The sequence below is a fragment of the Eptesicus fuscus genome, chromosome 6 (genome assembly GCF_027574615.1).
Source record: "Eptesicus fuscus isolate TK198812 chromosome 6, DD_ASM_mEF_20220401, whole genome shotgun sequence".
NCBI lineage: Eukaryota > Metazoa > Chordata > Mammalia > Chiroptera > Vespertilionidae > Eptesicus > Eptesicus fuscus.
The window spans coordinates 57,088,696-57,160,784 of record NC_072478.1 but is presented as its reverse complement, the minus strand read 5'-3'; the positions used below and the strand labels follow the sequence as shown (position 1 = coordinate 57,160,784).

At 40.0% G+C, this 72,089-nt stretch overlaps 1 protein-coding gene across 2 annotated transcripts; it reads left to right on the top strand.

Annotated features, from left to right (window-relative positions):
- The first annotated feature begins 37,740 nt into the window (after nucleotides 1-37,740).
- On the top strand, nucleotides 37,741-64,055 carry USP38 (ubiquitin specific peptidase 38). 2 transcript variants are annotated; one of them, XM_008143808.3, is made up of 10 exons: nucleotides 37,741-38,940; nucleotides 40,922-41,057; nucleotides 44,303-44,432; nucleotides 47,614-47,715; nucleotides 51,266-51,424; nucleotides 52,960-53,153; nucleotides 55,479-55,572; nucleotides 56,382-56,488; nucleotides 58,127-59,486; nucleotides 62,329-64,055. In XM_008143808.3, the coding sequence occupies exons 1-10, from the start codon at nucleotides 38,259-38,261 to the stop codon at nucleotides 62,488-62,490; spliced, it is 3,126 nt and encodes a 1,041-aa protein (XP_008142030.2). In that variant the 5' UTR covers nucleotides 37,741-38,258; the 3' UTR covers nucleotides 62,491-64,055. The 2 variants fall into 2 exon arrangements, with proteins under 2 accessions (XP_008142030.2, XP_028006958.2); XM_028151157.2 differs by lacking the exon at nucleotides 47,614-47,715.
- The last annotated feature ends 8,034 nt before the right edge of the window (nucleotides 64,056-72,089 follow it).

The window sequence follows — 72,089 nt, the reverse complement described above, 5'->3', positions numbered from 1 at the left end:
GACTAGAAATCCTGACAATCAGAATCCTTCTTTATTCAAATACCCAATAAATAAGTTCTAAATTTAGTCAATAGTGGGTGGAGTGAAGAGAACTGAAGTAAACCATGTCTAAATTACATAACCAGATGTCATCAAATACAAGCTCCTTGAGGGCATGGACTGTTTTGTTTATTGCTTTATATTCAACTAGAGGCCCAGTGCACAAAATTTATGCACTGCGGGGAGGGTGGTCCCTCAGCCCGGCCTGCGCCCTCTCACAGTCCGGGAGCCCTCGCTCCTTACCGCCTGCCTGCTCACTGCTCCTTACTGCTTGGCTCACTGCTCCTTAGTGCTGCTGCAGTCAGGAGTGGCTCCCGCCATCACCGCTGCGCTCGCCAGCCATGAGCCTGGCTTCTGGCTGAGTGGCGCTCCCCCTGTGGGAGCACATTGACCATCAGAGGGCAGCTCCTGTGTTGAGCGTCTGCCCCCTGGTGGCCAGTGTGCATCATAGCAACCGGTTTTTCTGCCATAACAGTCACTTAGGCTTTTATTATATAGATGCCTGGCAGTAGATACATATTATATATACACAGACTGACTACATGAAGAGTATTCAAATTTGCAGGTGCCAGCAGGTCCTGCTTGGTTTGAGTCATCCTGACAGGCGATAATCCTGACCCAGTTTATCTAAAGAACAGGCAGTTTCAAACAGTTCTTTCTGCCAATGGCTGTTATAGACACACACCAGTGTCTATCTCCAAAGGAAGCTGGAACAGTGGATGTCTAACATCAACTGTGCCAGACACATGATAATGTTACTGGATGAATCTTTTAGTGCCACGAAGCTTTTGTTTTCTTTCCAAACTGAGAGCAAAAACCTGCCCCACCTTGAGCCTTTATATTAGCTGTTCTTTCTGCTTGGGAAACTCTTTCCCAGAACTTCACAAAATCATTCCTGGCTTAGCTTCAACATCACCTCCTCAAAGAGGCTATCGAGTCTAAAGTAGTACCTCACTCATCCTTTATCGCATCACTATGCTTTATCACTGGCTCATTTTCTAATGCTTCTTTGATTTGTTTTTACTTTTGTTCTTGTTTGATTTATATTTGTCTTCGTACTAAAATGTAGCTCTAGTTATTAGTTAAGTGACTTTGGAAAGCCTCCAATTCTCAGAGCCTCAGTTTCCTCATGTGGTCAATAAGTATCAAGTGAGATAATAATGTAGACTGACCTTACAGAGTCAACTTTCAAAAAGTATTGGTTTAGAAAAAAAAGCTATTCAATTTAGTAAGCTAAATCTTTTGAATGAAAAAAGGTGACAAATACCATTTTAAATTTTAACAAGAGATATAATTTATTATTCCATAAATAGCAAGACACATATTTCAATTTTTATAGTAAGAAATATATGGGGGTTAATAAAGATAAAATCTTGATGTTTTTTAAAGTGATAATTGAATAAGACTATGGCTTTGTTTAATACAATTCTGTAGATGAATAAAAAATGACTGATTAATGCTCCCAGGACTTGTCACTACAAGCATTTTAATTCCTTCTTAAGATTCAGAAACATGAAATATTCCTCATTTTTCTGCAGGAAAAAATGTTAATTTCATGATTCAGAAGTGTTTTTACAAACTCTCACAGTGTAATGAGCCCATCTTGTGGCCTTTTATAATATTGCCACCTTTAAAATGAAACATATTTGCTAACCATAGGTTTAAATGGTGTCATTTATTAAACAAACATTTTTGATCCTTTACTGTGTGCCAGGTGTTATGCCGACTGCTAGGAATGTAGTGATGGGAAACGTAAAAAAAAAAAACTAAAAAAAAAACCATAAACCAAGGACCTTGCTCTAAATTCATATAAATCTAAAGGAGACTTTTAAGCAGAGATAATTATAGCAGGACAGGTAAGTGCTATTATACAAAAGCATAATTAAGTTATACATCATAGTTAAGTAAAGTGTCCCCAGAATCCTATCTAATAATAGAATAGTATGCAAATTAACCGTACCTCCGCGACAAAAATGGCGGCCCCCATAGCCACAAGATGGCGGCGACCAGTACGCTCATCCCGCCGGAGTTCCCCAGTTCCAGGGAGGACTGCCGCTGAGAGCCGAGCAGCTCCGGGTGTCCGGCTGGGAGGCGTCTGCGCCCCCACGCCGCCATCGCCACCCGGAGACCGCCCGGGGTGTCCGGATGGGAGGCGTCCGCGCCCCCACGCCGCCAACCCCTCCGGGAGGCCGCCCGGGGTGTCCGGATGGGAGGCGTCCGCGCCCCCAAGCCGCCATCGCCACCCGAAGGCCGCCCGGGGTGTCCGGATGGGAGGCGTCCGCGCCCCTACGCCTCCATCGCCCGGAGGCCACCCGGGGTGTCCGGATGGGAGGCGTCCGCGCCCCCACGCCGCCATCGCCGCCCGGAGGCCGCCCGGGGTGTCCGGATGGGAGGCGTCCGTGCCCCCAAGCCGCCAACCCCTCCGGGAGGCCGCCCGGGGTGTCCGGATGGGAGGCGTCCGCGCCCCCAAGCCACCATCGCCGCCCGGAGACCGCCCGGGGTGTCCGGATGGGAGGCGTCCGCTCCCCCAAGCCGCCATCGCCGCCCGGAGACCGCCCGGGGTGTCCGGATGGGAGGCGTCCGCGCCCCCACGCCGCCATCGCCGCCCGGAGACCGCCCGGGGTGTCCGGATGGGAGGCGTCCACGCCCCCAAGCCGCCAACCCCTCCGGGAGGCCGCCCGGGGTGTCCGGATGGGAGGCGTCCGCGCCCCCACGCCGCCAACCCCTCCGGGAGGCCGCCCGGGGTGTCCGGATGGGAGGCGTCCGCGCCCCCACGCCGCCATCACCGCCTGGAGGCCGCCCGGGGTGTCCGGATGGGAGGCGTCCGCGCCCCCCAAGCCGCCATCGCCGCCCGGAGACCGCCCGGGGTGTCCGGATGGGAGGCGTCTACGCCCCCAAGCCGCCAACCCCTCCCGGAGGCCGCCCGGAGACCGCCCGGGGTGTCCGGATGGGAGGCGTCCGCGCCCCCACGCCGCCATCGCCGCCTGGAGGCCGCCCGGGGTGTCCGGATGGGAGGCATCCGCGCCCCCAAGCCGCCAACCCCTCCGGGAGGCCGCCAGGAGACCGCCCGGGGTGTCCGGCTGGGAGGCGTCCGCGCCCCCACGCGGCCATCGCCTCCCGGAGACCGCCCGGGGTGTCCGGCTGGGAGGCGTCCACGCCCCCAAGCCGCCATCGCCGCCCGGAGGCCGCCCGGGGTGTCTGGCTGGGAGGCGTCCGCGCCCCCACGCCGCCAACCCCTCCGGGAGGCCGCCCGGGGTGTCCGGATGGGAGGCGTCCGCGCCCCCACGCCGCCAACCCCTCCCGGAGGCCGCCCGGGGTGTCCGGATGGGAGGCGTCCGCGCCCCAAGCCGCCTCGCCACCCGGAGGCCGCCCGGGGTGTCCGGCTGGGAGGCGTCCGCGCCCCCACGCCGCCAACCCCTCCGGGAGGTCGCCCGGGGTGTCCGGATGGGAGGCTTCCCAACCCCACGCCTCCAAAGCCTCCCATAGGCAGCCTGGGGTGTCCTGATAGGAGGCACCCAGGACCCCACGCTGCCATCCCCTCCCAGAGGCAGCACGGGGTGTCTGGATAGGAGGCGCCCAGGACCCCACACTGCCATCCCCTCCTGGAGGCAGCCAGGTGTGTCTGGCTGGGAGGCGTCCTCGACCCCACACCACCAACGCCTCCCAGAGGCAGCCTGGGGTGTCTGGATAGGAGGCGCCCAGGACCCCACACTGCCATCCCCTCCTGGAGGCAGCCCGGTGTGTCTGGCTGGGAGACGTCCGCGACCCCACACCACCAACGCCTCCCAGAGGCAGCCTGGGGTGTCTGGATGGGAGGCGCCCATGATCCCACACTGCCATCCCCTCCCAGAGGCAGCACAGGGTGTCTGGATAGGAGGCGCCCAGGACCCCACACTGCCATCCCCTCCCAGAGGCAGCCCGGGGTGTCTGGATGGGAGGCGCCCTCAACCCCACCCCACCAACCCCTCCCAGAGGCAGCCCTAGGTATCTGGCTGGGAGGCACCCGCGCCCCCCAGGGAGCGAGTCAAGTACTGATGATTCTTCCAAAGGAAAAGTTTAGAGAAAGAGAGGATAGAAAAGGAATAGAAGGAGAAAAGTAAGAAAGGACAAAAGATGAAACATCAAGAAAAAGAAACAGAAGAAAAAAAGGAAGAAACAACCACAGGATATCACCTTTCCAAGTCTCATGAAATTCCTGTTGAAGGAGTTTATTTTATGATTCTTTTAGTCTGGGTTTACATTTTTACTGTTTTGTCAAGACCACAGCAGGTACACTGTCCAATATGTTTTTTTTAAATAAATTTTATTGATTTTTTACAGAGAGGAAGGGAAAAGGATAGAGACTAGAAACATCTATGAGAGAGAAACATCGATCAGCTGCCTCCTGCAGTATGTGCCCCCAACCAAGGTACATGCCCTTGACCAGAATCGAACCCGGGACCCTGAATCTGCAGGCCGACACTCCATCCACTGAGCCAAACCAGTTAGAGCAGTCCAATATGTTAAAGAAAAAACCCTATCTAATAAAGAGAGAATATGCAGGGGAGGGCATTTGGGGGTGACCGGGCTGTCAGGGGAAAACAGTTGGAGATGATCTGGCTGGCAGGGGAGCAGTTAGGCGTCGATCAGGCTGGCAGGGGAGTGGTTAGGGCAGTGATGGCGAACCTATGACACGCGTGTCAGCACTGACACACGTAGCCATTTCTGATGACATGCGGCAGCATGTCGAGGATGAAACATTTGCTGCTCCTGAAGATGAAACATTTGCGACTAGAGTCTTGGAGTTAGTTTTTTCCTCAAAGTGACACACTACCCGAGTTATGCTCAGTTTTTTGGCGAAGTTTGACACACTAAGCTCTAAAGGTTGCCAATCACTGGGTTAGGGGGTGATCAGGCTGGCAGGCAGAAGTGGTTAGGGGCAATCAGGCAGGCAGGCGAGCAGTTGGGAGCCAGCAGTCCCGGATTGTGAAAGGGATGTCTGACTGCCTCTTTAGGCCCGATTCCTGTTGGGCCTAAAGAGGCAGTCAGACATCCCCCGAGGGGTCCCAGATTGGAGACTGTGCAGGTTGGGCTGAGGGACACCCTCCCCCAGTGCACGAATTTCGTGCACCGGGCCTCTAGTTTATAATAAAACTTGTATACCTACATTTCCAGGAATAACTCTGATCACTAAAGAAATTATGTATCATTAGAGGTTGGGTTAAATAATTTCTAGTCTACAGACTTTTAAAAAATATGTTTTATTGATTTCAAAGAGGAAGGGAGAGGGAGACAGAGAGAGAGAAACATCAATGATCACAGAAAATCATTCTGCAACCCAGGCATGTACCCTTGACTGGAACAACCCAGGACCCTTCAGTCTGGAGGCCGGCACTCTATCCACTGAGCCAAACCAGCTAGGACCAGATTTTTTAAACCTAGTGAAACCTAAGTATCTGGCTCCCATCTAAATCACCTGTTCTCAGAGTGTACCAAATATGTATTTTTTTAATAGCTTACTATGTATGTTCCCTATTAGTAAGCAGGTTTCTGTTACCAATGAGAGGAAGAGACCTTGATTCTTGTCTTCTTGAGGGAAAGATTTCAATCAAGAGACAGAGACAAAGTATGGAAAAGCAAGCAAGAATTTATTGACCCCAGCAAAAACATATTTAGGACAGTGAAACAAGAAAGGACATAGAAGCAACAGGAGAGCCTAGGACGGGCTTCCTTGGCTCATTGGAAAGTCAGAGACAAGGGGGCCTTGTAGACAGGTTCAGGGGGTTAGCCTGGGACGAACTGCCGCTGCCCATTGCTCCCCTGGTTGCAAGTCTCATGGAGTCCCTTATAGTTTAAGGGGCTACGTGATGGGGATGGGGGGAGAAGAAGGGGAAGGGAATGGCAAAGGCATGTTCCCTGGAGGGAGAGCTCACTGGAACCTTCATTTTCAGGAGTTATAAAGGCTGGGTGTTTAGGGGAGGTCTCAGGGACAGATCAATAGAATATTCATCCACTTTATGCTGATGTACCAAAATGAGATTATTCTCTTTTATTTTTTACTGTCAACATAGCTATAAACAATTTTATTTTAATTAATTTTTTAAAAACCTTTATTGTTGGAAGTATTACATATGTCCCTTTTTTCCCCCATTGATCCCTTCTAGCCCATCCCTTCCTCCTGCCCCAGGCCTTCACCACCCTATTGTCTGTGGCATGGGTTAGGTATATATGCATACAAGTTCTTTGGCTTATCTCTTCCTACCCATCCTCGCCTTGCCAGTCCTTGGGAATGGTTGGCAAATGGCACTTAATTGGATTTCTATTATCTGCCTCTCAGATTAGGGTGATTTAAGCTATTTACTCAAGAGGTCTTGGTTTAGAGAAGATAGGATTTACTAGGTGGCTACAAACTGTTGTCTAACTATCTTAGTTTCCCTATTCTGCTTGTCCTGGAATTTTCCTAGCTTCTTACTATTTTATAACATTGCCATTTCCCTACTGACAATCATACCCACTGACAATCATAGCTTTAAAGAAATGGCATTTGCATAAATCAAATACTTCTAAAATTATGGGAAAATAAGGAAGTTGAACTCAATACTTTATTTTTACTTATTTATTATTTTTTACTTATTTACTTATTTTTTAATCCTCACCCAAGGATATTTTTTCATTGATTTTTAGAGAGAGTAGAAGAGAGAGGGAAAGGCAGAGAGAAATATTGATGTGAGAGAAACACATCCATGGGTTGCCTGCTGCACGAGCCCTGACCAGGGCTTGGGCCGGGGAGGAGCCTGCAACCAAGATACATGCCCTTGACTAGAATCGAACCCAGGACCCTTCAGTTCGTGGGCCAATGCTCTATCCACTGAGCCAAATCAGCTAGGGCTGAACTCAACACTTTAAATGTGCTAGGCTCCTCTTTCTCTCTCTTACTGGATTATAATATTCTGTGCTTTATGTTGGCTTTCTTATGGCTAATTAGTTAAAAGGAAAACCCACAGAACAAAGGTGCAGGCCTTCTTGGACAAAGAAGTGTCCCAGAGCCTTGTAAAAAGGGACTCCAACAGGTACTTTAAACTACTAACACTTCAAATGATTGACTTTGGGGTACAAATTTCTGAGCTGATATTGTTTAGAAAACTACCAGTAAACTGATTTCCAGGACTTTTTTCCATGAAGCAGAAGATTTCATAAATGCAGATGCCTAACTTAAGATCCAGTGAAACAAAATCTACATAGAATTGAATAAACTGATGTGGGAAATTTTATTATAGTAATTGGAATGCTGTTTCTGTTACAATTCCATTTTCTGGATAGATGTAGTAGGACTCTAGATTTGCAAGGCAACCCAAGGAGGCATATGTTAACTCTGTTGCACTTATGAAAAGAATTAGGCCAAACGCAATGGGACCAGCCCGTGAACCTGTGAAAGATTAAGAAGAATCTTTGAGAGTATTAAGATCATCAGGTGGGGAAATTGTGAGAAAAATTGTGAGAGATACTGAAATGGGCAAAGGAATATTAATGAGCATCTTCTCAATAGAACATTAGGCATTGTCTAGTGCAGTGATGGGCAACCTTTTGAGCTTGGTGTGTCAAACTTCGCCAAAAAACTGAGCATAACTCGGGTAGTGTGTCACTTTGAGGAAAAAACATTATTTCGCAAATGTTTCATCCTCAGGAGCAGCAAATGTTTCATCCTCAGGAGCAGCAAATGTTTCATCCTCAGGAGCAGCAAATGTTTCATCCTCAGCATGCGGCCGCCTCAGCGGCCGCGTGTCATCAGAAATGGCTACGCGTGTCAGTGCTGACACGCGTGTCATAGTTTCGCCATCACTGGTCTAGTGTATGCCTCCAGGTTGTCTGATTGTACAGAAGTATACCCTTTTCATTATCTCTCTAACTGATCTATTACACAACTCTGTCAATTAAAAAAGAACTGACAGCTAGGCCAGTGTGGCTTAGTGGTTGAGCATCTACCTATGAACCAGGAGGTCACAGTTGGATTCCTGGTCAGGTCACATGCCGGGATTGTGGATTGGATTCCCAGGGGGCATGCAGGAGGCAACCGATCAATGATTCTCATCATTGATGTTTCTATCTCTCTCTCTTCCTCTCTGAAGTCAATAAAAATATATTTTTAAAAAGAACTGATAGCATGTAAATGACTCTTATAGCCCAGCCAGTGTTGCTCAGTGGTTGAGCGTCAATCTATGAACCAGGAAGCCAAGGTTCAATTCCCCATCAGGGCATATGCCTGTGTTTCAGGCTCAATCCCGCACTTTAGAAGTATTTTATTTATGCAAATGCTTTTCCATTTCTTTAAAGCGAGGGGGCATGCAGGAGGCAAACGATCAATGATGTTTCTCTCTCATTGATGTTTCTATCTCTCTTCCTCTCCCTGCCTCTGTGAAAACAATAAAAAATATATTTTAAGTGATTCTTATCTATAGAGATATAAATGAATTTGGAGAAGTATAATTGATTTCACTACCACCATCACCCCCATTCCAAGAAAGATTCTTGGTTGCCACTCATTTTATTTTACATAGTACTGGTTTCCTTATCTATACTAATAAAAGGGTAATAGGCTAATTTGACTGGACATCTTCCAGACGTCCTTCTGGACAAAGCCATGGTGGCGGGGTCTAGGCAGAGGCAGTTAGGGGCAATCAGGCTGGCAGGGGAGAGTAGTTAGGGGGATCAGGCTGGCAGGGGAGAGGAGTTAGGGATGATCAGGCTGGCAGGGGAGCAGTTAGGGGCAATCAGGCAGGCAGGCAGAGAGGTTAGGGCCAATCAGGCAGGTAGGGGAGAGCAGTTAGGGGATCAGGCCAGCAGCGGAGAGCAATTAGGGCAAGCATGCAGAGTGGTTAAGGGCGATCAGGCAGGCAGGCAAGTGAGCAGTTAGGAGCCAGCGGACCTGGATTGTGAGAGGGATGTCCGACTGCCGGATGTCCCCTGCGGGATTGGGACTAAACTGCGGGATCAGGACTAAATCGGCAGTCAGACATCCCCCGAGGGTTCCTGGATTGGAGAGAGTATAGGCCGGGCTGAGGGGACCCCCCCGCCCCCCCGTGCACGAATTTCGTGCACCGGGCCTCTAGTCCTAATATATAAAAACCCTGTGTCGTAACGTCTGCTAATGACCAAGGCTCGACCAACCGGAAGTCAGTCCTGCAGTCAGCTGACTGCTTCGGCTGCAGGCACAGTGCCCCAAAACTGACTACTGAGGGGGCTGCAGATCAGGGCCAGAGAGAGGCCTGAAGAGAGAAGCAAGGACTGATCCATTGCCTCTGTGGCAGCTTTTGATCAGGCCTTGCCTCTCTCTTTCTCTCCCAGTCTGGCCAGCAGCCGCGCCTCCATTTCTCTCCAGGCCTCCACCAGGAATGCTGATCAGCCCGGCCTTTCTGATCAGGCCCCATTGATAGGCCCAGAGACGCTGACTGGCATAAAAACCAACCAATCAGAAACAAATCTGGGTAAAGTGTGAGGAACCAATGGCTGCCTAGGAGACAAAGCTTTTGATACTGACTGGCATAGAGACTGACCAATCAGAACCAAATCTGCGTCAACTGTGAGGAGCCAATGGCTGCCTAGGAGGTGGAGCTTTTGACACTGACTAGCATAGAAACCAACCAATCAGAACCAAATTGGCCAGCAGAGGAGGGCAGTTAGGGGCAACCAGGCCAGCAGGGGAAGGCAGTTGGGGGCAAGATCAGGCCGGCAGGGGAGGGCAGTTGAGGGCAACCAGGTTGGCAGGCAGAGGCAGTTAGGGGTTATCAGGCAGGCAGGCAGAGGGGTTAGGGGCAATCAGGCAGGCAGGCAGAGGCAGTAAGGGGCGATCAGGCAGGCAGGCAGGTGAGTGGTTAGGAGCCAGCAGTCCCAGATTGTGAGAGGGATGTCTGACTGCCGGTTTAGGCTCAATCCCACAGAGATCGGGCCTAAACTGGCAGTCAGACATCCCTCAAGGGGTCCCCGATTGGAGAGGGTGCAGGCTGGGCTGAGGGAACGCCCCCCTCCTCCATGCACAGATTTCATGCACCGGGCCATTAGTCCTATATAATAAAAGGCTAATATGCAAATCGACCGAACAGCAGAACAACCAGTCACTATGATGCGCACTGACTACCAGGGGGCAGACGCTCAACACAGGAGCTGCCCTCTGGTGGTCAGTGCACTCCCACAGTGGGACCACTGCTCAGCCAAAAGCCTTGAGCCGGGCTCACAACTGGTGAGCGCAGCGGTGGTAGTGGGAGCCTCTCCCGCCTCCGCAGCAGCGCTAAGGATGTCTGACTGATGGCTTGGGCCCTCTGTGGGGAGCAGGCCTAAGCCATCAGTCGGACATCCCCGAGGGCTCCCAGACTGCAAGAGGGTGCAGGCTGGGCTGAGGGACCCCCCTGAGTGCACGAATTTCATGCACTGGGCCTCTAGTTAATTAAATAAAATGTCTGACTCATGTTCATTTTATATTTGTACAAGAGCCATTATGTTGCCTTTTATAAAAAATTATTTTTTAACATAAGTATGTTACAAATTATTTTACTTTAAATTTTATTTCAAACCTGTTCTAAGAAAGAAGGCTTTCTAACAGAACCAATTCAAGGATTTGGGTCCTATTAGTGATATTTTATAGGATTAATTAAAAAAAGAGTGATTAGATAATCATTGCAAAACTAGATATGAAAGAATACCTGATGAAGGATCATTAAACTCCTTGCAAGACTGCTTAAAAGTTATTAGGGCCCTTCCATGATTCATAATCAGGGTGGGTCTCTCAGAAGAGGTTCTCAAATCTTTCAGTAAAACTGCTTGAACACTTATTCAGAAATGTTCATTATTTCCAGAAAGGTTAATAGACTACATTGCTCCAGACTAAGTTTGGGATTGATTTTTTCACATCCTAAACATTTTTAAAAGAACCTGAGGTTTGCTCTATTTTTAAATTTATTACATATACAAAGGTTAAGTACTTCAGGGACTGTTGCTTAAGGAAGTCATAATTTGTTCTGGCCTGGTGGCTCGCCCTATATACCAAAAGGTTGCAGGTTCGATTCCCAGTCAGGGCACATACCTGGGTTTCAGGTTTAATCCCTGGCGAGGTTGCATACAGGAGATAACCCGATAGATGTTTCTCTCTCACACTGATGTTTCTCTTGTGAGTGCTCTCTCTCTCTCTCTCCCCCTCCTCTCTCTCTAAAATAAATAATAAAAAGAAATATCCTTCGGTGAGGGTTTTTTAAAAAAGAAAAATTAAATTTACTAAAGGAAATTTAAAATGTTTCAGAAAATGTAATTAAATTTGTAAATGAGATTTATTGTTCAAGTGAGTTTATTCAGCTATATACAATGACTATAAAAGTCCTCTAAAAGATGGTTATTTTATTTTACATAAAATTATTAGGTTGAAAAATGTTTAAAGTATACTGCAAATTAAATAAGAAACATATAAAAATATTTAAAATATGTTAAATATAAATATTTTAAAAATACATAATCCTTTCCATGATAAAAAAAAAAAAGAAATCTCAGACAGCCAATACTCAAATTGACAGAATCCCAAGCAAAGCCATGATTATCAATTATTAAAAATTATATTGGCCCTGGTTGGTTTGGCTCAATGGATAGAGCATCAGCCTTCAGACTGAACGGTCCCAGGTTCGATTCCGGCCAAGGGCACATGCCTGGGTTGCAGGCTCGATCCCCACTGTGGGGCATGTAGGAGGCAGCCAATCTATGATTCTCTCTCATCATTGATGTTTCTATCTCTCTCTCCCTCTCCCTTCCTCTTTAAAATCAAGAAAAAATATATATTTTTAAAAATGATATTGAAGAGAAGAAAAAGCATCAGTGTTTCCCTTGTAGTAGAAAAAGTAATAGCGTTTTTTTAAACTTCTGTTTCAGTTATGTCGGTGCTTGTGCCTACATGTGTATTGATATAAAATTTATTTTTTACTGAGGATATATTCAGAAAACTTTGCAAGTCACAGATATAGATACATCAGTACCTCCAAGTACCTCAAACTCCCTGTCAAACTATCAGCAGCTGAAAGGCACCTGTAGTCTCAGGAATACCATGAGGTTTCATCTCAAACTTATAAAAATTCCATGCAGGGGGGAGGCTGTTTTCTTTAATTCTTCAACCATTAATAATTGCTTAAACTAGCATTGTTCATCTTGACATTTCATTCAACTTAAAACAACTGGCTCCCTACTAAATAATCCAAGGCATCAAAGGCAAGATACACTGTATTTCTTCATATATTTGCTCAATATATCTATTTTTCCCCCCTGAGGACGTGCACAAGACCACAGTTTTGAGGTCATTATATCTATTTTCCATTAATTCCCTGATGCAATGAAAATCCACTTATTCTGAGACCCCATCCCCCAGCCCAAACCTCTTCTTGCAATATACCATCAATGACCTCCTACTGGTTGGTCTCCTTTCAGTCTTTATCCTATTTGGGCTCTGGGATATTTGATTCTATTAATCATCCCTTCCTTCTTTTTTTTTAACATGTATGTTTATTGATTTCAGAGAGGAAGTGAGAGAGAGATAGAAACATCAATGATGAGAGAGAATCATTGATTAGCTGCCTCCTGCATGCCCCACACTGCAGATTGAGCCTGCAACCCGGAAATTGAACCATGACCTCCTGTTTCATAAGTTGATGTTCAACCACTGAGCCATGCTGGTGGGGCATCCCTTCCTTCCTGATATTCTTTTCTTCCTGTGCACCCAATCTCCTCTCTTTCTCCCCACCTACTCAACTCTTCCTGGTCTTCAAGGCTTCTTCTCAAGCATCATCTATATATACAGTATATAATAGAGAAATATGCTAATTAACTGGGACGCCGTAACAGGTCGACTGGACAGGAGGAGGTTGCATGCGCAGCATCGGGGGCAGGGAGGCAGGGGCCTCTGCGTCTGTGCTGGGGGAGGGCCTGATCAGCAGCAGCCGCGACTGCTTCCAGGGCCGGGGAGCGAGGCAGGGCTGGACTGGCCACTTGAGGGTGGGCAGCGCCACGCCATTTTGAATAGCGTACTGGGCTCCTATTTTTTTTTAAATATATGTTATTGATTTTTTACAGAGAGGAAGTGAGAGGGATAGAGAGTTAGAAACATCAATGAGAGAGAAACATCGATCAGCTGCCTCCTGCACACCCCCCACTGGGGATGTGCCTGCAACCAAGGTACATGCCCTTGACCGGAATTGAACCTGGGACCTTTCAGTCCGCAGGCCGACGCTCTATCCACTGAGCCAAACCGGTTTCGGCTGCTCCTAGTTTCTTACAAAAACTTTTAAAACTTTCTATATCACACTAATCTTTCCTTTCTCTTAAGCATTGTAACTTCTAATTTGATATCATCATATGTTAGTACACAGCTATTTATTTTCTCATTCTGTTTGTGGCAGAATTTTAAAACATAAAAATAGTTAATTAGGTCATAAGCATCTTATCATTAAGACTCCTTTACTGTACTTTTCAATCATATCTTGGGGTGACCTTTTCTTAATGTTGCCCTTACTCCTAGATGCTAAGGGCATTTCTTAGAGTGCAAATGTTATCTCCATAGTTTATGTTTTTGAAAATGATGAATTCCTACTCAATCTTCAGGATTAGTTCAAACTTTGTTTTCTCAGTGAATGCTTCCCTGATACCAGTTCTGCTAATCCATTCATTACTTCACCTTCTATGTTTCCAGCATGAACACTTCTCATAAACATAAATCACATTACACTGTCCTTATTTGTTTAAATGTCTACCTTGCCGACTGGATGTGGGCTAATTGATGTCAAAAAGGAGTCTCTTATTCATTCTTGTATCATGGGTGTCTAGAATTCTACCTTTACTCATTGTGTCAGAATTCCCTATCCAGAGAGATAATGTCCATTCATGTTTCATCAGGGCTGGTTATACAGCACTTACAGATTTCTGGATACCCAAGGGGCTTCTCTGAATCATTTAAAACCAACAACTTACCCTTTAAAACAAAACAAACAAAAAGCCCTATCTTTTGTTTTGTTTTATTTTTGAGGAAAACAAATCCTTGCTTGTTCTTTATTAATTTATGAAGTTGAAACCAAGCTATTCTGCAAATTAAGGTAGAAAAATTCATTCACAGAAAGACATTATTCATCTTGACATTTCATTCAGCTTTTATAACATATTTGCAACTAAGGAACTCAATTGAATCATAAGTTATAAGCTTTCACAATGATAAAGCATTTAAAACTCAAGATCAAAAGCCATAATAGAGCTCTAAGAATTTTATAATTTTAAAAGAAATTTTTAAATTTGTCAGTTTCCAAAGAATAGATCTTTGCATCTTCAATGTTCATCACAATGCCTGATACATATTAAATATCCCATAAATATTTTTACATTTACACTGAATGCATGAATAAAGAAGTGAATGAAGGAATGGATGAATGTGAGAGACATTGTCTGAGGAAGCTATCCAGAGGGAGTTAACTAAAACTATTTTAAAAATACAAAGATTTCATTTGACCACAGAATCTTTTACATTTCATCAAAAAGTGGAGTTTGTGTCCCAAGTTCTTAAAACACGACTGGTCAGTTCCTTGCTTTGAGCAATAGAAGGTGGCAAAATAATGCTAGTGACGTCCAAGCATTGGACTCAAACTTTAGAATTCTATTGTCATCCTCTTGAATGTGTGCAGTAACTATGTAAGTAACCCAGGTTATCCTACAAGAGAAGATATAAATTTTTAAAAGCCAATAACCCAAGTTAACAGCCAGACATACTACCAGTAGAGCAGCCAGATTATTGCAGCCCCACCAGTGACCCCAAGAAAGACCAGCAAAAGAGCCACCCAGCTGAACCCAGTCAAACTGCAAAAGCAAAAGTAAGTAAATGGGTTTCTCTATTAAGCTTCTAAGTTTGGGGGTGCTTTATTATGCAGCAGTAAATAATTGATTTGGAAACCTGTAACTAGAAGTGAGGTGCTAACTTAACAAAACACAAACATGCATCATTGTCTTGAGGATCATATGGTAAGCAGAGGCTGGAAAAGGAGCAAGGATGACCTGAGGAATGGTGAGCCAACTGTTAGGGATTCTGAGAGACAGAGTCTGGAAAAAATGGAAAATCGTGACATATAGTGGAGGAATAACTGAAAAAAACTGTTACCTGAAGTTATTTGAAAACTAGATAATGTACCCAACAAATCTGTGGATCCCGCTAATGAGTTAGACTGAATGTTGAAAGTGTCAATTATCTTCTGTAAGCTATCTATATATTTAAAGCCAAGCAACTGGAACACTGGAACAACCGGAACAACTGGAATGACCGGAATGACCAATCGCTATGATGCACACTGCAGTGGCCAACTGACTCGATCAGCCCCACCCAACCTCCCATAGCCCCTCCCCCCAGCCGGCCCTGTCCCCAATTGGCCCCCCCATCGGGGGCGGGGGCGGCCAGCTAACCTCCCGTGGCTCCCACCCCCTGCTGGCCCAGCCCCGATCAGCATCCCCCACCCCAATCAGGGGCGGGGCCAGCCAGCCAACCTCCTGCATCCCCTCCCCCATGCCGGCCTGGCCCCAATCGGCCCCCATTGGGGTGGGCAGCTCGACCTCACCCATGCACAAATTTATGCAAGGGGCCTCTATTATATAAGGCACAAGAAGAGAGAGATTAGAAAGAAGGAATTGATCAGTCTGCAAACAGAATAACAAGAAAAAGAGTCCTGGGCTTCCTAGTTTGGAATATAAACCTGTTTGAATACCTGATTCTTAACATTGGAAGTTCAGAGAACTTAAACTCACCTCCCTGAGTTCTAACTTATAAAGTACCCTTATAAAAAAACTTGTAAATATAGAATCTATTTTATTCAAGCTAGACAAATGTCCAATCACTTTAAAATTCAGATCTTTCTATTAACACCTGAATTCAAGAATGTGAATTAGACTTGAGACCCAAGTTGGCATCCTACTAACACCCTGAGTCTGGTCCTTACAACCCACTCATGTGGACACAGACAAGAGTGTGGTGAAGGCCTGGTGGGGGGGTGGTGTGGAGTAAAGGGGTCAATAGGAAAAAAAGGGGGGAATAACTGAAATATTTTCAACAATAAAGATATATTTATTTTATAATAGACCCACTTATGTAGAAAAGTAGAACCAAAAAGTAGACTCAAAAGCCAATTGCCAAACTGCCAGAGCTGCCAGGTGACATACCTGTAGTCGCATACACCACATAACATGCAAGGCAAAGAAAAGGCCTTGCAAAAAAAACAAAAAGAAAAGGCCATACAAAGACAGTGGCAAATTATTCTTCATGCAGAGGAAAACTCAGCCTAGTCTCTTTCAATTCTATCACATAGTCAGGAATACAAGGAAAGTAAAGAAATTAAGAGCATGAGGTACCTTAATACAGGGTAAACCCCATTTTCCTATTCTCCCATCTACTAAACCAAAAACCATCAGATTAAACAGTATTATCAGATTATCCCAAATTAATCAAATAATGTCCTTCAACTAACAAGGTGGAAAGAGGGGCAGAAGCTTCCCTGCCAATCAGTTCTCCCTAGGGCAGAGATCAGAAAACTATAGACCTTGGGTCAAATTTATGTAGCTTTTTGTTTTTGTCAAGTTGTATTGGAAACAGCCATGTCCAGTTATTTACTTATTGTATACTAGTGGCCTGGTGCACGGATTTGTGCACATTGAAAGAAAATTAATTAGAAGAAAGATTCATGTGGTAATTATATTACTGCAAAAAATTACATGTCAAAATAGTATATATAATATCTACACTAATAAAAGAGAAACATGCAAATCAACCATCACTCCACTACACTCACTAGCCAATCAGGAGCAAGTATGCAAATTAACCCAACTAATATGGTGGCCGCCACGGAGCTGGAGCAAGCAGGAGGCTTGGGTTGCCCCGGCGATGGAGGAAGCCAAGCTTCCTGCCCACCCTGGCCATCCCTGTCCTCCACTCAAGGCTACAGAGTTTCAATTATAGAAGATAAATAAATCCCAGATACCTGCTTCCAGCCGGCCCTGGCCTCGGCTCAAGGAGACACTGAAAAAAAAAAAAAAAGCCCCTTACCCAAGCTGACCACACCCCCATGGAGTGAGGGTCCCTGCTGGGGAGCTTGGCCAGCCTACAAACAGCCATCAGCCCTCATCCAGTCTGGCCAAGCACCCCAGTGGGGACCCCCACCCTGAAGGGGGTGTGGCCAGCCTGCAAACAGCCCTCAGCCCCTCACTGAGGCTGGCCACACTCCCATGGTCTGATCCCTGTAAACGGGCAGTTGAACATCCCTTGAGGGATCCCAGATTGGAGAGGGTGCAGGCTGGGCTGAGGGACAACCCCCGCCCCATGCACGAATTTCGTGCACCAGGCCTCTAGTAGTATTATAAAATTAAAATACAAAATATTTTAATATCGCTATTCACCCTTTCTCTATAATAGAAGTGTCAGAGATGAAAGAAAAGTAGCAAAATGTATATGAAAATAATATATAAATTGATTAATAAACAATATTTTGTCGACAACATCGCTTTCTTTTGGCTTCAGAGGTATGTTGTGCCAATAGTTGGTCTTCAGATACATTCTGGCATCGCAAGCAATTGGCGCCAGCGAGAGCTTTATATGTATTGCACATGCCTGAGTCAACATTTATTTTTAAATTGCCAGTGTGTGTCATATGCACCAGCCAGTAGGTTGGTCAGATGAATGTATGATCAGTCACTTAGTTTTTTATATATGTAGATGGCTGCTTTCATGCTACAATGGCAGAGTTGAACATTTTTATCCCATTTTACAAATGAGAGAACCAAGCTAAAGAATATACTCAAGAATACACTCCCAGTACAAAGAAGTTGTGTATGCTACTCCCACAGGGCATCAAAGAGGACATTCAACTTCTCTTGAATATCAAAAACACAATTCTAGGAGTCAAATAATTTTTTCAAGTCTCATATAAATTTCTTTTCCTGAAATTTAATCATATTCAAAATGAAACTGGAAAATTTATTCACTAAACCATTTCTTAGTAGCATATTTCTATTTTGCTATTCATTCCACTAGCCTATTTTCCTTTATTACTGTTTTATTATATATTGTTAATAATAAAATTTAGAACAAATTGACAATATGAGAAAAATCAGCAGCAGCAAAAGAATACAAGAGCTGTAAAACTCTACAAAACCATGAAAATTTACTTATGAGGAATGGCAGACAACAAATGAAAATTTCATGCTGGTAATCTGAGTGATGCTTGGTGGTCGAGCAACAACGTATGAACCAGAACATCAGGGCTTTCTCTCTGAAATCAATAAAAATATACTTAAAAAATAAATTAAAACAGGCTCTTAATTTCTTTATTTTACTTGTATTTCCTTTCAGAGACAGATGAAAAATACATTTTTTTAATCCTTCTTGAAATCCTCAATTTCTTTGGCTTCTCTGATATCATTCTCTTGAAGTATTTGTCCTTCTCTGTCATCTTTTCAAGTTTTTCTTTTATTATCTGACTGTTAAATACTGATGGGCCCCAGAGTTATTCTGGATTCTCTTTTCTTTTTGTTTGGCACTTTGTCTTTGGGAAATTTTAATCACTCCCAAAGTCCCATGTGCCAACTGTACTTTTTAAAAAATATATTTTTTATTGATTTCAGAGGAAAAGAGACAGAGAGAGAAATAGAAACATCAATGATGATCTGCTGCCTTCTGTACGCCCCGCCTCTGGGGATTGAGCCCACAATCTGGAATCAAACCATGACCTCCTGGTTCATAGATCAACGCTCAACAACTGAGCCATGCCAGCTGGGCCTAACTGTACTCTTTTAATTACCAATTTTCTCTCTCTCTCTCTCTCTCTCTCTCTATCTCTATCTCCTTCCCTCTCTCCCTCTCTTTTTCTCTCTTCACTTCTCTATCTCCCTCTCTATCTCTATTTCCATCTCCATCTGTCTGTCATTTCATCCAACAAATATTCATTGGCAGTTATTCTATGTCAGGCATCATGCCAAGCACTCTGGCCCAGATTCCTGCCAAAGCTCCAGATCCACATAAACCAGATAACCAGTTTTATTTCTCTCTGTCTCTCAAATTCAAGATGCCCAGAACTAAACACATTATTCCCTAATCTTCCAAACATGTTCCTCACTCTGTATTCTCTGACCCAGAGACAAGAATTATCATTCACCAGGATGCCCATTCCAGAATCCTCAGTCATATCTGAGTTCTCCATAATTATCCTCCCTGCTTCTAGTTAGTTGCTAAATTCTACCTCTTAAGTACAGGGTATACATACTTTAATACCTGATAGTTCAATTTTGAAAATTAAATATATTTTAATAAAGACTTTTATAATTATTCCAAGTGTCTGTATACATTTTTTAGGGACACCCTATATTTTGTTCTGTTATAGTTGTTTTGTGCCTAGGTTCTGGAGTCAAATCGCAGCTATACCATAGCTGACTGCTTAACATCTATACCAGGTGTCCTCAAACTACGGCCCGCAGGCCACATGCGGGTGTTTTTGCCGTTTTGTTTTTTTACTTCAAAATAAGATATGTGCAGTGTGCATAGGAATTTGTTCATAGTTTTTTTTAAACTATAGTCCGGCCCTCCAACGGTCTGAGGGTCAGTGAACTGGCCCCCTGTTTAAAAAGTCTGAGGACCCCTGATCTATACTAATAAAAGGGTAATATGCTAATTAGACCAGATAGACCAGATGTCTTCCGGACATCATTCTGGACGTCCTTCCTGACAAAGCCATGGTCCCAGGTGCCTGCGGCCAGCCTAGGCGAAGCTGCCTGGGGTCCCAGTGCCTGCCTGGGTGAAGCCGCCCGGGGTCCTGGTTGCCTGCCCAGACAAAGCCAGCCCAGGTCCTGGGTACCTGCGACTGGCCTGGGAGAAGCTGGCCAGGGTCCCAGGTGCCTGTAGCTGGCCAGAGGGAGGGAAGCCCGGGTCCCAGTTGCCTGTGGCCAGCTGGAGGAGGGAAGCCTGGGTCTCGGGTGCAGGGGCCAAGGCAGAGGCGGTTAGGGATGATCAGGCAGGCAGGCGAGCAGTTAGGGGCGATATGGCAGGCAGGCGAGTAGTAAGGGGCAATCAGGCAGGCAGACAGAGGTGGTTAGGGGTGATCAGGCAGGCAGGCAGGTGAGTGGTTAGGGGTGATCAGACAGGCAGGCAGAGGGCTTAGGGGCAATCAGGAAGGCAGGCAGGCAAGGTTAGGAGCCAGCAGTCCCAGGTTTTAAGAGGGTGCAGGCCGTGCTGAGGGACCGACCCCCACCCCTGCCATGCATGAATTTCATGCACCAGGCCTCTAGTTAAAAATAAGTTGTTTACCTCTCTAGACATCATTTTTCTCTTCTGTAAAATGAGGATGGAACCTAATTCATAGTGATGTGGTGAGTATTAAATGAAACAATCTATGTACAGCACACAGCACTGTGCCTAGCACATAGAAAGTATTTAATAAACAAAGATTATTTCATTAATATCATCCTTATTGACATTGCATTATTTAAAATCTCTCTCCTTTCTTGACTAACATCCTAAATGGTCAGCAATAACATTGTAACTAGTATCCTTGTGTCTCATCTTGCCCCTCCTCAGACCATTTTTCACACCACTGCCCAAAAATCTGACCTAAAATACATTGACATAAAATAGAAATGAAGTGAACAGTTTACACCCTCTTAGTTAATTACATATGGAGGGGAAATCTCCCAAATTAGATCTACCTGAAAATTAGCATCAGGTCAGTGGTAAAGACAGAGACTTCAAATCAACTTTCAAAGCTATGTTACCCTGACCAGTTTGGCTCAGTAGTTACAGCATCACCCATGGACCAAAGGGTTGCAGGTTCGATCGCCAGTCTTGGTCAGGCACGTTCAGAAGGCAATCAGTAGTTAGTCTCTCTCACATAGATGTTTCTCTCTCTCTTCTCTCTTTCTCCTCCTCTTCCCTCCCTTCCCTCTCTCTCTAAAGATCAATGTAAAAAATATCCTCAAGTGAAGATTAAAAAAAAAAAAAAACAACCAAAAAAACCCAAAGCTACATTACTCTCTTGATAATCAACTCAAAGAACCAGAGGAAAGAAATATTCAGAACACCTTATTTTTTTTTTTATGTTGAACCAGCTCTGCTTTGAAAAGATTCTGCAGCATACCAAACTTTATAGAATAACTAATGTCTTCATTACTGCTTTCTTTGCAAGTAATTTCAACTGTTATATAATCCCATTTTGAGCTATGTTATTAAAAAGTTCTAAAAGATAGAGATATGAAGATCACAATTAGTTCCTTCACAGATGAAGCCACAAAATTAATGAAGCAGCATTATTCATACAGTGACAGAAGGAAATGTACAACTTTTACTGCTATTATGCCAAAAAATGTTAAAAGGCACAGTTCCATATCACCACAACAAATCCTGGTTACAAATTTATGTCATTGCATGTGCATGCATTTGTAGAGTTGGGAAATAATTTGTTCAGAGATTTTTTTTTAAGTAGCTAAAGACTAGAAACAATTCTAAAAGAAAGGCATTTTTCAAATTCTGTCTCCATCCAAAATACAAAAATCTTATTTCCAAAAAAAAAATTTTTCTTAGTGAACAATGCATTGGATTCTTTCTAAAATATTTGAGGCCCAAATTTATACTACCCTGAGCTCTGTCTAGAAATAAAAAGTGCACAGATCTAAGGATGTGTACATGTTTGTTTATTACTAGAGGCCCAGTGCACGAATTCGTGCATGGGTGGGGTCCAGCCGGCCCTGCCCACTGGTCAAACTCCCAGTCAAACTCCCAGTCGAGGGGACAATTTGCATATTAGCCTTTTATTATATAGCCTTTTAGCACTAAAGGGGGTAGGGGGATATTTAACTGAAAATAAAGTTCAACAATAAAAATGACTAATAATATATCTAACTCTTAGCCTAATGCCAGTAGTTTCCTTAGGTGGCAACAGAAGAAAAATAGAGAGTATAATATGATAAAAGAAATATACCTGTGTCCATTCCTATTGCCTCTATATAATTTGATGAAATTAACAATTCCCTGCAAGGCCAATTATATAGCTGCTGCTGAAACTTAGTGAAAGCATCATTTTGAACCTTTCCGTTTTGGTCTATAGCTATTACATTCCTCAGAAAAAAATTTTTAGCAATAATCAACATTTTCGTCGTACTGAGAAAAGAAAATTTTGCAAGAAGCAGTGGTTTATCTTTCATTCAATGCATTGAGTCTCTTTCAAGTATATACCAAATCTCTAGAGATAAATTCAATAGTGTGTTCTCAAGAAGAGCATCTCACTCAGTCCTGTTTTCAAACCAAAGATGACTGTGCTGCTGATATATTGCTGTTGTGACAGATGACTTCAGTAACAAATTTCTCTATTTAGTTAAATGGGCTCTATTCACAACAGGCATCAAACTCTTTGCTTTGTATCATTCACCAATGCTCATTTCTTAGCATAAACGTTGCTTTCCTTCACATTCTGTGCAATATATGCTTGAGAAAAAACATCCAATTTCCAACACTATCATTACTGTCCCTACTTTACAATATCCTACAAGGGCAGTATGGTGTAATGAAAGTTACACAAGTTTTAAAATAAGGCAGATCTTGGTTAGTACTCCAAGATCATCTAGTACAGCGGTCGCCAACCTTTCGGACCTCACGGACCACCAGTGGTCTTCGGACCACAGTTGGCGACTGATGATCTAGTAGATACATGACCTCGGGAAAGTTACTTACCTTGAATTTGTTTAATTATTTGTAAAATGGGAAGAATAATACTTCATTTGAAAATTTGCTATAAAAATTAGATGTAGTACATACACAGATGTACTCCCTTCTCCACCAAATGATAAACGCAAAGACTGGCATTAAAGCAATAACTTCTTTTTATCCTTTTTATCTCTATCTTTCTGCACAGCAAGGTAATGAATGCTTTGTATTTTAATAATGCTAACAAGCTCTCCATAGTTATTATTGAGCCATTTCTCACCTCTGTTGCTTTCATTCTCATCCAGGTGACCTTTTGAGAACTGGACTCAGCTCTAGAATTTCTATATAGGCGGAACTTGGAGCAACAATCTGGTAAGAAGGAGACATTAGAAAACTGTCTTAAAACTGAATTTTGCACAGCAAGGAAATTGCTTTAATTCTAGTGTAAATAGAGGGACTTTTGCATTGATGCTGTGCTTGCAAAACAAGCACTCTGCTATTCTTTATGTTGTATGTTTTAGGGCTAGCTATTCAGAAGGCTGGTAGAGATACAAAGAACCTTAAAAATCCTCCTTCTCCCATCATATCCTGCCATGATTTAGCCTATCATCAAACATTATGCTCCATGACACTTTTCAAAATAGCATTCGTAGATCACATTAGTATCCATGCCCAGAATACTCTTCCTTTCTCATAACCTATTTACTAGTATTCCTCCATGCCTACCTTAAGAGATATTGAAAGTTAAAAACTACTCATTCCCCATCACCTGATTTTGACCAAAATTTCAGTTTTCTTGAATCAAGAGAGCTGCAACATACTGGCTAATGCCGGGGCCAGACTGCCTGTGTTCAGGCAGGTGGGTGACCTTGGGCAGGTTCTTTATCCCCTCTGGGCCTCTCAGCTTCCTCACCTGTGAAATGAGGATAGCAGTAGTAATCTAACCCGCAGGATTGTTGCAAGTACTAAATGAGTTAATAACTGTAAAGTTTGGCATAAAGTTAGTGATATATAAAGTTTAGAGATCATTACTATGAAGTTAAAATGGTACTTTCTTATATGTAAATACAGCCCTCATATAGGCACTTACGTAGAAGCAACTGCCTCATAATCAGCTCCTCTAGATACTTGGTAATTAGCCCAACTAAGTGGTGCCTAAAGTCCTTTTTTTTTTTTTTCAATTTTTATCTGTAGCAAATTGTTATTTTTTCATACATTCTATGTATACTTATTGTGTACTTGATATGTGCCAGACACTGTGCTGAAAGATGAGAATATAATGGTGAATAAAAACACATATTACCTCTCCCCTGGTGATACGTATGAATAGTGGGGGAGAGCATCACCAATCCAATAATCATAAAACAAATGGAAAACATTAACTATGAAAAATGCTACAAAGTGTGTTATATGAAGGCAAGAAGGCCAACTTGCCAAAAATCAATTTGCACAAAGCCAATTTGCCAAAAGTCAATTTTCCAAATGATTGATTCTCTGAATTCCCTAACAGACAATTCATCGAAAGCTAGTTCGCCAAAAGCCAATTGCTAGAAAATCAATTTGATGAAAAATAATCTGCCAAATCATCATTTCACCAAATGACCAATTCACTGAATTATTGGAGATGTTCTGAAGTCTTAATTTCACACAAGTTTTGACACAGTCCTTTCATTCCAGTTCTTTAATCCCAAATTTGACAGTCAGTCTGGGCTGAATGTCAATTTCATGTTTTCATGTTTCAGATGCCAAGCCCTTCTCTAATGCCCAATGTTTTAGTGCTCCAATGTAAGCAAATGGTGGGCTTCTTCTTAAATGCAGTTCACTGTCTTCAGACTTAAGCTCTCCCTGCCTCTGCCTCTGCCTCTGCCAGAAAGAAAACTGCAGAGAACTATCTAGAACAGAGTGATGAACTGGTCTTCTGCAAATTGGCTTTGGCCAAATTTATTTTTAGCTAATTGGTCATTCATGGAATTGATTCCAAGTTAACTCTTTCTCAATAATTACCTAAAGTTCATCTTTTGAAAATAGGGAATCTGGCCTAGTCAGACTGGTGAGAAAAGGCTTCACTGAGGAAAAAAGAAACTGAATGGAGGTCAGAAGGATAAATTTTAAAAAGTAACCATGCAAAAGGGGGAGGAAACAAAGGAAACAGCATATGCAAAAAACTATGTTCAGAAGGAAGCCCTGAAATTGCAAGACTTTGCAAAATAGCCAGTGTTGCTGGAGTACAGAGAACACACAGGAGCACAGTGTGAACTGAGGCTAGAAATGTAGTTGGTAGCTAGACCATGTGTCTCACAGACTATAAGAAAGACTTCTGTTTTTATTTAAGAATGGGGATCCTTAATATATTTTAAGTAGAGGAATGACATGATCAGTTTTGCATTTTGAAAGATCACTTTGCAAGTGGTGTGGAGACCATATTATAAGAGTGTATTGGTGCCCTGGCCAGCATGCTCGGTGATTAGAGTGTTTGCTTATGCACTGGAGGGTCATGGGTTTGATTCCTGGTCAAGGACTGGTGTCCTTGTAAGAAAAGGAAGAGATATAAGAGAGCCCTCTCTTTTTCTCTGCATGGGCACATAGGAAAGGCCATGTGAGGACACAGTGAGAAGGCTGCCATTTACACCCAGGAGAAGAGACATCATCAGAAATCAACACTAATTGCACTTTGATCTTGGACTTCTAGCCCCAAGAACTGAGAAAATAAATTTGTTTTTTCAAGTCACCCAGTTTTCAGTATTTTGTTATGGCAGTTCTAGCAGACTAATACAGTCCTTATCTACTGAAAGACTTTAGCGGGATATACCTGCTCTGTTTTGTTTACTTAAGAGTAGACAAACCTGGAACCTAAAGATTTATGGGCCATGACATTGGAAAATGTCAGGTAAACTCATAACTACCTGAGTATAAAATGGAAATGTCATTACTGAAAAAGCTCCCTTTGTGTAAGTAATATAGCAACTTGCATTACTAATTTAGAGACTTCACGTTAATCTGTGCCAGAGTGAATACTAATGTAAGAAAGGATGTGGGGATCTGTGTTGGTGGTCTCAGACCTCTCTCTGCTAAGCCTGTTCCTCATGATTACTTATAATGAATATTGTAAATAATTAATATTTAATTTTATATACCTATACATAAGTCAACAGTACATAGAAATAAATATTTGTTGTTTTTAGAAGTTCTTATGTAAAAAATTTATTTCCCTAAGTATTGTTAGAAAAAGATACCAGAACTGAAAGGACCTGTTGGGAGAGGCAAAGTGCCATTCGCAGTTAGCATAATGCACATTTGTTCAGAGTATGCCAAAAATGAAGAGCCCTGACCATTTCTCAAGGTTGTGTTTGCAGAGAACAAATTGAAAGGTAAGGTAATATACCCATTCCACACAAAAAGCAGGCTTGCTTACTGCTTACTATAATAACAGTGGATTCTCAAGCTCAGTGTTCCTATCATATAATATAGCCAACTGCATGTGCAGGCTCCCAACCAGGGCCCATGTAAATGAGGGGCAAAATTTTTTTTGCCATAATATTCTCCTTAAGTTCAGTTGATTTTATTGAACTCTGAAATTTAAGTTCAGTTGATTTTATTGAACTCTGAAATTTAAGCATTTTGAAGCATCAATGAAATAGTAACAGGCTAACTTATTAGCTTGCAAGCATGGTAAAATCAAATCTCAGAACGAACAGACACTGTTTGACACTGTAATAAAGATCCCAGAGTCCAGAATAGATGAATCAGGTTAATAACATCTTTCATAATATGTTTTTGTTTTATTTTGTTTAATGAAGATGGCATGTATCTTGCAAGAAAAAGGGAAGACAGAATGAACAACGCAGTTTGTGATTCAGGAAGAGAGCAAAGCTAATCAGCCCAGTATGAATATTGATCCACTGTCCTCTAGCAAGCCCATTAGCAGAAACTTGAAAAAAAAAAATTCCCAGCCAGCATGGCTCCGTGGTTCAGCATTGACCTATGAACCAGGAGGTCATAGTTCCTGGTCAGGGCACATGCCTGGGTTGTATGCTCTATCCCCAGTGTGGGGCATGCAAACATCTTGTCATTGAGCTTTCTATCTCTCTCTCTCTCCCTCTCCCTTCCTCTTTGAAATCAATAAAAATATATATTTTTAAAAATTATCTCTGGTCAACATCTCCAATAATTCAAGCTCTGTGGGCTTCTGGTGTTGTGGAGGGATTTTCAAATGTCTAGAAAGTGCCTTTTTCTAGAACTCTGTAATAAACTTGCATATTACCTTATATTTTTCAGTTTTAACATATCTTTCATAAAGTTATTTGTAGCATTTAACTTTGTATTATATATTAAGGAACAGAGTTCAGAAATTAGTTGGGGGGAGGGCAGTAGAGCAGTCATGGCTCTTATTCATTCATTAACCAAACACTAAGCATCTCTGTGTCAGCCATTAATGTGTTTGGGTTTTTTTTAATAGGTCTTTGTAGAGCAGCTTTAGGTAACTGAAAAATTTCACAGAAAGTTTAAATGATTTAAATTTTTCCCTATTATTAACAACTTGTATTGTGTGGCACATTTGTTACAATTGATGAACCAATATTGGTACATTATTAACTAAAGACCACAGTTTACCTTAGAGTTTCCTCTTTGTGTTATATATTCTATGAGTTTAACAAATGCATCATATCATGTGTTCATCATTACACTATCACATAGAATAGTTTCACTACCATAAAAATCCCCCATGCTCTACCTATTCATTCCTCCCTTCCCCTTACCCACCAACTGATAAAAGAGGGGAAATATACAGTTCTTCTGTGCCATTATGTGTCAGATACGTGATGTACACTAAAACATTTAACCTATCCTTGGAATAAGGTGGTACTATCCCCATTTTGCAGACGAAGAAACAGAGGTCCTAGTGTGTAACTTACCCATGGCCACAACATAAAAGAGAAGGTAGAATCAATCCACGTAGGTATGTTTTGAAAAACAGTAATATTTCTTCTTCATTGACCTGAAAGTAAAAAAGTATAGGACATTAAAAAACAGAAAGATAACTGGCCTGCTTTGTTCCTAATTCTCTGATTCTTTTTTTTAAGTTTTTAAAAATATATTTTATTGCCCAGCTGGTGTGGCTCAGTGATTGAGCGTCGACCTGTGAACCAGGAGGTCACAGATTGATTCCCGGTCAGGGCACATGCCTGGGTTGCAGGCTTGATCCCCAGTGGGGGCATGTAGAGAATCAATGATTCTCTCTCATCATTAATGTTTCTATCTCCTTCTCTTTTCCTCTGATTTTTATCTCTCTCTGCCCACATGAGGATATCCCAAATTGAATTTTTACAAAAACCCAAAATTCATTATTTAATAACTAGAGGCCCGGTGCATGAATTCATGCACGGGTGGGGTTCCTTGGCCTGACAAGCGATCAGGGCCTATTGGGGCCAGCCAGCCAGGCGGAGGGACCACGGGAGGTTGGCTATGGGAGCACACTGACCACCAGGGGGCAGCTCCTGCATTGAGCATCTGCCCCCTGGTGGTCAGTACGTTGTCATAGCGACCATCGACCGGCCGCTTAGGCTTTTATATAGTTGTATATAGGTTGAGTGGTGAGTACTGGGAAATACTGCACTGGGTGCTAGGTAAGGAATAGGAAGGAAGATAAACATGATCCTTGTCCTCATAGAACTTACCACCTAGGGTAGAAGAAATACATTCAAGGGTTTTTAAAAAATTAATTGTGGTAAGTGATAGAGAGAAATACAGGATGCTCTGAAGATTTTTTACAGAATATGTGACCTAGTTAGGTAAGGCTTCCCCTGAAGATGGGACAGTTGGGATCTGAAAGAATGAGTTAGTGAGACTTGGGTAAAGGAACCGTGGGAGAGATCACTAATATATATTTATTTCCACACACACACACACAACATTAAAGAGCTGATCTAAATAATTAGAGAGGTTTGCTGCAACCAGAGTAATTATTTTATATAAAACATTCCAAAACTAAGGGGATAATTTCTACAAAAATTTTAAGAAAAAAAAAAGTCAATTTAATTGCACACCAAAAAACACACACAAACAAACAAACAAAAAACAACCATGAGCTTTACAGACCCTAGTTTGTTCTCTCTATAATTTGCAATGCCGTAGTGTTGTCTTCTACATTAATTGTCATTGCAGAAACTTTAAAAAGAACATAAACAATAAATGATAAGGTTCTCATTCCTGCCTTCCATCTAAATCTTTAAAACATTGCACAATTATGCATTCCAGCACTCTACCCATTTTAGCAAACAGGAGTTTTCCGAGTTGCAAATACCTCAATCACAAAACAGGTAAAACTACAACCATGCAACAACCACCTGCTCTATACCTCAGTCCTAGTTATACCATCCTGTAGTTACATGCCGCTCTCCAAGCCAGTCAGAGCCTTGGTTGTCCCTGACCAGAAAACTTTTCACCTCTCAACATTCAAAAGTAGTAATAATATTTCTGAATTTCTATTATAAATAAGTAAAGAGGAGACACACAGGTCTAGTCTTAGGGAGAAGATAAGGGGGTTGACCAAAACAGGAATCAAACAATAATTAATATTCCTACCCTCTTTCTTTTTTTTTTTTTTTTCTTTTTTTTTTTTTTTCTCTTACCCTCTTTCTTTGCTTGCATCATGTGTTGATGATTTTAGGTACCACAGAGAGAACTGTTAGCTTTTTAAGTGCCTATAAACATTTATGTCCATTTTTTAAGTTTGGCATCCCCCACCATTTTCATTTTGAATTCATGTTAGTCAGTTATGACTGCTTTGATCTTTTGGGATTTTTAAAAAAATCAAGTTTCAAGTATCTAATTTTGTTTGAATGTAATAACTGGAAAAATGTCTATAAATCAACAAGGTGCTACAGCTGTTCAATCTCCTCTCAGGCAAGAGGGCAGAAACTTACCACCTAGCTTTTGAAAAGCTCCTCTTATGATAATGGAAGTCTTTGAGATAACAGCAATAATTGCTATAGGATATAAATTAAAGGTAATGAATAATAAACCTTGATTATCTTCAAGGTCTTCAGATTTCTTCATAACCTCATATACCACCCTGTGCCCTTTACAAGGCAGACACTTTGCCAACAGGCATTTCACTTGTGACTAATCTAACTCCAAGCTTGTCCTTGAGTAGGCATTGAGGGTTCACATTTGTTTCATTATAGCTTCAGTTCTGAAAGTTTTTTTATCAAAGACTCTCATCAAAATTAATCCCATTATGCCCTTTATGCCTGTTGATTTTAGTTGTCACAAAACACCAAAGTCATCTTTGGGACTCTAATACCCATAAGGCTCTGAACATCCCCTTTTCTGACCCATTTCTTAGCTTGTTCAACACCTTAAATCTTTCCACTTTTCCCTCTAAGACACAAAATTGCCTTCTCTGAACATTCCCTTCACTTCTTGCTTTAAAACCAATCAACCTTGCAGCCCTCTACGATGCAGCCCAAACTCCACTACTATTAGGCCTGCAGGTAGAGAGGATGACATGTCTGTTCCTTGTTGCTCCTTCCAGACCATTCTTCCTCCTTCCTCCATAAACATTCCCATTTAAATTTTATGACATCAAGTTACAACACTAACTGCCTTTCCCTGCTCCAGTGTTCAAACACCCCCCCAAGCCAGTATCCACTTCCTCTCCTCCCCACTCTATTCCTTGGAGATTTTAGTTCCTAACTCCCTGACACTGTCTCAAACCCTATTCTTGTCATAATTCCCAGTTGGCTTCCGTGTTCACATAGATGATCCATCTAATAAGTTTTAACTCAGTGCCTTGACCTTCTGTCCTGCAATAACTTTATCCTCCACCCTACTCAACCTACTTACTCTCATCCATAACTTAGTCCCTGTCATTCCTAGTAACTACTGCCTCTCAAACATCTCAGTGTGACGCATTCCACTCTCCGATCACCATCTCCTCTCTTTTTAGCTTGGAATCTGGAAAATTCCAACAACCCTCTGACTGTACTAGAAACTACAATTCATTTATTCTAATGTATTTTTTAAATGTAAATCTTTATTTTTGAAAGTATTATATATATCTCCTTCCCCCACCCCCCACCCACCACCCCCACCCCCCGCCACCATTGACCCCTTTTAGCTAGCCCCCCACCACCTGCCCCAGGTCTTCTCCACCCTATTGTCTGTGTCCATGGGCTCTGCATATATGCATACAAGTTCTTAGATCTCTTTTCACCCACCCACCCTCCCCTGCCTTCCCTCTGAGGTTTTAACATCTTTTTATTGTTTCTCACCCTTCATATCTTAACTTTTGTCCTTATCTAGCTTAAATTGCATGGTCAATCATAATCACTCCCTTACATACACTCAATGCTCTTGACCTTCTCTTGTTTCTTTGTACTTGGCCAAACCACAACTCTGGTTATTTTCAACTTCCTGCCTCATACATACTCGTACCTGTTCATATACCAACATGGCTGCAGGAAACAAATAAATTGGTCTCATTTATACTCATGAGCTCTAACTTCAAATAGGCCTTCATGAGCCTAAGCAAACCCTGAAAGCACCAGTTACCTAGGAACCATAACTCATTTCCATTTCACAAGATAGCACACTGGTGCATTAATTGATGACACTATGCTGATTGGAGCTGGTGAGCAGAATGCAGCAACTACTCTAGACTTTGTTGTAAGACACTTACATGCAGATATACAGTTTTTGGAAAAATAGCTCTTGGATTGCTTTTGAGCCTTAGTAGAGACTGAATGCACAACCATGAGCCATGAAGATACCATATGACCTGTGCTGCCCAGCATGAACTGGGTGTTAGCTAACCCACCAAGCCATAAATGTAGAACGCACAGCAGCACTCCATCATCAAATAGAAATGGCATATATGTGACTGGGCCTAAGCAGACCCTGAAAGCACCAGTTATCTGTGGAAGTGACCCAAATGCCTATGATTGCCACTCTTGCCACACTACCTTCTCTCTCCCAGCTTGCACTTCTGGTGTCATAGGGAGTGGCCTATCATCAGTTGACAGAGGAAGAGAAAACTGGCCTGGTTTACTAGATCATCTGGGACAATATGCAGGCACCACCCAAAAGTGGGCAACTGCAGCACAAGAGTCCCTCTTTCTGGGACGTACCTGAAAGACAGTAGCAAAGAAAAATTCTCCCAATGGGCATAACTGTGAGCAATGTATCTCATTGTTCACTTTGCTTGGAAGAAGAAATGGCTATGAATATGGTTACATAATAATTTATAGTCTGTGGCCAATTACTTTTTCCCCCAGCCACCACTGTTATTTATTACAATGGGCTCATGAACTAAGTGGCCAGGGTAACAGGGATGAAGGTTACACATGGGCTCAGCAACATGGGCTTCCACTTAACAAGGCCATCCTGGCTATGGCCACTGCTGAGTGCCCAATCTGCTAACAGCAAAAACCAACACTGAGTTCCTGATATGGCGCCATTCCCCATGATGGTAGCCAGCTACCTGGTGGCAGGTTGATTACATTGAACTTATTCCATTATGAAAGGGTCAGTGTTTTATTTTACTGGAATAAACACTTGCTATAGATATGGGTTTGCCTTCCCTGCATACAATGCTTCATGCAAGAACTACCATCTGTGAACTTAGAGAACTTAGGCACCATCATGGTATTCTATACAGCATTGCTTCTGATCAGGGAATTCACTTTACAGCAAATGAAGTGCAGCAATGGACTCGTGATCATGGAATTCACTGGCTTTACTATGTTTCCCAGCATCCTGCAACAACTGGCTTTGACAAAACAGTGGAATAGTCGTAAAGACTCAATTACAGTGTCAGCTAAATGACAATAACTTGCCAGGCTTGAGCAAAGTTCTCTGAAAGGCTGTCTATACTCTGAATCAGCATCTGTTATGTGGTGCTGTTTCTCTCATACCCAAGATTCACAGATCCAAAAATCAAGGGGTAGAAATGGGGTGGCATCACTCACTATTACCCCTAGTAACCTATTAGAAAAAAATTTTGCTCCGATGGCTTAGAAATCTTAATTCCAAAGGGAAGGATGCTTCCATCAGGAAACACACTAATGATTCCATCAAATTGGGAGTTAAGAATGCCACTAGACTCCTTTGGACTCCTCATACCTATGAATTAACAGGCAAATAAGGGCTGTGCTGGCTGGGTGACTAATCAAGACTATCAAAGGGAAAGAGGACTGCTACTCTGCAATGGAAATAAGGAATGTACTCTGTCTGGATTATAAGAAATCCCTAAGGGTATCTCTTAGTATTGCATGCCCTGTGATTAAAGTCAATGGAAATCTACAACAATCCATTCCACACAGGACTACTAATGGACCAGTTTTCAGGAATGACGGTTTGGGTCACTCCACCAGGCAAAGAACCAAAACCAGTTTAAGTGCTTACTAAGAGCAAAGGGAATACAGAATAGTGTGAAAGGGTTGTTATAAACACCATCTATTATCACATGACCAGTTATAATAACGAAAACTAATTGTCTTAAGTATTCCCCTTTAACTTATTATAAATATGCTTGTATGTATAATATATTTGCTTAATATATATATCAGTCACCCAGCCATCACAGCCCTTTTTTGCCTGAGCACAAGATAGGGAGCAAACATTTTGCTAATAGGTCACTAGAGGTAATACTGAATGATGTCACTCCCATTTCTATCCCCTGGTTTATATATATATATTTTTTTCTTTCTTTCCTCTTTTATTCCCTTATCATGTAACATAACATATAGTACTTAAGTATTGTTAATTTTACATCATAATATTTAAATTATAGGATATAAGGAGAAGAGTAAACATCCCTCAAGGACTTTACTTCCTCTCTGGGGAAAGGTTTAGCTTTTCTGGTTGTATGCAGGTTAGGTAGAATTATGATCTTACTAGAGGCCCGGTATACAAAATTCGTGCACGGGGGGGGGGGGGGGGGGGAGGAGGGTTCCCTCAGCCCAGCCTGCAATGATGCCAGCATCCTGTGCCCCGGCCTCTGGCCAGAGGCCCCTCCCTCCCTCCGCACAGCCTGGGCGTGGGATGCTGGGCTCGCGTCGCCCCCAGAGGTCCCTCCCTCCCTCCACGAAGCCGGGGGGCTATGGGCGCTGCCATCTTTGTGACGGAGTGATGGTTAATTTGAATATTACCCTTTTATTAGATAGGATTGTCTTTATTTGGAGATTAAATATGGTTTTGAGAAGTGTATGGGTGCCAAGTTGATAGGGGGTGGATTGTGATAGTTAATTGTATGTCATCTTATACTCATTCCTCTAATGCTTTAATTTACTTGATGCCCAGATAATTGGTTAAATATTATTCCCTGGTGTGTTTGTAAGGATGTTTCTGAATGAGATTAACATTTGACTAAGTAGACTGAATAAAGCAGATTGCCATGTAGACCCCCACACACAATGGACTAATGGACTATAATTAGCCTGATATTGAACTGAAACTGGCTGCAACTTGGAATGGAAACTCTGAACACTGGCTTTGTTTTTAGCTCTACTGAAACCCCAACTATACTTCTATGACTGGAATGGGACTTTAGAAACACACAGATGTAATTCCACACAAATAAAAATCACTCAGTCTCCTATGCGAGTCTCAGAAAATTCCAGCACTCAATGGGGGAAGGAATACCTCATCTTTCCCAATAACAATAGTTCTTTCTATTCTACACAATAAATTTGATGTTATAGGGTGACATAAATACCATAGGGGAAAGTTATTCTAATAATAGAACTGTTTCAGTTGGCCAGCTCTAACCTGCTTTTGGAAATGCTTTTTCTCTTTGCCAATCACAAACAAACACAATTTTCACCTAATACTCACTTATTTAAACTTTTATGGTTTCATTACTTTACCTATAAAATGAAACTATTAGCATCTATTTCCAAAAGTCTGTTTTGAGAACTAAGGATAAAGTATAAAATATTGTTTCAGGCAAATAGAGGGTGTTTAATAACTAATAATTTTCTATCTGAGCTTTTTCTTTCATCCCCATCACTTGACTCCCATTCCCAGATGTATGTTTATAAAACCATTTAATTAGCAATTGAGGTCTTAGACTAAATCCTTACACGAAATCTTAAAGCCTGTAGGATAGCACCTACTAATCCAATCATTAGCAGCAAGGCATATTATAGTAAAAACTTTCCATAGACTTCTGTGGTGAAGACCTGGGGAGTGGGGATTAAAGACTGGAAGGAGAGGGGGAAGGGGGAGAAAATGGGAGATATCTGTAATACTATCAACAACAAAAAATGTATTTTAAAAAAGAGTAAAATAATGTTGAACAGGAATATGGCATTGTTATATAATTTTTAGTTATCAAATAAATTATTTAAAGTAGACCACTTCCAATTGAAATCTTATAATCATAACAGAACATAGTATATAATTTTTTTACTAATGGCAAAAGAAGGAAACATGTTTTGAATACTTTGGCATAAGAACCTGCTAAATTATCTTGTTTCATGCACTTATTACTCAAGAAGTACTTTAAAAATACTGAGTCACGGCCTGGCCTGTGGGGAGGCAGAGGGCATGGGGGAGGCAACCAACTGATATCTCTCTCTCCCTCCCTCCACCCCTTCCCTTTTCTCTAAAAATCAATGGGAAAAATATCCTGGGGTGATATCCTCAACAAAAATACTGAGTCACAGTGCTTTGGGAAGCCTGATAGTCTGAAATTATGTTATCTGTATTATATAGACAGAAAAAATTGCACTTTGTATCTCTCACACATCTTATTTTACAACATTCAGTTTCTGAATACATAATATTAACAGAAATGGGGAAATGTTGTTGATGATTCAGAGAATTTATCAAGTTTTTAACTAATCAATATTTTTGTCCTATCTGCTTTGGAGTAATCACTTCACTACTCTTGTTCACCAATCCTCATTTATCCTCAATTGGCTTCAAATTTTTTCTGCTACATTTCAAATCCACATACTCATTCCTCTAATGCTTTAATTTATTTATTTACTATTTTTAGAGAGAGCGGAAGAGAGAGGGAAAGACAGAGAGAAACATCGGTGTGAGAGAAACACATCGATTGGTTGCCTCCTGCACGAGGTCCGGGAGGAGCCTGCAACCAAGGTACGTGCTTTTGATTAGAATTGAACCTGGGACCCTTTGGTCCGCAGGCTGACTATCCACTGAGCCAAACAGGCTAGGGCTTAATGCTTTAATTTCTACATTATTCTGGTCTACTTTTTAAAAATATTTTTTTATTGATTTTAGAGATGAAGGGAGAGGGAGAGACAGAAACATCAATGATGAGAATCACTGATCAGCTACCTCCTTCATGCCCCCTACTGGGGATCAAGCCTGCAACCAAAGCATGTGCCCTGACCAGAATCGAACCATGAGCTCCTGTTTCATAGGCCAAGGCTCAACCACGCTATTTTTGTCTTTTAGGGTGGCACCATTCCCAATAAAGTCAAACTTTTCACTGCAGTTTTACCTTCCACCTATTTGAAAAGGAAACATGTCTTAGCTACTCCTGTGCTCCTGCATGACTGCCTTTTAAATCCATCAATTTTTTCATCTTTTATCTTCAATCTCGTCCCACAAATTTATTCTCGTTTCCTCTGCCCAGCTCCTATCTCTTTAAACTATTCTTTTTAAGATTATCTTACTTGATGTGTTAAATACATTGGTGTAACCACTTTGTAAAAACAAAACAAAAAACACTCAAAAGGGTATTTAGCAAAGTAAACAACTTACAATTTTGTTCATTTTTCTATTGGACATTTAAAACAAACGATTTATGTAATCTTGTGTCCATATTACAGGCCATTAATGTCTGATTTCACAACTATTACAGGCCAACTCTGTACAGGGTTATAATTAGGGAATGTTTTCCAATATAAAGGCCTCTGATTAAAGCCAAAAGTCTTAACTGTGAATCTGTGGACTTTAACTTGAAAGAGTACAAGCCTGATGACTGTATCTGTTCTTCCTTGTTATGAACTATCTTCAATGTCAGCATATACATCTATTAAATAATGTGAAATTTTCAACTAATTTTCAATTTCAAAGTACTCTTTACTATGACCCAGGTATATATATATAGAGGGTGTCCCCCCAAAATGCATACACACTTTAAAAGCTGATAGCTCAATTTTGGAAATGAAATGTACTTTAATAAACACTGTCCTGATAGTTATTCAAAGTGTGTGTATACATTTTTGGGGATGCCCTACATATACCCATCTTCCGTTTTCTCACCTGTCATTTTCCAGTAACTCTCCTTCCACTTTTTGGACAGCTTGTAAGTTTTCCACATGCCACAAAAGCTCGCTAAAAAAAATATCTGCTAGAGGCTTGATAAAACAAACTCTACTGATACTGACTGTCGCTAAACCTCTGCCGCAGGGGCAGCTTTTACTTTATTAGCCACAAAGGAGAAGAAAGGCACTCGCATTTTTAGGAACTCTAGCTCATTTCTTGATGGATGAGCCAAGTCCATAAGCGATTTCTCCTCAATTTGAGTTTTGAGGTGTTTTTTTTTTTTCCTTCTTTCTCCTCAAGTGCTTGAGTTTCCAAAACTTCGTCCTTCACAACATTTTACATAAACAGCCATTTCTCGGGCTTCCACGAGTAACCTGACCCGGAAAGAACCGGCAGAGATCCGAAGGTGGGAATCCTAAAGCCGAGGCCGCCGCCGCCGCCGCCTACGTTTCGGGCCCTCCTTCCGGAAAGGCGCCTGTGACTCGACACTCCATCCCCAGTGACGCGAGCGTCGCCCTGCGACTCCACAGGCGGCGGCCGCGCGTGCGCAGCAGCGAAGGGGCGGGGCGCGGCGGGGCGGGGCGGGGCGGGGCGGGGTCGGGGGCAGCGGGGAGGGTGAAGGCTAGTGGGGCGCAGGAGGGGCCGAGGAGGGGCAGGGACGGATTGGGGCGGCGCGGAGGGGCGGAGGGGCGGAGGGGCGGACCTTGACCCAGATATTTACTCCGTCATTTCCTATTTGGGGACCTTCTGAATCCGGGTCAAGGGTGTTCGCCTTCTCTTCCCGGCTGATCCGGCGGCACCCTCGGTGACAGCGGCTCCAGGCTCAACCCAGGGCCCGTCTCATCTCAGTACCTTGCTGGAGCCCGAACGTCCACGCCTGTCCCGTGACGCGGAGGCGCGCTTCCTCCACCTCCCGGCTCGCAACCCCTCATCTTAAGAGCCCGCCGCTGCCGGGGGGGCCTCCGCTGGCGCCTCCGAGCTGATGCTGAGAAGGACCGCGGACCCGGGGCGGCGGCGGCGGCGTGCGGGCCTCCGGCTCCCTAGGCCCGCCGCGGGCGGTGCTGGTCCTCACGCGCCCCACGCTTGCCAACTCCCGCCCGCGCTTGCATGGGCCCCCCTGCCCGATAAATGTGGCTGCTGAGGCGGCGGTGGCGGTGGCCGATCCCGCTGCTGCTGCGCTCCAAGTTTACCTCCGCCCCGGGGTCCTCCCGCCCCACCTCGGGGCTGACTCCGCCCGCTCCCTACCCCTCGGCCTCGCCGCGTGACGACCATGGACAAGATCCTGGAGGGTCTGGTGAGTTCTTCCTACCCGCTGCCGGTGAAGCGGGTGATCGTGCGGAAGGTGGTGGAATCGGCTGAGCACTGGCAGGACGAGGCGCAGTGCCAGGCCATGTTTGACCTGACCACCCGGCTCATCTTGGAGGGCCAGGACCCCTTTCAGCGGCAGGTGGGGCACCAGGTGCTGGAGGCCTACGCACGGTACCACCGCCCCGAGTTCGAGTCCTTCTTCAACAAGACGCTCGTGTTGGGCCTCCTTCAGCAGGGCTACCATTCGCTGGACAGGAAGGATGTAGCCATCCTGGACTACATCCACAACGGCCTGAAGCTCATCATGAGCTGCCCCTCGGTGCTGGACCTCTTCAGCCTGCTGCAGGTGGAGGTGCTACGGCTGGTGTGTGAGAGGCCCGAGCCGCCGCTGTGCGCCCGGCTGAGCGACCTCCTGAGCGACTTCGTGCAGTGCATCCCCAAGGGGAAGTTGTCCGTCACCTTCTGTCAACAGCTGGTCCGAACGATCGGCCACTTCCAGTGCCAGTCCACCCAGGAGAAAGAGCTGCGGGAGTATGTCGCTCAGGTGACAAAAGTGAGCAACTTGCTGCAGAACATCTGGAAGGCCGAGCCCTCCACATTGCTGCCTTCCCTGCAAGAAATTTTTGCAAGCATCTCTTCCACAGGTAAGGGTCATTGTATCCCAAGGAAATCTCTCTTGGAAGTTCAGTCTGTCTGGCCCACATACACACCCCATGTTTGCTTCCTTACCCTGAAAATATTGTTAATGGAGAACAAATCTTAGTGCCTCATCCAAAATGTTATTCCCATCCACTGTCCTATTCAGGATGTCGTTTCTACCTTAAAAAGCAGGCCGTGTTTTTATTTTCAACGTTGAGAACTTCGAGGTCTAAGACCATTGGCACTAAACAGGTTGCTTAATTACCCAGCCTCTGCTCTAGTTATGAAATGCTTTGGGAATGACAGCTACTAAATAAAGCTTCTATTCATTAGTGACTAATGGTAGCCTAAAAATGTTTACCATATTATTATTGCACTGTAACCCTATTATTTTGTTATCATGAGCCCCCCCCCCCCTTTCTTTTTTTTTTATGATTTTAGAGAGGAAGGGAAAGGGGTAGAGAGAAACATCAACGATAAGAGAATCATTGATTGGCTAACTCCTGCACGCCCCCTACTGGGGGTGGAGCCTGCAACCTGGGCATCTGCCCTGACTGGGAATCAAACCTTGACCTCCTGGTTCTTAGGTCTATGTTCAACCACTGAGCCTCACCAGCCTGGCTCCCCTGTTTTTTAATTTTCCCATTTTTTAAAATTCAAGGTCTGTGCAGTTGGTTTTATTACTGGCTTATCCCAGTTAACTAGTTTTTTGAGTATTGACATTTTCTGTCTACAATAGTGTTCCTGAGGGAGATTGAGGGAGGGAAGGGAAAGAATCTGAGGACCTAATGGCTGTTTTTTCACTTGGAGGATAGCCCATGAACTGCATCCTTAGAAAGCAGGGAGGGCTCAAGTGACACTTAGCAAGAAAATGCTTTGTCATCCAGGAATTTTACCTGCACTTGGAGCTTCTAGCTCTGTAGGTTGTGGGACAGTAGATCCAAAATCATGTTCAGTTCCTCTCTACTTGGTACAACCATTCTCCCTGGCTCTTGTTGGAAATTGAACTTGTGACAGAGGTGTCCTCCTTTATCTTGAGAACCAGAAGAGTAGAGTTTTAACAAGCTCCATGCATTCTGATGAATTAAATAACTTTACAAAAGAATTACCAACTTTGTATTTGCAGGATCTGAATTGGTGTTTTTTTTTAATGGTAATCTTTCTTGTATTGCCTGTGTTGCTAGAGTTGTTATATTTCCCCAGAACTTTTTCAACTGTAGCAATAAAGATGCTCACCTTGGATTTGCTTAATTTTTATATGGTTTAAGTAAAGTTCCCCTCTCCCCAAATTTCCACTTCTTTAAGATATATATTTTTTAAATTTATTTGTATTGATTTCAGAGAGAAAGGAACGGGGAGAGAGAGATGGAAACATCAATGATGAGAAAGAATCACTGATCTGCTGCCTCCTGCACGCCCCCTATGGGGGATTGAGCCCACAACCTGGGCATGTGCCCTTGACTGGAATCGAACCCGGGACCCTTCAATCCACAGGCCAACACTCTATCCACTGAGCCAAACCAGCTAGGGCTTTAAGAGATTTTTAAGTATTTTCCTTAGAACACTTTACAGACTACTGTAATTAATAGCTATAAGTTACTTTGGACAATCTAACCTGGGAATTAAATCTTACATTTCTGCTTTTTAAATCAATATTTTAGCTTGACAAAGACAATATTAAAAAATGCAAGAAAATAAAGTAACTCATGGACCCAATATGGCAATAATTTTTATATTGCAGTAGTTCTGTCTATAGAATGAACAATCATTGTAATTCTTTTTTTTTTTTATTGTAATTCTTAATCTCTAATTTCTGTAATGTAACATTCCTTTTATGTTACGAGTACCCATGAGGTGGAGCTTGACAACTGTTTTCTGATTAACACCTTTGCTGCAATTACTTTTTTTTTGGTTAATTGTTCTCTCTCAATATTTCACTTGAACCTTCTTGCCATATCCCTTTTTCTTTTTAATTAAAAAAAATAGATGCATCATTTGAACCTTCTGTAGCATTGGCAAGCCTTGTGCAGCATATTCCTCTTCAGATGATTACAGTTCTCATCAGGAGCCTTACTACGGATCCAAATGTCAAAGATGCAAGTATGACCCAAGCTTTTTGCAGGTACTTCTTCATGACACTATAGATGGTAACTGTAGATTTGGGAGGAGGAGATATTTTGTTGCATTTTTGTCAATAATGAAAAACTTAGAGAGAAATGTTTAAAACTGAAATCATGGAATCAAATATATAAAGATTCTCCAAATTAATTGTTTACCTTACTATACTATAGGCTTGATAGGCATCCCAGTAATTCACAAATCCATTTTTATTTCAGCTTTTTAATTTTCAAAAACATACATACATTTACACATATTGTACAGGCAGGAGTTTTTTGGATTATGACTGTATTTTACTAGTTTCTTTACTCGTCCTTTCTTGCTACTTGTTTCTTCCCTCTGGGATCTTATTTTTTTCTTCTAGCTAAATATTTACTTTTACTTTCTCTTTCAATCAGGATTTCTGAGTAATACACTGTTAGTATTTGTCTGTTTAAAATGTGGTGTTTTTTTCTTATTTTTATTTTCTTATTATTCAGTAGCTAGTCCTGTGATACCATACTATTAGGATCTTCTTCATATTACTTCTTTTTATTTACTTTTCCCTTTATTATCTCATTTATATGTGGTTGAGTTCTAAGTCTTTATGTAAAGTTCTCATTGTTCATTTACTTTTTTTTTTTTTTTAATATATATTTTATTGATTTTTCCACAGAGAGGAAGGGAGAGGGAGAGAGAATTAGAAACATCGATGAGAGAGAAACATCGAACAGCTGCCTCCTGCACACTCCCCACTGGGGATGTGCCCGCAACCAAGGTACATGCCCTTGACCGGAATCGAACCTGGGACCTTTCAGTCCACAGGCCGACGCTCTATCCACTGAGCCAAACCGGTTTCGGCATGTTCATTTACTTTTAAGAAACACCTTTTATCTCCTCCATGTCCACAAAGACACTCCTTCTGTGTCCTATTTAGCAGCAACACTCATGCCATTGTGACTGCAACAGCACTAAAATTTCTTTCTTTTTGAAATGAATATATCATAAATTATGTTGTCTTCTAAGTAAAATAGGAAGATGCAGAGAAATATAGATTTCACAAGTGAAAGTAAAATCAGAAATCAATTGGTTGGTCCCTCACCTTCATTGCCTAAGTAATAATAGCTTACATTTTCATTTCATGCCATAACATTGCAACAGAGCCTTCTGGTTGGTCTTATTGCCAGCAGTGACTTTATCTCTCTTCTCTAAGTCAGCCTGACCTACTCATTTTACCCTTCTGATCAAACTACAGTGACTTTCACCACTTTCTAAGTCAAGTGCAAATTCCACTTCTTCCCATTCAGCACTCCTGGTCTTAATTTTTCAATCTTTTCAAAACAACCATAACATCCATCTTATGATTTTATTTTGTTTTTAAAATATATTTGGAAATTAATTTTTACCTACTGGTTTCTATGGGAGGTTGTGATCCAGTTTTTGTATTGCATTTCTAATTTAGCTACATAATGCTATTTAACCCATAATCTACCTAGAGTAATTATTCTTACACTAGTAGCCCCTTTGCACGAAGATTCGTGCAATAGACCTTCATTCACCTGGCTGCCTGCACCAGTTTTCTGCTGGTACCGGGGACCCAGGCCTTGGCTGTGGCCACCGCCTTCTGCCTTCTTTCAGGGTCAGGGCTTGGCCCTGGGCGGCGGCCTTGGCTCTCCTGCACCCCAGCCTCCCTGCTATGTATCGTAGGAGCCGACCCCCTGGTCATTGCCTGCGATCCGTGCAGGCTCCCCACTGGTGGCTGGTGCCCAAGGCCTTGGGCTCGGCTGCACCCAGCGTCCTTGCAACAGTTTCCTGGTGGGTGTGGCTTTGTTGGTGGGCGTGGCTTGGGTGTAGCAAAGGTGCAGTCAATTTGCATATTTGTCTATTATAAGGTAGGATTACAAATGTAATTGAAAAGGATAGCAGTGTTTATTCTTACCATACTCCCACCTTATACTTCCCTATACTCTATATTTTCCCACATATTAGCACTTACATTTTACTGTCATTTTCTGTAATGCAAAGAAATGCAAATGTTCCATTAGACATTATGAGCAGCCTCAGCCCTGACTGGTGTGGCTCAGTTGGTTTCTGGTTAGATATATCAAAAGGTCTCCATTTCTATTCCCGGTCAAGGGCACATACCTGGGTTGCATTCACCCTGACCAATGTAAAATAAATTTTAAGAGCAGAAACCTTAATAAAGATAATACCCTAGTGTTAATGTAGACAGTTATAACTTAGCTGTTATGAAAATAGCCATTTCAATTTAGAAGTCAGTCCTTTAAAAATATTTGGTGGAAGAGAGGCATCACAATGAGTATTTCCAGTGTTATATTTTAACTCATTTACTCTTCACATAAGCTCTATAAAATAAGCATGTCTACATATATTCTTCAGATAAGGAAACAGACACAAAGAGGTTAAATAATTTACCTAAGTATTTAAGGTCCCCCAGCTAATAAATGGTGAATTGGATTTTTAAACCAGATCACTCTGACTAAAATCTGTTTGTTTGTTTTTTCATTACTACTTTCTTATTATATAATCCCCCAAATTGGATTGCTGGATCAAATAATATGAATATTTGGCCCAATTGCTTTCCAAGAGTTGTACAAGTCTTCATTGTGGTTGATGTCTAACATTAGGGACAATCTCCATCAAACCCTATATTACTTTGTTTTTATTCCCAATTAACTGGGCTGATATTCAAGAAGGAAAACACTAATGCACAATGAGGCCACTTAGGATATTTGCACATTCAGTACTCTTTTATCTATTTGAAGTTTCCTTTTGTTGACTTTGTTTAGTAGAATTCTAACAAGGATGAAGAGACCTGTATCACAATTCAAAGTCTAGGTGTGTTTTTAACAGTGCATTTCATATTTCCAGAGAGGAAAAATTTTGGTTTATATTTATATGTCTTAGTTCAGATAGCTATATTTGAACTGTTCTTCTTAGAGTAAATTTGCCTAATAAATTCTTAATATCACTATGTAGCATAAATTTAAAACTTAAGGTGAAATGATAGTTTATCAGAAATTCTTTTTATGAAAATGTGTTATATAAGAATCTCAGCTTATATGATTGGAAACTCCTTGAGTACAAGCACCCATTATACTCGTTTCTACATCTTGATTAGTGCTTTTCACAAGCAAGCTCAGTAAATATTGAGTCACAAAGAGAGTAATTATCTACTGTAACCTGTTATTTCTAAATAATGTTGAAAATATTGTTGATATTAATAATTTCTTTTTCTCTAATTTTCAGAATGATTGATTGGCTGTCCTGGCCATTGGCTCAGCATGTGGATACATGGGTGATTGCACTCTTGAAAGGACTGGCAGCAGTCCAAAAGTTTACTATTTTGATAGATGTTACTTTACTGAAAATAAAACTGGTAAGTGGGAGTATATGTCTACTAGAGGCCCAGTGCACGAATTCGTGCACCAGTGGGGTCCCTTGGCCTGGCCTGCGAGATCGGGCCGAAACTGGCTCTCCAACACCCCCCCAAGGGATCCCGGATTGCGAGAGGGCATAGGCCAGGCTAAGGGACCCCACCAGTGCACGATTGGGGCTGGGTCACCCAGTCCTGATCAGGGTCTGTCAGGGCCAGCCTTCCAGGGAGGGACGCAGGAGGTTGGCCAGCCAGGGAAAGACCGCGGGAGGCTTGAGGGCGTGTCTGGCCTGTCTTGCTCAGTTCCGATCGGCCGGACCCCAGCAGCAAGCTAACGTACTGGTTGGAGCATCTGCCCCCTGGTGGTCAGTGCACATCATAGTGAGCAGTTGAGCAGCCTTAGCATATCATTAGCATATTATGCTTTGATTGGTTGAACGGATAACCAAACACTTAGCATATTAGGCTTTTGTTATATAGGATTAGGATGTATGAACTTATATAATCAATCTTTTTATCTTTGGGTTGTCCCCTTTAAAGCATCTAATTTTGAGTATGTTCTTATTTGGTTTTGTTTCGGATAATAATTTTGAATAGGCTATAAAAAATTAAAATGCTATTTAAGTGTAGGTAACAAGTAATTTGCTGTTTTCAGATATTTAATATGAAAACCTGTTTCTTCCATTTTCCCTTGAATCGAACTAATCAAGCTTTTATTAAGATTGCTAGAGGCCCGGTGCATGAAAATTCATGCACTGGAGTGGGAGGTCCTTCAGCCCAGCCTGCCCCCTCACAGTCCAGTAGCCCTCAGGGGCGAGAGGCGACCCAGCAATCAGGGGAAGGCGTCGCCCCATCGCACCTCTGCTGCTGCCACTGCTGGCAGCACAAGCCTCGGCCGGCCCTGGTTACCTGAGCCTCGGGTGGCCCTGGGCGTCTGGGCAGCCACCAGCCAAGGCTTGCCTGTGCCTCGCGCCGGCCCTGGGTGGCTGGAGGGCTGAAGGGACTGGGGGGACTCCGGAGGCAGGCGCGTGGCAAGGCCAGCCTTGCCGTGCACCTGCTGCCCTGGAGGGGCTGAGGGAACTGGGCTCCGCCATCTTGTGGCTGTGGGTGCTGCCATCTTTGAGGGTGGGGCAGTCAATTAGCATATTCCCTCCTTATTGGCTGTGGGTGCTGCCATCTTTGTGACGGTGTGAGGGTCAATTAGCATACTCCCTCTTTATTAGATAGGATTCTGCCAAAATTGTCTTGGACACCAGTGCTTTCCAAAGTTGCTAAACCTAGGAATTATTTCTCAGGCCTCCTCTCGTTTGACCTCTCAGCAGTATTTGACACAGTTAATCACTCCCTCTTGAAACACTTTCCTCACTTAGTTTCCAGGACATTATACTCTCCTGGTTTTTGTCCTAGTTCACTGGTATCTCAGTCTCCTATAGTTGATCTTTCTAAGTTTAGAGTGCCTTAGAGTTTCATCTTTGATCTACTTTCTTCTCCACCCATACTTAGCACATCCCTAAGTTAATGACTGCCAGGTTTAATATTTCTAGTCCATTCTTCCATGAGCTCAATATTCATCTATCCAGTTGTCTATACTTAGATCTCAAATTCAACTTATTCACAATCTAACCCTTGATCTTTCCCTCCCAGACCCGGTCTTCCCTATCTCAAATGGCCACTCCACCCCCTTCTATTGCCAAAAACCTTGAAGCTATCCTTGTGTCTCTTCAGTCTCTCTCAGCCCATATTCTAAACCCTATTACTTCCATCTTTAAAAAACATCCAGAATGCAACCACTTTTAACTAGTCACATCGCTACCACCCTGGTCCAAAGTCATCATCATCCCTTTCTAGAATGACTGCAGTAGTCTCCCTGCCCTGCCCTTGTTCTGCTACAGGTGTCACATAGGTCCTGCTTAATCTGGCTCACTGCTGCTTCTCTTTATCCAGTCTCCCATTGTACTGCCTCAGCGTCTGTGCTTTACACTGCCCTCCTTGCTATAGCTTTAGTACACCAGGGTGGAGGACCTCGAGGCACTGAGCCTTTGTCCTGCTTCCTATGCTCTTCTCCCAGATTATCCATCAGGTTTACTCTTATTTCCTTTAGTTTTTGGTTTTTTTTTAAAAATATATTTTTACTGATTTCAGAGAGGAAGGAAGAGAGCGGGGGGGTAAGGGGGGATGGAGAGAAACATCAATGATGAGAGAGAATCATTTATTGGCTGCCTCCTGCATGATAAATAGGAAATGCTGAGTGGCAAAGGGGTCTGGTATTTTATATAGGGTATTTTTAAAAATGCCTCATGAAAAAGGTGCTTTTCATGAGGCATTTTTTAAAATACCCTATATAAACTGGGGATCGAAAAAAAAACAAAAAAAACTGGGGATCGAGCCTATAACCCGGGCATGTGCCCTTGACTGGAATCGAACCTGGGACCCTTCAGTCTGCAGGCCGGCGCTCTATCCACAGAGCCAAACCGGCTAGGGCCGTGGTCGGCAAACTGCAGCTCGTAAGCCACATGCGGCTCTTTGGCCCCTTGAGTGTGGCTCTTCCACAAAATACCATGGCCTGTGCGAGTCTATTTTGAAGAAGTGGCGTTAGAAGGAGTTTAAGTTTAAAAAATTTGGCTCAAAAGAAATTTCAATCGTTGTACTGTTGATATTTGACTCTGTTGACTGATGAGTTTGCCGACCACTGGGCTAGGGCATCTTTTGGTTTTTAATAGTCAGATGTCACGTTTTTCATGAGGCATTTTAAAAAATATCCTATATAAAATACCAGACCCCTTTGCCACTCAGCATTTCCTATTTATCATACCCTGTTTTCATATCACTTATCTCCATGTTACTTTTTATTGTCCCTACCCACCCTCTAGTGACAATAAATACTTGTCGAATGAATTGAATAATGGACCAGGGAGTAACCATCTAAAAACTTGGTTTGACAGATTTTCATTTCATCAGGAAGTTTAAGAGTTGCTTAGGCCATTATATTCCCTTGATCTCTGTCATGTTACTTTCTAACTTTCTCCCTCTCACAAGGTTTAATAAGGCAACATATGGTATGATAGAACCTTCCAGAAAGGGGGATATTCACATAAATAATTTTTGGTCCTAGGAAAATAACCACTGATTTGGTTAATGGCTTTCTTACAAACTCTGTAGATGGATGTCTTGTCTTTTTTTGAAGGTTTTTAATCGACTTCGGTTTCCTCTTGTGAGGCCTGGTGCTCTTGCAGTTCTTTCTCACATGCTGCTTAGTTTTCAGCATTCTCCAGAGGCATTCCATTTGGTAAGTTATGACAAGGTTTCTACATTGAAAAACCTTGTCTTAAAATTTTATTTTAATATTGAGTCACATTTGTATATAGTGAAAAGATTGTACATTAGTCTTAAGTCTATTTACTTATAGCTTTATGATTTTTTAGAAATTTGAGATTGTGGGATTTCCCTCCAAAGAATCTATTTTCATAATGTTTAGTATTTCTCCCAAGTGTTTCCATTTGTCACCACAAAACAGCAATGTATGTAAATCACTTAGGATGAGTTATTTCAGCAGTTAATTGCCCTAATTGTTGGGCTTGATCATTAAATCAATAACCTTATATCAGTTTGTTAACTCAAACTTGAGCTAATATAGTAAATATGCTAGCAAAGTCTCCCTAGAAAAAAAACATCAATTATTTGTCCCTGGCTTCAGGCACAATCATGTGTATGCCATTTGAGAGGGGGGTTTATTTTCAAAATTTCCAAGAAGGAGAATCTCTAACATAACATAATCATCCATTCTAAGGTTTATTACTCTTCTCATGGAGCATACGCACATTCCTTAATCTCTCCGAAAAAGAAAAAGTAGTTGAGATAATAAATGGTTGCCTTTGAATTATTTGCCTTCTTGAAGTAAATAAATATGAAACCATTTATTTAAGGACTAGAGGCCCAGGGCACGAAATTTTGTGCATGGGGGAGGGGTGTCCCTTCAGCCCAGCCTGCACCCTCTCCAATCCGGGACCCCTCGAGGGATGTCCGACTGCCGGTTTGGGCCTAAACTGGCAGTCGGACATCCCTCTCACAATCCAGGACCACTGGCTCCTAACTGCTCACCTGCCTGCCTGCCTGATCGCACCTAACTGCCCCCCTGCTGGCCTGGTCACCCCCAACTGCACCCCCTGCAGGCATAATCGCCCCCAACTGCCTCCCCCTGCCGGCCTGGTCGCCCCCAACTGTCCCTCTCCCCCCCCCCCCCCCCGCCGCCAACCTGGTTGCCCCTCACTGCCCCCCCCCCACACTGGTCTGGTCTCCCCCACCTGCCCCCCCCCCCCTGCGGGCATGGTAGCCTCATGCAGCCTGCTGCTCAGTCGTTTGGTTGCCCCACACTAACCCCCTGCCAGCCTGGTCGCCCCACACAGCCTGCTGCTCAGTCGTTTGGTCATCCTCACTAACCCCCCTGCCAGCCTGGTTGCCCCACACAGCCTGTTTGGTCATCCGTTTGGTTGTTTCGGTTGCAATGGTCGCTTAGCCTTTTATATATATAGATTAGTTAGATCTGAAATTAAATTGTGATCTGACTTAGTAAAACTTAAAAACAAAGACCTAATTACTGCCTATGTAGTCGGGATAGCCTGACCTCCTACTCAACTAAAATTAGCTTGGGCATCTAGTAGTGGGTCATGTGGTAGTTAAATCACCTATAACTCTAAATTAAACTCAGGTTAGGAGTTGTTAAGTATGAACAATAATCTGTAATCACCAGCATCATTATTCATTATATGTTTAAAGTATTTTAGAGCAAACCAAGATTAATATTATGTGTGTTAATATGAACCAAGTTGGTTTTCATGTGCTTTTTATAAGTGGGAAAAAAATTTAAATGGAGTAAAAATATGACCTGGCCACATATATCAGTAGTTAAACCATTGTCCTGATATGCCAAGGTTGCGGGTTCGATACCCAGTCAAGGCATATGCAAGAATCAACCAGCACCCTAGTTGGGTTGGTTCAGTGGATAGAGCATTGGCCTGCAGACTAAAGGGTCACGGGCTCAATTCCAGGTTGTGGGCTCGATCCCCAGTAGGGGGTGTGCAGGAGGCAGTCGATCAGTGATTCTCTGTCATCATCAATGATTCTCTGCCATCTCTTTCCCTCTCCTTCCCTCTCTGAAATCAATTTAAAAAAAAAAAAAGAACCAGTCCTGGCTGGACAGCAAAAGGTTGTGGGTTCGAGCCCTGGTTGGGGCACATATAGGAGGCAACCGATTGATGTTTCTCTCCCTTCTTCTCTCTATAAAAATCAATAAAACATATTGATTTAAATTCTCAGATGAGAATTTAAAAAGAAAAATAAGAAGGAAGGTAATCGCCTGCATGGACATATATCTAAATGCCTTTTAAGAACTTAGTCTTATTTCTGTGTCAGTGATCATTTTGATTATATAGGACATAATAGTAGACAATTTTATTACTTGATTGCAAAGCCTAAATTTATACTGGAGTATTTGGGATTGCAAATTAAATAATCATTTTTATAATTTTTTCCTTTTCCAGTTCTCTCTCCCCCTTCACCTCCGAAGAAACAAAATAAATTTAGACTTCTGATTATTTTAGCAAGAGAGTATCTGATAGGTATGCAGTAAAATTCTAATTCAGATTTGCTTAGAAATGAAAAGGTGATACAGTAGAGTGAAATCATTAGAAGCTGGTAGTTTCCTGACCAGAATAATACCTTTGATGAAGATTAAAGAAAGTAGTACAAAAGCTAAAATGTGATTTAAGACCTCAAGCATAAATGTAAACCAGACGGAGCAGAATAGGAATAGTGGTGTTAATTTAAGTATATGGTTATTCTCTTTAGCAGAAAGGAAAGGGATTGATTGGGATATTACTATAATTGTTATTAATGCTATTTGATGATAAGACCTTAAAGCTATAACTTCACTTTTATTACTAGTTAGCAACCCGAAAAATGTTCTACAAATAAAACATAAGATACTTTTACATATGAAGTGTAAATACCTAATATCAGATTACAATAATTTAATTGGAACAAGTATAGCACTGTACTAATGGATTGAGCCATTTCTGCAAAATCGTTTATTTTATTAACCTCTTAAAATATGATTAGTTCTGTATTAACTTTTAGTCTAATTTTATAATAAAAGAACATTATTGTGCTTATAACACTAACAGTTTTCTAAATGTTTATGAGCAATAAGCATTTTAGATTTCCCTTTTATTTTTAACCCCAGTCTTTTAAAATAATAGTTTTGGATTCCCTTTATTTTAAGAGGGGGAATGGGTGTCATTTTGTAAGGATCACCATGCTAACATCTGACATCATCCCTATGCTTATCTAAATGAAAGGTAATCCTGTAGCCTGAGCTGTAATTTTAGATACATGCAAAAGGTATTTTGAAGACTTTTCTTGAAGTAAACTTTAATATACAAAGTGTGTATAATTCTTCCAAGTAAGAGTTCTAAAATTCACACTAGATGGAGCTCTTATGCTAATCCTAGGTGTATCTTTTAAGTTTGTTCCTAACATTTTTCAACTGAAGGCATTTTTTAGACTGCAGTGACTAGGACTTTAGTTTGCATTTTGGATGGAGAATAAGGATGAAGATAGGGGTATTATATGGAATTAAAATCATATAATACTAAAAAACTAAATTTACCTTGATATTCCAGAAATTTTTTACTTCTCTTTTTTTTTTTTAGAAAAAGTCTGTAGCTGAACATATGGAAAGTTATTTGCTGATTGTGTAACAATTGAATTCTATTTGTAGGCTAGAGAATTTGTTGCCAATTTGTATTGATTGAGGAATATTTGTCTTCCTTTCTCTTCAGATTGTTCCTCATGTGGTTAATTTGGTTCACTCCCTCAGAAGTGATGGTCTGCCTTCCAGTACAGCCTTCTTAGTACAGTTAACAGAATTGATACACTGTATGATGTATCATTACTCTGGATTTCCAGATCTCTACGAACCCATTCTGGAAGCAATAAAGGTATGATAATAGTTGCAACAGTATTTATGAATCTGCAGCCCGTGATGTGATAGATGGATGTTTGATGATAACCAGCTACTCATTTTATTACCTTATGGCAATATGCTTTTTATTTGAAAAATTTCATTAAAATCAGGATTCATTAAAGAAAATTTAACTTTGGTTTCTTTGATTTTTTTTTATTCCATTTTAGCTATGGACTGTTCATGGATGTCCATATTTCATAGAATCTTTACTTGAACTATTTGTGAACTTGCCTTGTTTTTTTAGTTTGTATACATGTTTGATATAAAAACCACTAATTCTCTGTTTTGAAGAATGGGTCACAATATGCATACTTTTCTCTTAGTAAACTTACTGCATAATCAGGGAGAAGCAAAAGAATTGGAGAACTTTCCTCAGTCAGACTTAATCAGAAATTATTATAAATCAGTTCTGCTGATATTTCTTTTTGAGATCTGAAATACAATATAAGGTCTCATTATCTTCTGTATCTGAAATGAATAAAAAAACATTTTTCTATATAATTAAATCAAAATGATATTGGTTGAACCCAGAACACAGCACTTAATGCGTGCCATTGGTTTGACATTTGACACTTACAGAAGTAAATGTCTTTATGTATAGGAGTTGTCATGGATTTGATAGTGTTAATCTCTCTCTATGATGTCACTATGTCTATAGATGAAAGCTAGTTATGCTTTACGTGTTGAAAATTCTATTGACTGAAATAAGCTCAGAAGAAGCAAGGGTAATCTTACTCCGAACGCAGGAAGCACTTTCGAATAGCTCCAAAAAATCAGGAGATTAAAATTCCTTCAGAAATTATTTGTTCTCTAAGGTATAAGTACCAGATGATAATAGCAGTTCAAAAAGCCTTAATGATTTTACCAAGTGTTCTTATTCTCCAGTGCTCTACTCATGTTTGAAATCACTTACTCTTAAAATATTATCTCATAAATCACAAAGCAGGTAAGAATAATCTGTATTTTATAATAATTTTCAATATGGTTAAACATTTTTCATCATGATTATTTTGAGACTTTATTTATAAGGTTAATACTGGGTATTGGTAGTGAATGAAAAGGAGATTTTTTTTTTTTTTTTTACTACATAATATAAAAGAAAGTGGTTTAGATTATTGAATTGCGTGCTAATTTAGGTCCTTATTCTATAGCCTTTGAATAGTGCTACGGTATACTCTCTGATCTCAGTTTTATTTTTAAAACATTTTTCTGATAAATAGGAAACATGAATAGTTCAAATGTGACTTGAATTCCTGTTGTGTGTGTGTGTGTTTTTAAGTATTCCTCAGCTTGATAAACTCTACCTTTAGAAGATTTTAATTTATTTTAGGACACAATTATTTTTGCATACAGTATGATTTAATTTTTTTTGACGATTGGTCAAGTACTATCAAAACTAAGTGGGAGGGAAAAAAGGTTAAGTATTAGTGGAAGAATATTTATGGTGTTAATTTAATAACAAGGATAGTGTATATTTTTAATTTTTTTCTTCTTCTTTATGATCTACAGGACTTACCTAAGCCTAGTGAGGAGAAGATTAAATTGATTCTCAATCAAAGTGCCTGGACTTCTCAATCTGACGCTTTGGCATCTTGCTTGTCTAGACTTTCTGGAAAATCTGAAACTGGGAAAACTGGTCTTATTAATCTAGGAAATACGTGTTATATGAACAGTGTTATACAAGCATTGTTTATGGCCACAGAGTAAGTTTAAATTAAGTTTAAATTTGAAGCTTTTTATTTTCATTTTAACTGTAGAAATTGATGCATGATGATGAAATGCAAAATGGTAAGATTGTTTTCATATTATTTCTTATAAATGGCAGAAATATTAATATTTTCATACAATTGCCTTATTCAGAAATGAAAAGGTACTATTAAAATATTAACTTAAGTAAATTCTACTTTATATTTATATTATGTCTTACATTTAGAATCTTGTGAATTACTCCGACTTAATAGTTATTATTGTAACAGAGTGATTGGTTGAGTTTATGCCTAAAAGTTTGTGTCCTCAAATACTAATTTGTTATTATCCTATAAGGTGGTGAACTTTTATTTTATTTTTTAATCCTGACCTGAGGATATTTTTCTATTGATTTTTAGAGAGAGTAGAAGAGAGAGGGAAAGACAGAGAGAAATATCGAAGTGAGAGAAACACATCGATTGGTTGCCTCCTGCATGAGCCCTGACCAGTGCCCGGGCCGGGGAGGAGCCTGCAACCGAGGCACGTCCCTTTGACCGGAATCAAACCCAGGACCCTTTGGTCCTTAGGCCGATGCTCTATCCACTGAGCCAAATTGGCTAGGATAGTAGTGAATTTTTTTTAATCAGTATATCTTTTGAGGGGGTCCTATTTAGTTTTTTCTGTCTGTAGATATCTTGCTGTTTATCAGATCAATAACTTATTTGTTGCTGCTAAAGAAATTTAAGCTCTGCTTCCCACCCCAATTTGATTACTACTGAACAAATGTGTAAACAGACTTGTTCCTTTGCCCTCTTACAGATTTACTTTTAAATTCATTGCTTTTACAGCCAAGCAAATAGGAAACCAGAGGTTGTTAGCTATGTGAATGCTATTTGTAAAGGTACAAACTAATGATAAATTTTTCCTAAAGGCAAAAACATGGTTGAATTTTTCTCTTCAGCACCTATAGAGATGCATGAAACTTGACTAAAGATATATACAAGTTGAGTTCTTTTTATGCCTGCCTAGAGGAATCATAAACTAAAAGATGAAGAGTTAGCTTTATTTGATTTCCTGACTCCAAAGTACATGTGTACACTCAAAAACTAAGGTGTTTTTTGTTTGGTTTAGTGTTTTCTTTTGTTTTCGGTTTGCTTAGACACAAGTGATACTAGGCATAAACTTGAAAGAAACCATATCTCACCACCAGATCATCTCTTCCAGCCATCTTACTTTACAGATGATAGAGAAAGCAGAGTAACTTAATTCAGTTATAACTGGCAATAGCAGTTCAAACAGCTCATCTATTGTACAGTGGCCAATAATAATTCCATCTCAGAATAGGCAAACAGCATATTTTATGTCTTTGGTAATATGTGAAATCTTTATGGTTTTTTAAAAAAATTGAATGTAAAAGTACATAAAATTTTACAATTTTAATTTAAAAAAAAAATCAGGCATTCCCATTCCCAAAGATAATTTAAGTTTTATGTGCAGTGTTCTAGACCTTTTTTGTAGTTAAGAGATTTTATCTAGTACAAAAAAAATGCATGTGGACAAAGCGGGGAGGGAAATGGGGGACATCTATAATAGTGTCAACAATAAAAAAAATATAGAGAATCTTACATATTTTCTAGCTGCATGCTTTTTTTTTTTTTTTACCTTTTAATGGTTTGAGTTGGGAATATCCCCATGTTAGGACAGTGACAGAACTGTGTTGTTGTCAGTAAAGTATCTGCCATAATTCACTCAACCTTACTCCTGTTGGTGACTATTAATAGCTTGTTTTGCTCATTATGAATCTCTCAGCCCATATGCCTGTGAGAGGGTATTCTTTGAATAGGACATGACACATGTCTCCAGAAAGGCTTCAGTATTTGAACTTTCATATTGATTTCTATATAATCTGGATGATAATTCCTAACTCCATTTTTTCCCCCAATTGTTCCTATACTACAATTTTTAAATCACTCTAACTTTATAGGATCTTTTAATGGCAGGATATTACTTATTTCATGCAGACTTGAAAGAATTTAAAATTTCTTACTTAGGATATTAATTAATAGTTTAATCTATTTCTACTTGCTGATCCAGAAAATAGGAATGGTATGTGACAGTACATATAGGTCATTACCAGGCCACATAGTAAGTGCTTAGGTACCATCAGTCTCCCCTTCCTTCTTCATTACATTGTCATTAGTATCTTTGCTAGGTAAGAGGCCATTGGTAAGTGAAATTTTACTTTGAAGGTAAGTTCCTGAACTAACTTCCTTTTAGCTTTTAAAAAATGCATATGTATGTACACATTTATATGAAAATCATTATATTTTATTTTCTTTCAGTTTCAGGAGACAAGTATTATCTTTAAATCTAAATGGGTGCAATTCGTTAATGAAAAAATTACAGCATCTTTTTGCCTTTTTGGCTCATACACAGGTGAGTGTAAGTGTGAGTAGTGTGTATATGTTAATATTCATGTTGTTATGATAATATTCTTTAAATTTCACATTATACCAAACTTGATAAGCCCTTTTTAACTGATGAAAAAATATCTCACCCAAATCTACTTAGAAATGTTAAAAAGATACTGCCTAAAATCAGGATGTACCCTTAAGTTTTTTATTTATTTCTCCTACTTCCCATTTTTGTAGATGAATATTATGTAATAGTTTATAGATACTAAATTGGTAGATTTTCACAGAAATAAACAATTAAAACAATTTTGTGGATCTAAGAGTTAGATGTGACCTGGTCTAATCCCTGATAAAATCTCTGATCTTGAGCAAGTCACACAATTTCTCTAGATCAGGGGTGGGGAACCTTTTTTCTGCTAAGGGCCATTTGGATATTTATAACATCATTTGCAGGCCAAACAAAATTATCAGCTTGAAAATTAGCCTGCTGTATTTGGTCAAACACTTAATTAACTCACCCCTAATGCCTTGTCAGGGCCAGACCAAATGATTTCACAGGACTTATATGGCCCTCGGGCTGGACGTTCCCCCCCCCACCCCCACCCCCGCTCTAGATCTTAAATCTCAACTACAGAATGAGAAGTTACGACTAATGGTTATCTAAATCTATTTCCAACTAGTTTATTTGCCCACATGTTTGACAGCTTAGAGTAAAGGTTAAGCTCAATGTAATTTTTAAAAGTAATCTTTATTCAACATATAGTAAGATTTCAGTTTTTAGTTCATGGTGTGAGAATCATTTTCTTGTATTTTCTCTACTGATATCAAAAGAGAGAAGCATATGCACCTCGGATATTCTTTGAGGCTTCCAGACCTCCATGGTTTACCCCCAGATCACAGCAAGACTGTTCTGAATACCTCAGGTTTCTGCTAGACAGGTAAAAAGTACATATATATATTTAATCATCACCCAAGGATATGTTTAGAGAGAGGAAGGGAGAGAAAAAAGAAATTGATGTGATGATGTGAGAGAGAAACATTGATCAGCTGTTTCCTTCATGTGGCCTGACTAGGATTCAAACTCACAACCCAGGTATGTACCCTGACTGGGAATCAAACCCCCAAACTTTTTAGTTAAGGGACGATGTTCCAACCAACTGAGCCACCCAAGACTAGGTAAAAAGTATTTTTAAAGTTATAATTTGAATTGTGTTCTTTTATAACAGATTATTTCTACACAATATTGTTTTTAGCCTTAAAATATATATTTCAAGTGTTTTTGCATTATATTTTTAAGTGTTCTTTTATGATTAATTTGAGGTTTTTTTGGTTGTTTTTTGTATTTTTTACTTTAGACCAGCTGTTCTCAAAGTGTGGTATGAGGACTCCTAACGGTTCCTAAAACACTTTCAGGGGTCTTTCTTTTCTAGCTATATATCTGTGTATATGTAGTTGAGGCCAGATTTTCTTCATATACTTCATCCAAAACAACATATACCATTAGATTGAATACAGAGCAGACATGAGGATCCAGCTGTCTTCTATTAAGCCAAATACTTGAAATATATGCAAAATGTAAAACAGTGCCATTCTACTCACTAAATTTTTTTGTTGTATGAAATATAACTATTTTTCAGGAAAACAGTTATTTATATTAATAAGTAATGGGTTTGTTATTTTAAAATATAGAGTATTACTTTTAATCTCAGTTTTGGATAGATATAACCACATAAATGAAAGCTCTTGGGCTCCTCAATTATTTTTTTTTTAATATATTTTATTGATTTTTTTACAGAGAGGAAGGGAGAGGGACAGAGAGCTAGAAACATCGATGAGAGAGAAACATCGACCAGCTGCCTCCTGCACAGCCCCCACCAGGGATGTGCCCGCAACCAAGGTACATGCCCTTGACCGGAATCGAACCTGGGACCCTTCAGTCCGCAGACCGACGCTCTATCCACTGAGCCAAACCGGTTTCGGCTCCTCAATTATCTTTAAGAGTACAAAGGGATCCTGAGACCAAAGAAATGTAAAAGCTGCTCCTTTGGACCGATTCATAATTGTGTGGCTTTGGTATATTTTATTGCCTCCCTAGCACTTAGTTAATAAAGCCTATTATCTTATAACTTCCTGTCTGCCTCCCTTCTGTTATGTGAATGACTAGTGAAGCAAGTTGAGCTCAACATACGCAGCCTTCCTTCCATTCAGCTGAGGATATGTTAAGTGGTTTCTTTGTGCCAGGCTTTGTATGAGACTCCAGGCAGACAAAGAAATAAGACAGTTAATGAGAACAAGCAATTAACTGTAACGTAATAAGTGCTATAAAATAGTATTATAAAGAAAGTGTAATGAAATACAGTGTCCAAATAGCCTGTAGCTTCTCTTCTAATCTACGTTGTCAAACTGTTCAGAATTCCTCTTGATTATAAGAGGAGAAACTTGCTTTTTTAAGTTAAACATTATATATTCGATTAAAAAAAATAATTGGCCTGTCTTTATAAACCACCAATATTTTGTAATAGAAATGACATTTAAATGTAAGTGAAGTAGCTGTGTAACGATATACTCTCCTGCAGGCTCCATGAAGAAGAAAAAATCTTGAAAGTTCAGTCCTCACACAAGCCTTCTGAAAGTCTGGGATGCATTGAAACTTCTTTACAGGAAGTAGCCAGTAAGGCAGCTGTACTGACAGAGACCCCTTACACAAGTGATGGTGAGAAGACTTTGATAGAAAAAATGTTTGGAGGAAAACTACGAACTCACATATGTTGTTTGAACTGCAGGAGTACCTCACAAAAAGTGGAAGCCTTTACAGATCTCTCCCTTGCCTTTTGTCCTTCCTCTTCTATGGACAGCTTGTCTTTTCAAGATCCAGCATCATCGCTCAGTACACCGGATGGTGGTCTACTGCGAGCTTGTCCTGGTCCTTCAGAAGAACCAGGAATTTATAATCCAGCAGCGGCTACCTTTGTCTATGATTCAGTTATGAATGAAAGAATGGTAGGCAGCCCTCCTGATGAATTTTGCTGTACTGAAAACACTTCTGTCCCTAGTGAATCTAGTAAGATTTTTGTTAATAAAGATGTACCTCAGAAGCCAGGAGGTGAAGCCACACCTTCAGTAACTGACTTACTAAATTATTTTTTGGCTCCAGAGATTCTTACTGGAGACAACCAGTATTATTGTGAAAACTGTGCCTCTTTGCAGAATGCCGAGAAAACTATGCAAATCACAGAGGAACCTGAATACCTTATTCTTACTCTCCTGAGATTTTCATATGATCAGAAGTATCACGTGAGAAGAAAAATTTTAGACAATGTGTCACTGCCACTGGTTTTGGAGTTGCCAGTTAAAAGAACTACTTCTTTCTCTTCATTGTCAGAAAGTTGGTCTATAGATGTTGACTTCACTGATATTAGTGAAAACCTAGCTAAAAAATTAAAGCCTTCTGGGACTGAAGAAGCTTGCTGTCCCATTTTGGTGCCCTATCTATTAAGTTCTGTTGTCGTTCACTCTGGTATATCCTCTGAAAGTGGGCATTACTACTCTTATGCCAGAAACATCACAGGTACAGAGTCCTCATACCAGATGTGCCACCAGTCTGAAACTCTGGCATTAGCTTCCTCCCAGAGTCATTTACTAGCAAGAGATAGTCCTAGTGCAGTTATTGAACAGGATTTAGAAAATAAGGAAATGTCAAAAGAATGGTTTTTATTTAATGACAGCAGAGTGACGTTTACTTCATTTCAGTCAGTCCAGAAAATTACGAGTAGGTTTCCAAAGGATACAGCTTATGTGCTTTTGTATAGAAAACAGAGCAGCACTAATGGTTTGAGTGGTAATAATTCAACCAGTGGACTCTGGGTAAACGGAGACCCACCTCTACAGAAAGAACTTATGGATGCTATAACAAAAGACAATAAACTATATTTACAGGTAAGTTGGAAATAAAAGCTTCATCATTTATGGAAAATAGTTAAACAATTGACAGGTAGTTTAATGAGCACCCTAACTTTGAAATCCAGCTTCTACATTTTCCAAGGAATTTACAGAGTGATAATTCTGAAATTTGAGTCTGGGTTTATATGAAATGTGTTCAACCTATATAACCAAGTTGTCTTTCTAAAGTTATGAATTATTAAAAGTTGAAGTTAGATGCAATATAGAAGACCTTACCTTTTTTTAATTACAAAAGATGTGATTATTATAAAACACTCCAGGCAAAAATATAGAGTTTAATAAAATGGTAGTATCTCTCCTCTTCCCTTTAGTCCCACCTACCAGGGAAAACCGCTGCTAAATTGGGTATTTATTCCTTTTAGACCTTTGTGTAAGTATTTTAAGGGCTATTTCTTGACATTCAGGTAGATTAAATAAAGGACACTAAAAGCTAGAAAATATAAAGACAGGATATTTGTATTACTTAAGGATCTGAGCAATAAAACCAATGAGAAAAAATAACAATTAGTAAAGAAAAGTCATGGAATAAAGGTTTCATATAAGCTGAATTTATAAATACACTTTTTGCAAGGAGTTAGTGATTTTATTACTTTAAAGTTAATAAAGATCTTGCTCAAAATATTTTTCTTTGAAGCCTGCCAAGTAGCTATTAATATAAAGGACCAACAGTAAATTATATGATGTGAAGTTGTAAGTTTATTAACTGGATAATCCAAGTGATTTTATGAGCTTAAATCAATTTCTAAAACTTTTGTGTTTGAAGCTCCCAAAACTGAAAGGTACAGATAGTATAAGAGAAAAAATGGACCACTATAGTACTGATATTTAGGAGGAATTCTCATAAAGTTTTGAAATTTACTGTATTATAAAATACTTAAAGGTACATGATACATTCTTAAAGGAGTATGCAATGTACTAGAGTGACAAAAACAATACATTTTTCAGAAAAAATTAGAAACTCTAGAATATTTGTTAGAACTGATTTACAAATAAGATTCTCACATCCAGTCAGAAGGCTTATAATCCAGAGAATATAATGTATTCAACCATGTCCTACCTAGATAGCAAACGAGCACTGGATGTTAAGCATCACGATTCTTAAAGATTAAAGAGGTGGGGTGAGGGTAAGAGGGTTAGGTTGAAGTAGAAATTTTCTATAATATAAAATACAGAAAATATGACCCAGTGCAATCTTGATTTTTGGAAATATATATATTATTTATATAGCAGTGATTGAGTGAAATATTTATCAAAGGAGGGACATGGATTTTGAAAAGATGAGAAACTACTCTAATTTCTGTGATAAGAATGCCAAAAACTCTTATAAACTGTAATAACTAGTTATATTGCAGCCTAGCTCTAAATGATTTTCTGTCTTACCATTTACCCCTGACTATACAATATTTGAGGACCATTCATTATTGTTTAATTGTCCCTATAAGAGGGTTATGTACTTTCATTCAGCTTTTCAGTGTTGTTCAATTCTAAGTTTCATCTTCAATCTCAGATTGATAAGTTGTTTAAAGCAAAAAATATATAATAATACTACCGTGCCAGATGGAGCAACGTAACTGGGCTTTAAGCTAAATTTGGATATAGTACAGTTACTGTTATTAATGTTAACTGTATTTTAAAAGTTCTTGAGGATGATTATGCCTAACAGGTTAAGGGTTTTGCTACCACAGTGGCTTTTAGACCTGGGTGAGTGACACTGACCTCATTTGAAAGGTGTAGGCCCTTTCCCAGAAAAATGGGCACATGCCAGAATAGTTTACATCTTCCAAGGAGTTAGTGCCAGTTTTTAGAGCCGAGTTTTAGAACTTGCCAAATGAATTTGCCATATTCACTTTTTCTCCTTTTGTGGATAAGTATCAAATAGTGTTCTAACCTGAGATCATTAATATTTATTGAGCACCTAATATGTGTCTGGCACATAGGTGAATATAATTGCTGATAAAATTGTTAATGGTCTAGTAGAGAAAAGTTTTCAGTGTTACTGTAAGAAGATAGGCTCCATTTTCCTTAGCAGTGTTTTGAGATGTTTTACTTATTGAGAAATACTCTAAGGAAAGGGTATTAAAAATCCAGCTTTCTTTCTTTTTTTTTATTTAAATATATTTTATTGATTTTCCACAGAGAGGAAGGAAGAGGGATAGAGAGCTAGAAACATCGATGAGAGAGAAACATCGACCAGCTGCCTCCTGCACACCCCCCACCGGGGATGTGCCCGCAACCAATGTACATGCCCTTGACCGGAATCGAACCTGGGACCTTTCAGTCCACAGACCGACGCTCTATCCACTGAGCCAAACCGGTTTCGGCAAGCTTTCTTTCATTATTTGTACTTTTTATTGTAATCACCCACTTCCAAAATTGTTAGAGTAGATAATCCGTTGTCATAATCTTTAATTCTGCATAATGTATATTAGAAAAAAAATTCGTTCTTACATACTGATGGGTGTTACTGTATTTTGAAAGTTCTTGGGGATGAACTGAATGAAATATAGAGAAATTTTTGGATTGTGGGCTTCAGTTTCCTCCTCTGTATAGTCTGATACTGAAACAAACAGCCTTTTGGATCTGTCATTCTGTAGATTTACACCAAGATTTTCTTCTCTATCAAGTTTGCTCCATCTGTGATTATGTACTTTACTGTAGTAAGATTTGGAAAGAATTAGTGCAGTCAGTATTTTTAAAGTTACTAAGATTGGAAGGATGCTTATTAAGGATTAAGGCAGCTTTAAAATATTTATACAGGTGATATATCCATCCATTGTATTTAAGATTATGACTTTTTTAAAATTATTTTTAATTTTAGGAACAAGAGTTGAATGCTCGAGCCCGGGCCCTACAAGCTGCCTCTGCCTCCTGTTCATTTCGGCCAAATGGATTTGATGACAATGACCCACCAGGAAGCTGTGGACCAACTGGCGGAGGGGGTGGAGGAGGATTTAATACAGTCAGCAGACTCGTATTTTGATCCTGAGAGAGTCCAAAATGCACTGGTCACAAAACACCCGATACTTTGACTGTTAAAATGTCAGACTGTAATAAGTATCATAGCTATCTTTTATTTTTCTTTTCATTAGACCCTTATACTTTAAGAAAACACACTCAGTGCTTGTTTTTATTTTCTTGACAATACATTTATTAACAAAATGCATCATGGGGAAAAAATCTACCTCTTAAAATTCCATTTGCTTTTATGGTTAGACATGCTTGACCAAAAATTTTCAAAGGAAAATATATACCTGGTCCCTAATTAAGCTGCATTAAATTTAGTAGAAGCATTTAAATGCTCCTATCCTCAGTTTTACTGAACAAAAATTTTAATTCATTTAGCATCCTTCATAAAAGAATTATGTTAGAGGTGAAGGAAATATTATTTGAAAAGAAGAAAATCCCTTATTTCCTGTGTAGTTATCCCATTATTAAATTTAAACCTTTGAAAATATGAGAGATGATAAGGGTCTCTAATGAAGGCAATAACATAAAATGTATCAAGCTATTGTACTTGTCAGGCTTGTTTAATGCTGTCTTCAGCAGCACTACCTGCATTTGAAGTACAAATGTTTTTAAAGGAATTATTTATACACACATGATGAATTGATTTTAAGAAAAAGTGCATGATCCTATAGGAGCAACATTTTTGCCTACAAATTGCTAACTTTGTAGTATTTCTAATTGTTTAGGGATTTAAAAATTCTATTTCAGGGAGTCCCTCTTCTGTGTGTTTTGAAGGAGGTGAGTTCTGTATGTGCCTTGCAGTACTGTAATTAAAAAATAGGAATCTTTGGCTGCGGGAAAGCTTTTTTAAAATGAAATGTTAGGGAGTGATTTTTTTGTGCTAACATTAAAATTATAACTTTTTTGAAAGGTATTATTAGATTTTCCTGAAGTAAAAATCTGATGGTTCTAAACCGATGAGTGTGATTGTTTTTAACTCTTAGAAGAAGAATCCATAAAAAATAAACTTAGTCAAGTAAAAAACATCTTTTTTGATTTTGTTACTTAATCCTCAGAATATTAAACATTGAGCACATACATTTAGAGTTGTACCTTTGGTTTTCTTTTTTCATTTAAGTGATGTTTTGCACCATTGTTTCTATTTCATCATTTCAGATATGCTAAAATGTCAGCTCCTACCATTTCACATTTTCTTCTGCCAGGAAACGGAAACAAGTCAGTTCTCCTGAGTCTTGATTATACAGTGTTCAAGAGTTATCCCATTGTCCCCCTTCCTAAAGGTGTTAACTTCTCCCTGGCTGTACATTGTTCTGGAGATTGGTCTCATTTATTTTGAAAACATTTTAAGGAAAGAATGGTGTTTGGAGGTTTATCTTTTTCCCATGCTTTTAATGGTAGTGATTAAACATACACTTCTCATCTTCATTCCACTCACTACCTCCCACTTCTTACCTATTTCCAGTCGCCAGGAAGATTGGAAAAACTGACTGGATTAGTTAGCAACTGGAAATTCTTTACAGTATTAATCAAGATTTCTCTTCCTTATAAATAAATGAACCAGGAGGTTTTTTAATTGCACTTCCTTTCCTGTGGGCTTCTTCTTGTCCTAATGGTGAATTTCTAAGCTATCCTATGTTCTCACTTATCCAAAGATTAGATAATGACTTATAATGAAGTTATATCAGTCTCAGCATTCACTGAAATTGGTAGTCATTTAATAATTGGAGGATTGATATTGGACCCAGCTGCTTCTAGAAATTTCCTAAAAAACAATTAGACCAATACACAGTTTTATCTATGAATATCAAGTCATTTAAGGATTTTATGTCATGGTAATATGTATTGAATTTTTAAAGTGATAAAAAAATGAAATTTTAGATATGTAATACTAAAACTATTCTGATAACTTAATTCTAATACCAAAGACTTGAAATTAAAAACTTCCTTTTAAGATTAAAAATATAGTAGCATTATTTGCTGAATTTAAAGTGTTATGTCTATGGAAGACTTGGAACTAGGGTAACCAGAAGCCTCATTAAAAAACCCACCCAACTGAACTTAAATAAGCTAATACTAAGGACTGCTATGATCTACTTATTCCTCAGGCAGTAATTAGCATCCTTGTTACTTACAGCTTTATTTCTCAGTTTTGATTTTTTTTCCCCTGCCATATTCCTAGCCTTTGTACTTTCTTCTGCCCCTTGCAAATGTTCTAAGGCCTGACTCTGAAGGCTAACTAGAGTACTATTGCTATATCTCTTTAGTTCAGTCCAAGGTAATCAATTTATGAAGCTGCTCATTGCTGCTTAAAAGGAGTTTATTAAGCCTCACTACTGACAAAAATGAAAAACTAGAAACCTAAGTCTGTCCTTTTAAAGATCTTCATTGACACATTGAGAAAAGTAGATTTTTTTTTTCCCCAGAGAGATTTTCAGAGAAGAGAAATGTGATGTGGTCAGTCATGCAAGCACTTGGTAACCCATCCACAAAGCAGGTGCCTATGCAACTCTGAATCATGACACTTAGCTAGCTCAAGGTGGAGAAGGGAATCAGCTCATTCTCCCTTCAAGTATCTTCTCACCACCTCTTCCAGCTGAATAATCAGGGAAGCGGGGCAGCAGTGGGCTAGAGACCCTGACTTTTGTCTCAATGCTGTAAGATAACAGAAGAATCCTTTGGATATAGAAGTAAAGGTCTCTCCCAATGTCTAGCTATCAGGGACTTTGAGACAGGTTCAAAATATCTATTATATTTTAACTCATTTGGGAAAGAACAAAAATATTTCAAAAGTAAGTCTTTGAAGTAAAATCTATAATGTTCTTTCTCATTTCTGTTCTTTTTATGGCAATGTTATTTGTAAAAATAAGTTGTCATTTCATATGCTACATCTTCACAAACTTTTCCCTAACCTCTTATAAACAGTGTTGAATGTTTGTGTGCCCAGCACAGTTTAAGGAAAATAAAATTGGTCTAGTCCAGTACACAGATCTTACTGGAAATCACCAGTAATTTTGATGTTATGTATTTCGTTCTACTTCTTAAATATTAGTACATCTTTTTCTATGATTGTGTACTTCACATAATATACTCTATACAAAGAGAGCATTTTAAATGAATATTTCAGAGGAAATACCGTGCACGTCTATATATAGTATCTTTTCTCATAAGAATGCTCTACTTTGTACATACTTTTCATCCTGTACTTTCTAAAGAGTTTAGACTTCTAAAACTAAATATTTTTGAAGTATAAAGGATAAGTTATTCACATTTTATGAAAACTTATTAGGAAACATTAACTGTTAATAACTCAGTGTGGCTCAGTGGTTGAGCATCGACCTATGAACCAGGAGGTCACAGTTCAATTCCCGGTCAGGGTATATGCCCAGTAGGTGGCATGCAGGAGGCAGCCAATCAGTGCTTCTCTCCACTGATGTTTCTGTTTCCCTCCCCTTCTCTCTTTCTGTCTGAAATCAATAAAATATATATTGAAAGATAGTATCAGTAACATCATCTAGAGGAATAAGGTAAAGTGATCCTGTAACTAAGAGGTTAAAGTGCAACAGCAAGGAAATTTGAGTTAAAAGTTTTCCCAAGTTAAAAGTCTAAAATAGGGGAGGGGTGGGGGATGGGAATGGGGGGATGAGGACAAATATGTGACACCTTAATCAATAAAGAAATTAAAAATAATAAAAGTCTAAAATATAAGTTGTTCACACACATATAAACATTTACCAAACTGCCATATATCATCATAGTGTTAGCTTCATTTTGTTTTTACTAAGTTAATTTTCTTAAAGAGTCCTCTTTAGAGGTGAATGAACCTCAAAATGAGTAGGGAATTTTTAAAAAACAAGGATTCAAAGTAAACAGTGCTTTTAAAAAAATTAAACTTGAACTTATAAAGAAACTGCAGCTTTCCTATATAAGAAGAAATTTTGCTATAGAAATATTTTTTAACGAAATGAAGATTTTTGTAAATCTTTACTTTGTTTACAAATTCTAAGGGATTATGTAAAACCTTTAGCCCCAATGTTACATAACCAGTGTGGATGTAACATTAAAAATAGAATCTAAGAAGTCAGCCAAGTGTGTTGCCAGCTCTCATCCGTGTCAGTTATGGCCTGCAGTTGTTTTTTTCTTAACAGAGCTCATGTTTTAGGTTTTATTTTGTGTGAGACACACACGCACACATGCACACACACATCTTGATTTCAGAAGGATGCAAAGGTTAGCCTTTCTTGGCTAGGTCAGCGGTTTTAAACTGCATCCATGTTAGAATCACTTTAAAAGCTTTTAAAATTAATACCATACCCAGGCTCCACCCAGACCTATTAAATTATATAAAGATTGGGTATTAATATTTTTGGAAGTTTTTCATGTGATTTTAATGTGCAGCCTGGATTGAGAACTTTTAGGCCAGAAAAAATGATTTGTTTCCTAGGGCTTTTGTCCAAGGAGACTAACATATTGAGTGTCTAGCATGTGTTGGACACTGGTAGATATTTATGTCTTTTTAACTTATACCAGCCCTGTCAGTGGATTCCTACCTTTGTCCTTCCTTATCTCTATGGATAAAGAAAATGAGAGATTATAAGTCTTCAGAACTCCTACTTTTGAACCTATCAACGCTATAATAGAAGGACAATAGATGAAAAATGTGAGCAAAAGACAAATCACATTAATAAAGGCTCGCAATAAATTTTATTAAATAAAATGTCTATAATCTATTTCACTTACACTTTTGTTTTTTGTTTTTTTAAATATATTTTATTAATTTTTTACAGAGAGGAAGAGAGAAGGATAGAGAGTTAGAAACATCGATCAGCTGCCTCTTGCACACCCCCAACTGGGGATGTGTCCACAACCAAGGTACATGCCCTTTGACCGGAATCGAACCTGGGACCTCTCAGTCTGCAGGCTGACGCTCTATCCACTGAGCCAAACCGGTTTCGGCTCACTTAATGCTTTTGAACTCCAAATGTGATTCCTACAACAACAAAAAATTCTGCTTTGTTAAAACTTGTAGGTAGTGTTCTGAATGGTTGAGAAACATGGTTCTTAACAAATTTATTTGCTATACTTGTTTAATCTCTGCTTGTTTTACAGGCCTCATCTTTTACATAGTTCTTGTTCAAATGATATGATGTATTTCCCATCTGTAGGCTTTTACACATGCAAGTCTCAGTATAGCCTGCCGTTCCCCTCACCTGACTTTTCCCTGCCTGCTTTCAATTGACTAATTCCTGCTCACTTTTCACTATGCTCAAGAGTTATACTAACGGACCAAATTTTATTAGTTTCCCCTTTTATCCTGGGTTGTATCTTGTGTTTCTTATTGTATCTAGTGGAGCTAAATTAGCCCTAGAGTAAAGGCTGATTGTTGACACCCAACAAAGATTAAAGGCAGTCCTTGAAAGAATTAAACTCATTCGTAACTAACTTAACTTCTTGGAGAACAAACTCCAACACTCAAAAGGAATACAATAAATGCAGCATTTAAGAAAGTAAAATTCACCATATTTAGCATCTGATAAAAAACTACCAGAATTCAAAGGAGGAAAATATAACTCCTATCCAGGGGAAAAACCAATCAATAGAAACAGATTCAAGAAATTATGGAAAGGAAGGACAAACTAGCAGCTTATGGTAATGTAAAGAAAAACATGAACATAATAAAGAAATGGAAAACCCAAGAAGCTCAACACTATAGCAGAATAAACAAAACTATACCAGCGCACATCATAAGTTAATTAAAAACAGCGATAACAGTAAAAAGGGGGAAGAGATGAAGATGTACAAAGCCAGATACAAAACAGCCACAGGGATTTAAAGTACAGCATAGGGAATATAATGTAATAACTATATATGGTGCCAGGTGGGTAACAGACTTACTGGGGTGGTCACTTCCTAAGTTATAGGATGTCTAGTTGCTATGTTGTACACATAGAACTAATGTATGACAACTGTAATAGAAAAAAAAATTTAAGTGATAAACTCTTAAAAGCAACTAGAGAAAAAGAAAATGTTACATATAGAACAGAGATCAGCAAACTATATACAGCCCTCAAGCCAACCTTTTTATTTGTAAATACTTATTGGAACATTGTCATACCTATTTGTTTACCTATTGCCTATGGGGGTTTTCACATTACAATGGTGAAGTTGAGTAGTTTTAACAGTCTCTATGGCCTAAAAAGCCAAAAATATTTACTAGAGTACTTATTAAAAAAGTTTGTGACCCCTGATATAGAGGAACAAGAAAGACAGAAGTCTTATTAGAAATTATGCAAGCTACAAGGCAATGGAATGACATCTTAAAAAATGCAAGAAGAAAAATTGTCAACCTTGTAGTCACTGTATTATACCAGAGGAAAGTGTCATTCAAAATGAAGGTTAGAAACTTTTAAACAAAAACTGAGAAAAAATTTTCTTGAATACTTACACTACATACTGTGTTACAAAAAATTCTTGGTTGAAGGAAAATTATACCAGGTGGAAAGAGATCTACATAAAGAAATGAAGTGTTGGAAATGGATTTGGCACCTGACTCAATTTATAGAATATACAGGAAAGGAGGGACAGCTTTGGAAAGCTCAAGACTCGCACTGTGTTACTCAGTGGTTAGAGTGTCAGCCCATGGACCAAGGGGTCTCAGGTTGGATTCTGGTCAAGGGCACATGCCAGGTTGTGGGCTCAATCTCTAGTAGGGGATGTGCAGGAGGCAGCCAATCAATGATTCTCATCATTGATGTTTCAATCTCTCCATCTCCCCCTCTCTGAAATCAATAAAAACATTTTTAAAAAATAAAATAAGTAAAAAGACAATCCATGCAATGAGCAAAAGAGCAGGAACTTCAAAGGAACAAATTTCTAATACACATACAAAAAGATGCTGACCTTCATTAGTAAAGAAATGTATATAAAACCATAGTGGCACAACATTAAATGCTCATAAAAAGAATAAACTTTAAAAGATGGACAGTATCTTTTTATGAGGGTGTAGGACATAAGCTTTCATACTACTTTGGAAAATTCGCAGTATCTTCTAAAACTGGTCATATGTATACTCTATTACCCAGTAACTCACTACTAGGAATAGATCTTACAGAAATGTGTGCACAGAACACATTTTAAAATGTTCAGAGTATTATTCATAGTAGCCTAAAACTTGAAATAACCAGATTGTCTGTGAAGAGAATAGAGAGATTGTGATATATCCACATACTAAATTCCTATAGAGCATTGAAAATGAACTCCAGATATGCATCACAACATGGATGAATTTCACAAGCATAATATTGAAAACAAACCACAGAAGGAATACATACTCATCAAACTATATACTTATAATGTTTTATTCTTCTGTATGTCTTTTATACTTCAAAAAAAATGTTCAAGTTTCATTGTAACTGGCAGTTCTTTTGAGACTAGTTTAGCAAAGTGTAAGACTAGAGGCAAGAAAGCAGTTAAGCCAAGAGAGTTACAGAAAATAGAGAGGGTGAAAATGAAATATATATATATATATATATATAAATATATATATATATGAGAGAGAGAGAGAACTTTTTAGGTTTAAATTAAAATGTCAGTCCCTCAGGTGTACTAGCCAGATTTTAAGTGGCCAGTGGTCTCATGGCTACCTTCATGAACAGGACAACTCTAAATAATGGCAATGAGCCATAGCGACAGTAAACTACATCTCCTTCCCGTCTTGGGTACCCATTATCTGGGTACCCGTTATCTGGGAACCTTTAAAAAATTTAAATACCTATCTATTCCGTAACTATGTAATAATTGAAAATGTTTAAGAAAAAAATTCAGTCTCAATCATATTTAGAGAATGGACCATGTACAACTTCTGAAAGGGGAACGTATTAATGACTTCTCCATTATTAAGGCAACAGAGCAACGGACTTGTTTTAATACTGCTCCTATTGACCACTTATTAACCAGTCTGTTCCTGGCTAGAAAAAAGGAAAATAACTCATAATGTTTGCTTGCCCTATTAGAACAGTTTGTCTTCTTTTCATGTTTATTTTTATTTCTTGGGTTTGGGGATATACTCTTGTCCTCTACTTCCTAGCATTCACCCTAGTTTCTCTACAGACCATAACAACCTGAAACTAATATAATACTGAGTATCAACTGTAATTGAAAATTAGAAGGAAAAACAGACAATGACAGAGGTGAACATTTTTCAGGATGTCTACTTTGTGGTATGTAATCTTGATACCAAACTCACAACGTTCCAGTAGAGAGCACTACTGCCATTGAGTTTTGCCAGGATCTAAAGACTTGGCTAAGCCCAAGGCTCATGTGTATAAATCCTACTCAGGCTGTATTTTTTACAGCTTATATTTCCAGAGAACTGTATCATTTTTAGGTGTGAAGAACAGACTTGACCTTAATTTGGTTCTGTCTGGAGCAGTTTGTTTTCAAACATGGTTCAGAGTAAATGAGGAAATAATGAAAACTAGGTTAAAAATATGGAAAATAATTTTCTGTTGTAATTGAGGGTACAACTCTGTGTGTCTCTGCTGAATAATTTGTTGCCTTGAATAATTTCTACCCTCTTAGCTTGTAGGAATCACAGAAGCAATTGCATAATTAAATTAGCCAGAGACAAGTTTGTTTCTTTCCTCAAACATGGCTAAGATGACCACAAAACGAAAAGTAAAATAATAATGATGATAATAATATAAAACTTGACTCTCAATCTCCACTGCCCTTCCCTAAATCGCAACAAAATAATAATAGAGAACACATTTCAAGCAAACCTAAGAATCTTGCTTTGGGAAGTGATTGCCCAAAATGTTCTATTGTGTCTTCAGCAAGGATGCTGGCTGTCAATATAAATGGGTCAGCAATTGTCTGGAACATGATGAATTATTTCACTATTCACCATGGCTAGACACATATAAGTGTATAAAATTTATAAAGGGCAAGTTTGTGTTAAATACTACAGACAAAATAATAGATTGGCTGCCATCTGGCAAATAAGTTATCTTCCTGATCTACCATTGACTCAGAATAAATGCCTTAAACAATCCATATCTTCATTTTCTAGGCAACTCAGTGTCAGTTAACAACACCTCTTACACTGGAGGTTTGTTTTGAGGAAGAACAATGAGAGTAGCAATGTTTTGTAATAAAGAATCTTTATAAAAAAAAAAGATATATCTTGCTCTTTCAATTCCACATATAAGTAAAATCCTATGGCATTTGTCTTTCTCTAACTGAATTATTTCACTGAGCATAATACCCTCTACGTCCAACCGTGTTGTTGCAAATGGTGAGATTTCATACTTTTTTTTCTTAAAAAAAGAAAAAAAAAAAATATATATATATATATATATATATATATATATATATATATAATTGATTTCAGAGAGGAAGGGAGAGATAGAGAATCATTGATCGGTTGCCTCCTGCACGCCCCCTATTGGGGGTCGAACCTGCAACCCAGACATGTGCCCTGACCAGAAATTGAACCATGATGTCCTGGTTCATAGGTCGACGCTCAATCACTGAGCAACACTGGCCAGGCAGATTTCATACTGTTTAATGGCCAAGTAGTGTCGCATTGTATATATGTACCATAGCTTGAAACAG

Excerpts from the sequence above, each read along its gene's own strand:
- USP38 (XM_008143808.3), top strand. The coding sequence starts at position 38,259 with ATGGACAAGATCCTGGAGGGTCTGGTGAGTTCTTCCTACCCGCTGCCG. Across the intron at positions 38,941-40,921 it reads TGCAAGCATCTCTTCCACAG|ATGCATCATTTGAACCTTCT; the intron begins GTAAGGGTCATT and ends TAAAAAAAATAG. Across the intron at positions 51,425-52,959 it reads CCATTCTGGAAGCAATAAAG|GACTTACCTAAGCCTAGTGA; the intron begins GTATGATAATAG and ends TATGATCTACAG.